The sequence below is a fragment of the Pleurodeles waltl genome, chromosome 12, assembly GCF_031143425.1.
Source record: "Pleurodeles waltl isolate 20211129_DDA chromosome 12, aPleWal1.hap1.20221129, whole genome shotgun sequence".
NCBI classification, from domain to species: Eukaryota; Metazoa; Chordata; class Amphibia; order Caudata; family Salamandridae; genus Pleurodeles; species Pleurodeles waltl.
The window spans coordinates 36460063-36532151 of NC_090451.1; the positions used below are offsets into that span (position 1 = coordinate 36460063).

The following is a 72089-nucleotide window of genomic DNA, read 5'->3' on the forward strand; positions in this document are numbered from 1 at the left end:
CAAACAACTATACTCAAATTTATACTACCACCATAACCTTTACTCGTTACTTAACTAGTTCCCTAAGGAAACTAACCATCAAGCTGCTACCAAAAACTGTTAGCGCACCTTGTCCTTAGTAATTAAACTTACAAGGGGACGCGTATAGGCCGATTAATCTTTTGAATCGCATAGGGTATCCTAGTTAAGTATAGTGAGCAAAGGACATCTACAACAAATCAAACCAATCAACTATAATTACCATGAACCAATCCAATCAGAAAAAAAACATTACTCATATGGAAGTTGGTTTGTTTATTCCCTATTAATTACAATTCTAGTCATAAACCTTTATTCAGCAATATCATGATTTCCAAATTTTATTAGCAACAGAAGCAATGAATTCTCAGCACTTTATTAATACGCAACCAACGTAAAGCAAGGCATAGCAATTCATGAGCAATTGAATAATTCAGCAATATAAGTCAGTCAGACTAAGTCACCCTAAGTCGCCCCTGGTCAGCCTCCCTATCTCCAGTTAGCATCAGCATGTGGGTCTTCATGCAAAAACAATTTAGTCAAAATCATTATTTGGAAAAATCTAACTGGAAGAGAAAAACATTTTAAAACAGCGCAGTTGGTAACTAGAAAGAAAAAGCATTCATTAGTCAGTCAGGTTATAGCTACCTATCCAAGATAGATCAGCAACAAGTCAGTCTTCGTCTCCAGGTCATCAGTCATCAATAAGACTCGGGCTCACAGGAAGCAAGCCAAGTTTCAGCACTTAGGACAGCGTCTCCTGACGTCATCCACTTTCGCCTCTCCGTTCTAATTTTCCCCCTCATGTCATGACTTTTTATTAGGGTCTCTCAGTCCGTCCCACAATTTGCCCATTGGTCAACCTTATCAGGGGTTATGACTCTAACCTATAATTTTTGTTTACCACTTGTCTACGTTATTTTGGGAGTCAAGCTCCATTAACATGATTGGTCCTCTTGTCAATGAGTACATCATCCGGTTCTTTGGGTAACAAAATTGTTCCTCCCAACTCTTAGTCTGTGGCTCCATTGTTCAAGTCCTGGGAAAGTACATTTGGCCCACTCTACACATAATTGTATCAATTTGTTCTGATCGTCTCCTGTCCGCTGGTGAGTTTGCAGATTTTTCTAGCAGTATTTCATGGTGAACTTTGTACAGTTCAAGGTCTGTTTTCTCCAGTTCCAGTCTGCGGCAGCTCATCGCGTCTCCACGTTTAAGCAAGCAAGGCCCAGTGCAGACTAGGCCTCTGATATAGCTAATTTAAGAATATGAAGCATCATAACATAAATTTATATCTCTCATTATAACACATTGGTACAATTATTAAACATTCACATGATTTAGTACTGTTAACACAGATGGTGACCACTCCCCGTGGGCACATTTTGCACAATACACGTTATTTCAATTACTGTTAATCAAATGTCAATTTTTCTCATTAGTCAATATACGCAACTCATTAGCATATTCTCATATTAACATATCTGCTGCAACAACACCAAGGAAATATTTGTTTTAGAAAACAAAATATGTGTGTGCACTCACACCGCCCTGGTGTTGGGTTTATTTCCCATCCCTAAAGGGCAGGGCATCCCCATACCCATGGCAAGCAAAAGAAAACAATATTCTTTTCGGGATAGTTTTTGACGTATGGATTGGCAGAGTGGGGATAAATCCAAATTTACTCTTACTTTATATGCTGAATGGCTGCACTATTTAGGCTGTTGCTCTGCACCACCCAGGCAAACCTACTTAACCCAAATATTTCTGAAAGCTAGACACCCAAGGGAATACATGTCAGTCTGCCTTGCATAGGTCTCACTAAGATTTTATCTCCGCAAAGCCTGCAAACCTCAAACTTTTCCTAAAATCATGGAACATTCTTACAGTTCTGTGATGGAAACATCCGTAATCTGCATGAATCCACAAAATTCCTACCAATGTTCCCACACTTCTTCCGAACAAAATGCTACCCCACTTGTGTGGCTAGGCCTAGCGCCCATGATACAAAAGGCCCTAAAATGCAAAGTAGAGACATTGGCAATTGGGATACCTGCAGTATTTGGGCTCGGCCCCCAACCAGGGAATCCTAAAAAACCCAGACATTTTTTAAAACTAGTGAAACCTCACCATTCTAATTTGAGTCTCACCACTAAGTTTCTAGGAGACCCTCACCCACTAGTTGCGAACCGTTAAAAATATTATCTTTACTGGTGTACCCTAGTGGATAATTTCATCATTGGGTCCCCTACCTGGGCTTGGAAAAGTCCAGGTACGTAATGCGGTCACCTTGAGGAAGAGTATAGTATAAGGTGGGATCTGGAGAGATGGTTAAAATTACCTCCTATCCAAAAATAGACAACTTTAATACAAAATTGGAATAAGGATAAGGCTAGAAAACATGAAGTGTACTGGACACACTACTAACCCTTCACACCTCACAATGGCGATTTACATGTTTCAGCCATCTATGCCCTGTTGGGTCAGTAGGCTTTTGTCAGTCCCTTTTTGAGACCAGATCCCTTTTCCTGTGTAGAGGAAATGCCTACCAGTTTTTTTGAAAGTATTACATTAAGTATATTCACTTATGTGTCTTTAAAAAAAAATGCCCATGTCCTTATGTTGGGCTCAGAAATTCCCCAAAGTGTGCCAGGTGAGGCGAGCGGTCTTGCCGTCGCACATGCCTTAAAGACCTGGTTCGGTTGTATCGCTTAACAGGTACTCCCTATCCTGAACATATTTTCCTCACGTCTGTGAAGTAAAATTCCAGAATCTGCTTGGATTCATTAATGTTCTGCAAACCAGCGCTCCCACTCTAGTCTTGGTAAAAATACAACCAAATAGTGACAGAAAAGGCCAACAAACACAACATGGACAGATCAAGTTTTTCCACTCAAAACTCATTCCTATTCTACAGCGACCCACAATGAAGAAAACAAAATTGATTTTGCTGGGTGAACAGTGAGGTTGTGTTTAGAGGTGGTTTGTGTCACAGGTACCTTGGGAGCCACACCAGCTGGGGAACCATTTTTATTGGAAGACACATGGGAATACTGAATAGTAGAACATTTATTAATGCCAATTGGATTTCTCTGCATTTGTAACTTTTAAACTTAAACCAGTATGCAAAGAAGAATGTTGAATGCCCTCTGAATCACGTGATAATATTGGTAACCTGAAACTCAGAGGTGTACAAATTACCCACTGTTTCGTGACTCAATATCTTGTGCACAATCCATAAATACATAGGCCCTCATTCTAACTCTGGCGGGTGGCGCCAGGCGGGAAGCGCCATTTGGCCGCCACGCAGCCAAAATACAGCTTCCCGCATTCTAACATTCCCGCTGGGCCGGCGGGCGCTAAGCAAGTTAGCGCCCGCCGGCCCAGCGGGAATGAGGGCCGCAACACAGGAGCCGGCTCCGAATGGAGCCGGCGGTGTTGCGGCGGTGCGACGGGTGCAGTTGCACCCGTCGCGCTTTTCACTGTCTGCTAAGCAGACAGTGAAAAGCCGCCCTGGGCCCTGTTAGGGGACCCCTGCACTGCCCATGCCAGTGGCATGGGCAGTGCAGGGGGCCCCAGGACACCCATTCCCGCCAGCCTCTTCCTGGCGGTGAAAACCGCCAGAAACAGGCTGGCGGGAAGGGGGGTCAGAATCCCCAAGGCAGCGCTGCTTGCGGATTTGCCCAGCCGGGGGTAAACCGGCGGGAAACCGCCGGCCCCGGTTTTCTGACCGCGGCTTTACCGCCGCGGTCAGAATGGGCTAGGAAGCACTGCCAGCCTGTTGGCGGTGCTTCCGTCATCCGCGGACCTGGCGGTCGGAATGACCCCCATAGTGTTGTAAAGTCCCCTTTTTGGATGGTCATCCCCCACTTTTTGTTGGTTGATGATGTTGCTTTTGACCTGAAAGTGTACTGAGGCCTGCTAACCAGACCTCAGTACCAGTGCTCTTTCCCTTAAATTGTACTAAGACGTTTGCAAACCCAGTTGGCAAGGACTTCACCTCCCCTATAAGGCCCTAATAAATGGTACCAGTGGTAACCAGGACAGGGATGGTAAAGAGGTCACCAGGGCTGCAGCACAGATTGTGCCACCCTGCCAGACTCGAGTAAAAGTAAACCTGCAGAGCTGCCATATCAGACTGCACAAGCAGCTCACCTGCTCGAGTTCGACTCTGCCCACACCAAGTGCAGACAAAGTCAATTCACTGCCATAGCACAGGTCAGTCACCCCTAAGGCAGGACTCCTATAGCCCAGGAGGCAGGGTGCACTGTGTTATGAGTATGGACCTATATGCATGAGCATATAATACCCTGTGATAGCGTTTAAAACATAATGCTCGAGATGAGGAGATGGAGGAGCACAGATGAGTGATCCTCTATTTAGAGACAAAACAGTAGACCTCAATTACCAATTGGAAGACCTTGAGAACTGATCGAGATTGTGCAACAAATGCATTAAAGGCGTTCCGCTCCAAGCTGATGCAGGGAGACTGAAGGATTATGTCGTCCGCTTGTTCCGCCATGTGGCCCCAGATTTGGAGGAGCAAGACCTTATTATTGTAGACCGAACCCATAGATTGGGTTGACCGGCTTGCTCAATGGGGCAACCACAAGACATATGACAAGACATGCCTGCCCTACTACTGGCAAAAGGAGGCCATCATGGCGGCAGTGAGAGATAAGAACTTTGTTGAATTCGAAGATACCAAAGTATGGCTCTATCAGGACCTCTCCCAGGCCACCCTCCAAAGAAGAAGGAACCTTCGGCCCCTCACCGGACTCCTACACAAAAAAGGGATCAAATATAAATGGGGGCACCCCTTTCGCATCACTTTCATGTGGAACTATGAGACACATAGCATGTGCATGGTGGAAGAGGCACAATGGTGATGGAGGGGGAGGCACTGGGTCTGGACGGCCCTCGCCCGCCTTCGGGGGGGTTTCCGACCCCCGGCACATTATGATTGGGGGGGGATTTTAATTTGGTCCCACATGAAACATTGGACAGGTCCACACAGAGGGCAAAGCAAAAACAACAAGTGATGGACGGAATGCTGAACATTGTCAAACACTCACCCCCAGTCATAGATCTGGGTTTAATCCATCGTTCTTTTGCTCACCATGCCACCCCAGTTTGGACCCAGCCATATGCAAATCAGTCTTGACCCCGTTCCTCATGGGAACAGTCCAGACCGAACTGCCAAGCCAAGTCCTCACTGGACCGGAAACAAGCATCCTGGGACCGGTTTCGGGGTTCGGGACCCACGTCTGGGCATACCCTTCCCACTTAGGGCGACAAAGCAAAAACAACAAGTGATGGACGGAATGCTGAACATTGTCAAACACTCACCCCCAGTCATAGATCTGGGTTTAATCCATCGTTCTTTTGCTCACCATGCCACCCCAGTTTGGACCCAGCCATATGCAAATCAGTCTTGACCCCGTTCCTCATGGGAACAGTCCAGACCGAACTGCCAAGCCAGGTCCTCACTGGACCGGAAACAAGCATCCTGGGACCGGTTTCGTGGTTTCACCCCTCATCAGCCAGGCTAGCTTGAATCCAGTGGCATGGGATGCACGGGACCCACGTCTGGGCATACCCTTCCCACTTAGGGCGACAAAGCAAAAACAACAAGTGATGGACGGAATGCTGAACATTGTCAAACACTCACCCCCAGTCATAGATCTGGGTTTAATCCATCGTTCTTTTGCTCACCATGCCACCCCAGTTTGGACCCAGCCATATGCAAATCAGTCTTGACCCCGTTCCTCATGGGAACAGTCCAGACCGAACTGCCAAGCCAGGTCCTCACTGGACCGGAAACAAGCATCCTGGGACCGGTTTCGGGGTTTCACCCCTCATCAGCCAGGCTAGCTTGAATCCAGTGGCATGGGAAGCACGGGACCCACGTCTGGGCATACCCTTCCCACTTAAGGCGACAAAGCAAAAACAACAAGTGATGGACGGAATGTTGAACATTGTCAAACACTCACCCCCAGTCATAGATCTGGGTTTAATCCATCGTTCTTTTGCTCACCATGCCACCCCAGTTTGGACCCAGCCATATGCAAATCAGTCTTGACCCCGTTCCTCATGGGAACAGTCCAGACCGAACTGCCAAGCCAGGTCCTCACTGGACCGGAAACAAGCATCCTGGGACCAGTTTCGAGGTTTCACCCCTCATCAGCCAGGCTAGCTTGAATCCAGTGGCATGGGAAGCACGGGACCCACGCCTGGGCATACCCTTCCCACTTAGGGCGACAAAGCAAAAACAACAAGTGATGGACGGAATGCTGAACATTGTCAAACACTCACCCCCAGTCATAGATCTGGGTTTAATCCATCGTTCTTTTGCTCACCATGCCACCGAAACAAGCATCCTGGGACCGGTTTCGGGGTTTCACCCCTCATCAGCCAGGCTAGCTTGAATCCAGTGGCATGGGAAGCACGGGACCCACGTCTGGGCATACCCTTCCCACTTAGGGCGACAAAGCAAAAACAACAAGTGATGGACGGAATGCTGAACATTGTCAAACACTCACCCCCAGTCATAGATCTGGGTTTAATCCATCGTTCTTTTGCTCACCATGCCACCCCAGTTTGGACCCAGCCATATGCAAATCAGTCTTGACCCCGTTCCTCATGGGAACAGTCCAGACCGAACTGCCAAGCCAGGTCCTCACTGGACCGGAAACAAGCATCCTGGGACCGGTTTCGGGGTTTCACCCCTCATCAGCCAGGCTAGCTTGAATCCAGTGGCATGGGAAGCACGGGACCCACGTCTGGGCATACCCTTCCCACTTAGGGCGACAAAGCAAAAACAACAAGTGATGGACGGAATGCTGAACATTGTCAAACACTCACCCCCAGTCATAGATCTGGGTTTAATCCATCGTTCTTTTGCTCACCATGCCACCCCAGTTTGGACCCAGCCATATGCAAATCAGTCTTGACCCCGTTCCTCATGGGAACAGTCCAGACCGAACTGCCAAGCCAGGTCCTCACTGGACCGGAAACAAGCATCCTGGGACCGGTTTCGGGGTTTCACCCCTCATCAGCCAGGCTAGCTTGAATCCAGTGGCATGGGAAGCACGGGACCCACGTCTGGGTATACCCTTCCCACTTAGGGCGACAAAGCAAAAACAACAAGTGATGGACGGAATGCTGAACATTGTCAAACACTCACCCCCAGTCATAGATCTGGGTTTAATCCATCGTTCTTTTGCTCACCATGCCACCCCAGTTTGGACCCAGCCATATGCAAATCAGTCTTGACCCCGTTCCTCATGGGAACAGTCCAGACCGAACTGCCAAGCCAGGTCCTCACTGGACCGGAAACAAGCATCCTGGGACCGGTTTCGGGGTTTCACCCCTCATCAGCCAGGCTAGCTTGAATCCAGTGGCATGGGAAGCACGGGACCCACGTCTGGGCATACCCTTCCCACTTAGGGCGACAAAGCAAAAACAACAAGTGATGGACGGAATGCTGAACATTGTCAAACACTCACCCCCAGTCATAGATCTGGGTTTAATCCATCGTTCTTTTGCTCACCATGCCACCCCAGTTTGGACCCAGCCAAATGCAAATCAGTCTTGACCCCGTTCCTCATGGGAACAGTCCAGACCGAACTGCCAAGCCAGGTCCTCACTGGACCGGAAACAAGCATCCTGGGACCGGTTTCGGGGTTTCACCCCTCATCAGCCAGGCTAGCTTGAATCCAGTGGCATGGGAAGCACGGGACCCACGTCTGGGCATACCCTTCCCACTTAGGGCGACAAAGCAAAAACAACAAGTGATGGACGGAATGCTGAACATTGTCAAACACTCACCCCCAGTTAAGATCTGGGTTTAATCCATCGTTCTTTTGCTCACCATGCCACCCCAGTTTGGACCCAGCCATATGCAAATCAGTCTTGACCCCGTTCCTCATGGGAACAGTCCAGACCGAACTGCCAAGCCAGGTCCTCACTGGACCGGAAACAAGCATCCTGGGACCGGTTTCAGGGTTTCACCCCTCATCAGCCAGGCTAGCTTGAATCCAGTGGCATGGGAAGCACGGGACCCACGTCTGGGCATACCCTTCCCACTTAGGGCGACAAAGCAAAAACAACAAGTGATGGACGGAATGCTGAACATTGTCAAACACTCACCCCCAGTCATAGATCTGGGTTTAATCCATCGTTCTTTTGCTCACCATGCCACCCCAGTTTGGACCCAGCCATATGCAAATCAGTCTTGACCCCGTTCCTCATGGGAACAGTCCAGACCGAACTGCCGGTTTCGGGGTTTCACCCCTCATCAGCCAGGCTAGCTTGAATCCAGTGGCATGGGAAGCACGGGACCCACGTCTGGGCATACCCTTCCCACTTAGGGCGACAAAGCAAAAACAACAAGTGATGGACGGAATGCTGAACATTGTCAAACACTCACCCCCAGTCATAGATCTGGGTTTAATCCATCGTTCTTTTGCTCACCATGCCACCCCAGTTTGGACCCAGCCATATGCAAATCAGTCTTGACCCCGTTCCTCATGGGAACAGTCCAGACCGAACTGCCAAGCCAGGTCCTCACTGGACCGGAAACAAGCATCCTGGGACCGGTTTCGTGGTTTCACCCCTCATCAGCCAGGCTAGCTTGAATCCAGTGGCATGGGAAGCACGGGACCCACGTCTGGGCATACCCTTCCCACTTAGGGCGACAAAGCAAAAACAACAAGTGATGGACGGAATGCTGAACATTGTCAAACACTCACCCCCAGTCATAGATCTGGGTTTAATCCATCGTTCTTTTGCTCACCATGCCACCCCAGTTTGGACCCAGCCATATGCAAATCAGTCTTGACCCCGTTCCTCATGGGAACAGTCCAGACCGAACTGGCATGGGCAGCAAAAAAACGATGGATTTAGGCCCAGATCACTGTACTGGGGGTGAATGTTTGACAATGTTCAGCATTCCGTCCATCACTACTTGTTTTTGCTTTGTCGCCCTAAGTGGGAAGGGTATGCCCAGACGTGGGTCCCGTGCTTCCCATGCCACTGGATTCACGCTAGCCTGGCTGATGAGGGGTGAAACCCCGAAACCGGTCCCAGGATGCTTGTTTCCAGTCCAGGGAAGACCTGGCCTAGCAGTTCGGGCTGGACTGTTCCCATGGGGAACAGGGTCAAGACTGATTTGCATATGGCTGGGTCCAAACTGGAATGGCATGGGCAGCAAAAAAACGATGGATTTAGGCCCAGATCACTGTACTGGGGGTGAATGTTTGACAATGTTCAGCATTCCGTCCATCACTACTTGTTTTTGCTTTGTCGCCCTAAGTGGGAAGGGTATGCCCAGACGTGGGTCCCGTGCTTCCCATGCCACTGGATTCACGCTAGCCTGGCTGATGAGGGGTGAAACCCCGAAACCGGTCCCAGGATGCTTGTTTCCAGTCCAGGGAAGACCTGGCCTAGCAGTTCGGGCTGGACTGTTCCCATGGGGAACAGGGTCAAGACTGATTTGCATATGGCTGGGTCCAAACTGGAATGGCATGGGCAGCAAAAAAACGATGGATTTAGGCCCAGATCACTGTACTGGGGGTGAATGTTTGACAATGTTCAGCATTCCGTCCATCACTACTTGTTTTTGCCACACAGAGGGCAAGACAGGCAGGGGCACTCTCCACAGCTTTCAGACAATGGCTGGCAGAGGCTGGCCCAGTAGACGTCTGACGACAGCGCCATCCACTAGATAAGAGGTACACCTTCTTTTCCGCAGTCCACCAGTCCTACACACAGATTGATTATTTTCTCCTCTCCCAACACCTGTGCACACACACCACAGAGGCAGACATTGGAGTGGCGGCCCTGTGGGATCACTCACCCGTTTCAGTTGTTTGCCGGGGGCACAGACACAACAACATTTCTGGCGTCTAAATCATACACTTCTGCGCCAGGACGAGATGATTTCAGAAATAACCTTAGCTATCACATAGTTTCTACAGACCAACAATATGCCAGAAGTCTTGGTGGCCCTGCTGTGGGACGCAATGAAGGCAGTGATCCGCAGCACCTTTATTGCTAGAACAGCCCAGTTGAACTGGGATAGGAGAGACAAGAGGGCCCAACTGGAGACAGAGGTCAGGGACCTGAAGGAGGAACACAAGTGTGCAGGTGCCTGCAGAGTCAGGAGGCAGTTGACGGCCGCACGCAAACAGTCCTAGACATAGGGAAAGTGGAATATGCTTAAAGCAGAAATTTTATGCAGGAGACAACAAAGCGGGGCATTTACTAGCTCACCGGCTCCAGGCTCAAACCCTTAGACAGCGGATAGTGGAGGTGGCAGACCCTCAGGGCAATCGGTTTGTTCAAGAAAACCATATAGCACAAATGTTTGAACATTTCTACACCACACTGTATGTGGCTGAGTTATGCAACTCCTTTAGCATAACCAGCACCCTAACAGAATCTATGCTTAAATCTCCTCCTATAGTAATTCCTAAACCAGGCAAGGACCTGGCCCTCTGCTCGTCCTATTGGCCCATCTCGATATTAAATGTATATGGCAAGATATATACGGGAATCCTGGTGACTCAGCAGGGTCCCCACATGCAACACCTAGTTGATCCAGATCAAGCAGGATTTATTCCAGAACGCAATTGCAGTGATAACATTAAGCACCTGTGTCACTTAGTTGACAAGGCTCACCGCTCCCAAGCCCCCATGGCGATGCGCTCGGTTGACGCAGAGAAATCGTTTGATAGAGTGCATTGGCCTTATCTACAGCTGGTTCTCACCAAAATGGGTCTGGGATCGAGATTTTGCCGAAGGGTGTGGGCCAGTTTCAAATCCCCAGAGCAGCAGTGAAGGTGAATGGCACACTATCTCCCTCCTTTGCTAATAATAGGGGAACTAGGCAGGGTTGTCCGCAGCCGCTGCTGCTGTTCGCTCTTTACGTGGAGCCTTTTGCAGCCAGGATACGACTCAACAGGGACAATAAGGGCCTCAGAATGGGCGGCAGGGAGCAAATGCTGGCGCTTTATGCTGATGATGTGATGATCGTACTGACCCCAATGCCTCACTTCCCCCATTGATGGGGAGGACTGCAGGGTTCAAAATTAACTATGCGAAATCTAGCATTGTTAAAATCCCACTCCCCAAAGTCGAACACAACAACCTGGAACAACACTTCCCATTCACTTGGGCGCCTCAGGGAGTCACTTACTTAGGTCTCCCGATACTTCCAATGCTGGGACGCACAATAGATAGCAATTGCACAAGGCTCTTGCAAGGGACCAGGGCAGATTTAATAGCCTGAGAGAAACATCTGATATCATGGCTGGGTAGATTAGCGGCATTTAATTTGTCATTGCTTTTGAAGATGCTGTACGTCTTGCAAACCCTGGCGCTGCAGCCCACCCCTCCCCCCGTTCTTACCGAATTACAACAGCTTATTGATGATTTTATTTAGGGAGGCAAAAAGGTGTGGATTGCAGGGAAATATGCCTATCTGGCTCCCGGGGAGGGTGGGCTGGGCATCCCAGTTGTAAAGAAATACTACCAGGCTGCCGAATTGAGGTATAGGGTGGAGTGGGCCAGAACCCACACGGAGAAGCATTGGTGCTTCATCGATCAAGCAGTGGGCGGTATCCACATTTGGAAAGTACCTTGACTGCCTAAGCACCATAGACCACCTGGTGTCTATATTTTCCCAGCCTTACGAGCCACTATGGGAGTCAGGGACGCAGTACAAACACACCACAACCTATTTTCCCACATATTCCCCCTGACTCCTCTTATAGGTAATCCAGAGTTTCCCCTGGCAGCAAAAGGTGCCTCCTTTGACACTTGGCAGAAAGCAGGTTGCAAGAGGCTGGGAAATGTTTTTGATGTGGAGGGCATCATGGACTTTTTGCAATTACAAACATGTTATGACCTTACCTCCTCTGTCCGACGGCAATATCTGGCCCTGAGGCATTGGCTACTACAACCAAACATCCGCCTTCATGCGAGCTGCCTACTGACCAGCTTCGAAAAGTGGCTAATTACTCGCTCAGAGGATAAGCGCATACTCTCAGATATCTATATATTCCTCAGTACTCCCATAGAACCCATCAAGTCATCGGCGCAGAAACGCTGGGAACGAGAATGTGAGTGCACATTTACTGACAGGGAATGGAGGGACCTTTTGTGCACAGCACACAAATCGGCAACTAGTGTGAGGGGTAAAGCGACATTGCTTAAAACAGCCCACTACTGGTATTATATGCCGGCTAGGGTGGCTAAGTGGAAGAAGAACACGGACGGGCTATGCTGGAGACACTGCGGATAGCCTGGCATTCTGGTGCATGTGCTGTGGCACTGCCCCCACATTCTGACTTATTGGGGTGAAGTGTTGGCTGACATTAACAAAATGTGAACACACATCTGCCAACACTCCATAGCTATATCCTTTTGGGCTTACTGAACCCACTCAGGTACCCCCTCTGCTCGCCAAAGGGGCGAACAATAACACTGGCACTGGGGGCGGCTAAACAAGTCATACTAGCAGGCTGGGGTACAGATCAAATACCAATACACTTGAAATGGCTCCACAAAATATGGGATCTACTGGGTATGGAACAGTTGACAGCAAGTATAACGCACACATTGCTGCAGTTTGAGAAGGCTTGGGGAGATTGTGTGCGCTTTCTATCTGACAAATTTAGAGAACTCACCTGTCCTACATACTTACGCATATTGAGTCTCACATGCTCCCTACACACCTACTCCTGAGCTGGGAGGGGACCCTCCCCTGCCATCCCTCCCCTGCCGTCCTCTCTTATACTTCAGGCGCCAAGTTAAGGGCTATGCTTTGTGAGGTTGTTTAATGTACCCTTTCCGGTCCCCTCTCAGTTCCTCTCCCCTTGAGCCATCATATGTTTTACCCACCAGCCGCTGGATGTAGGTGGAAGTATGTTGTATTACTTGCTATACGAATAGACAGATCTAAACCATAAAATGTAATGCTATCGCAAGTGACCGGCATTCCCTAGTAGAACATGGGCTGCCACCTGGGCAGTACCCTCATGTCCAGCTCCATGATGGCCTAGCCAATTTCCCATGTTTGGTATCAAACACTGTGCTTTTCAAACCTGAGCAAGATGGTCGGGCCCAGGATTAGCTAGCATGTATTCTGGTGGCATCCTTAGAGGATGCCCACCAAAATACTGGCCTTCCCCTGCCTTGGCAGGCTCACCTGAGCCATTTGCAGTCAAGACAAGAGTCTGCCGTCCTACTGGTCATGCTAACACTTCCCCCATGACAGAGATGAAGGACTTGGGCAAAAAGGCAGTCACAGCTCCTCCCTCCCAGGAAGGTTAGTGTTTACAGTAGTCAAGGCGGTGAGCCACAAAGGCTTCACTACCCTTGATGTGTAATCTCTTGTCCCCACCTCGAAAACAAAGCCTTTCCCACCCTGACCAAGCTGCCATGCAAGACAATTAGCTATTCAGGAGGCGTACACCTCCCTCCCAAAGACTAGCTAAATCTTTAGGGTGGGCTGGGAGGTCTGTACGGGCAAAGAGGGGTTCTACAATGTTGGCAACCCTTAGGAATAGTTGGTTCTGGGTAGAAAAATGACATAATCCCACAGAAGTCGTCACTTCAGAGACCAGTAGCACATTGGCCACTGTCCCCCACACCATTAACACCAGGATTTAAGTGGATTCCCTGGCACAAGAATCTCAGTTCTGACTTTGGATCCAAAAAGAGGCACAAAAAAGACACTGTCACCTACATCAGGACTTTGGACTCTGCTGCGGTGCAAAGAGAGGACACTTGAGTGCCCTGAGGAGACCATATACTGGAACTGTGATCGACGTGTTCCTGTGGTGAAAAGTTGTTGCTCCCAGCCAGAGGTACTCCAGTGGATACCAGAAACCAAAGCAAACACCTCTTTCTGTTGGTACCAGTCACCTGCAACCTGCAGAAGAATTTCTGTGCTGCATCCCTCAGAAGTGCAACCTGTCGGGCCCCTCTTCAGTGAGCCCAAAGAAAGTCTGTGTCCTGCACTCTGGGAGTGGTAGTGTGGTTCTCATCAAGCTTTGAGCCACTACTCCCTTTCCAGAAAACCTCCAGCCATCAAAGTAACCGTGGACTACTTTTGCCGCTGCCAAGGCTTGTCTGTTGCCAGCCCAGTAAACAACGGCTTCTCGGCCGTCGCAGACTCCAGAGCAGTTCCTCAGCTTAGTGACTGACATCAGCAACGACCCCACTCCTGAGAATCTACATCATGATGGAGGCAACTTCGAGAGGAGCAGCAAAGCATCTTTGGCAAAACCAGTCCCTGTGGTTGAGAGCTGCAAGGCTACCTCTGCACCTGGAGTGGCCAAACGTGGTGGCGAAGTTCCAGCTGTGGAGTCCAAGTTCTGGGACCCCAAAGGCCTCTACTTTCCAAGGTATAGAGTATGAGTCCACCCCAAAGTGTTCTTGTGTCAAGTGCTGCAATTTGACAGCGCCCGCGGATCCCGTCAGCATAAAGGACAGCCAGAGCACCTCTGAACCCGGACTCCCTGGGCACGTTAACTAGAAACTGAGTGTTGAGGCTTGGTCTAGGGATCCTCAAGACCTTAACTCCAAGTGGGTTCCCCACAGCACATCCTACAACTGACCAATTGCACACTGTGATTTTCTTTATTGACTTCAATGGGAGTTGTTTGACCATTAAAAGTACTCTATTTTTCAACACTATAAAAATTCATAACTCGGGTTGTCTGTAAGATAAAAGGTTTGTTTTGGTGTCTACATTAAGATAAATTTCTGCTCTATGTTTCTAAATTGTTGTCAGATTTCTATTGAGTCCTGTCATTTACTTATCATCCATGTGGGTGTTGTGAAATGCTGTACACATGTTCCTCTAATTATCCTGACTGCACTTTGCCACTCAAAAGTGAGCTAGGGTTTACTAGTGTGAACCTGAGGTCCACTTCAGGTTAACGTGTTAGTATTATATGGTAAGACGCCCCAGTCAGTACAGTCGCTTTGCTACACATAGGTTTTCTTCATACCCAGTTTTCCTTCTTTATATTGTACCATATGAATTGAATGTTCAGTGCACAATGAAAAATCACTATAAGCTGCACATTAGTTGGCTTTGGTATCGCATATTTTTTGGCAGACCTACAAACCCTATAATACCTCCAACCAGAGGGGTCCAGTAGACGTAATCTAATATTGTTTTTTTAAATTGTCCATTGTGACAAAAGAATTATATAAGAAAACATTGTCGCCAATGGTATATTTTGCTACTAATATTCATTACTTTTTTATCTCAACAATTTGTTTGGGAAAACCTTGAGGAATCCACACAAATGAACCCTTGCTGAATTTGGAATGTTGCCTACTTTTCAGAAATGTATAGCTATTCGAGATTACCCATGGGTTCCACACCTGTTTCCACAACAAACTGCAAGTATGTCGTAACCAAAAAAATTATGAAAAGTGGTCTACATCTTAAAAAAATTCAAAAATTGTAGTAAAAAGTTTTTTTTCATAAACTCTGCTTGTTCCTCAAAGCTGGGATATGGTGATCCTAGCACAACACACCTTTGATTGATGTCATTTTCATTAAAGAACATAGGGCCAGATGTAGCAAGCAGTTTTGCCCATTCTGTGTCTATGGGAAAATGTGTTTGTACATATGGTCCATAATTTCTTGCACAGCATTTCTTCCCATTTTTTGCAAAATAAAAAGGCTACATTTTAGCTATTTTCTTGGTTTCCTCTAGGGAAATCCACAAAATCTTCAGTTCATTTAGTAGTCCCATGATGTTTGAAAAAAGGACTCAAATTTAGCTTAGAAACCTTTTGTGGTTATGAGGGCCTAAGCACACAGTGCCCCAACATCCAATAAGGATCTCAGCACTGAAGTTAGAAAAGCCTCAGCAACTAAGGGGTTAAAGAAGCCAGGCGCTGGTTCAAAGTTTTTAAGCAACTATCGACTTACTCCATGCTGGCACCCCCAGCCAAGTTTCTGGACAAAGAGCTAAACACATAACTATCCTTGTATCTTGAGTCTCACTCTTTGCTTGATATCTCACAGTCAGGTTTATACATCTGCATTGCACGGAGTCTGCAACGCTGGCAGTGGAAGACAAACTTTGTATCATTTTAGATCAAGGGACTTCTGCTGCGCTGATTTTACTCAATATTACTGCAGCATTTAAAACAATTTTGTATTCCATCGTAATTCTCTTAACAAAAATGGTATTTGCAGACAAGTGTTTGCTTGACCTAAATCTTTTCTGTCACATTGCACTCAATCAGTTATGCAGCCTCCATACTCCTCTGAGGAAATCCAGATTATTTGTAGAGTCCCTCTGGTTCACCTGTGAGCCCCACTCAGTTTTATCTTACTGTTGGAAATGGCCCTTTTTGCAGGGTCATTCCCAAACTTTTTGCCTTCTTCCTTTTTCAGATCTGTTTTGCTGGTTTACTGTCTGCAGATCAGTGCTAAAGTGCAAGGGCACCCTGTGTAAACTGTATTGGTGATTGGTTTATCCATGAATGGCATATCTGATTTACTAGTGAGTCCCTAGTAAAGTGCACTATGTGTGGCCAGGGCCTGTAAATCAAATGCTACTAGTGGGCCTGCAGCACTAATTCTGCCAGCCACGTGAGTAGCCCTGTAAATGTCTCAGACCTGCCACTGCAGTGTCTGTGTGTACAGGTTTGCACTGCCAATTTGACCTGGCAAGTGTACCCACTTGCCAGGCCCATACCTTCCCTTTTACTACATGTAGGTCACCCCTAATATAGGCCCTAGGTAGCCCCATGGGCAGGGTGCAGTGTATTTAAAAGGTAGGACATGTACTTGGGTGTTTTACAAGTCCTGATAGTGAAATACTCGCAAATTAATGTTTCACTTTTGCAAGGCCCATCTCTCCCATACATTAACATGGGGAATGCCTTTAAATATCTTTTAAGTGCAGTTTCCCATTGGGAGCAGATGGAGATGAGGAGTTTGGGGTCTCAGAGCTCACAATTTAAAAATTCATCTTTTGGTAGAGTTGATTTTTAGATTGTCTGTTTGAAAATGTCACTTTTAGAAAGTGGGCATTTTCTTGCTTAACCATTCTATGCCTCTGCCTGGCTGTGGAAACCACGTCTAGGTCAGACTGACAGTTCGGCTGTTGGTGAATTCCCCAGTGATACAAAGGGAGCTGAGGTGTGTCCTGCATATCCCGATGAGTCTTCCTGGGCTAGAGTGCAAAGGAGGAGCTGACACCTGCATCTGAAAGGTATGTGCCTGTCTTGACACAATGCAGCCTCCGACACCCTGGAGTGTGTCAAGGGCCAGGCCTGGGCAAGGCAGGATCTTGTGAACAACAGAGACTTTCCTTTTAGGTTTGCCTACTTCAGAGGCATAAATGAGTATAAGTAGCAGACCCAAAACCCCAGACTTTCAGAACACTTCTGGATCAAGAGGAACCTCAGCCAAGGAGAAGATCTGAAAAGCTGGTGGGGGAGTAGTCCCCCTTTGCTGTGTGTGCTTTGCTGGGTTCACCTGCAGTTGCTGCTTCTTCTGTGGAAAGGACAAAGACTGGACTTTGCTGTGTATCCTGCTTGTGAAGATTCTCCAAGGGCTTGAAGTAGAGCTTACCTCCTGTTAGAAGTCTCAGGGATATTAAAGGCTTTAGGTTTATCTGCCTGCAGCACTGTGAACTGTGTGTTTTGTGCTGCAGCAGAAGAAAAACCACCACCATGCCGTCTACAATGTGACCTGACGCAGCCATACAGAGCCGTGCCCTAATTCGCACCACAACCCTAGTCTCACTGATGAAGCCACCTGACACCGTCACCGAGCCGCCGCATCGCCTTGCTCACACAGCAGCCTTGGTATCCCCGACGATGCTCTATGCTGACACCAATGCCGCTGCCTGCACTGTGGCCTGAGGACAGCGATTGTGAGGTACACTAAGCACCTCCCATCCCGCACTGCAGCCCCGGTCCTCCGATGCTAGTGCCATTGACTCCAGCATCGTCAATAGACGCCCCGGTCTGCACCATGACCCGTGGCCACCACACTGAGCCCGCCCCGTGTTGTACTGCTGCCTTGGGCCTGCTGACGACAGAGCTTCAACATCAACAACGTTGCTGCCTGCACCATTACCTGGAGACACTGTAAATCACACCGCCCCACTTCCCACTTCAGCCCTGGTCCCACCAACGCCACAAGACACTGTCACAGAGCTGCTGCCTGCATCGTGACCTGTGAGCACCGCATGTCGCATCGTTCCGCTTTGCACGGCAGCTCCGACGCCATTAATGCTAGCGCTCCTGACTCTGTCATCAGCCCAGAGTTCGATCTGCAATGTGTGTGACTTCAAGGGCCCAACGAACCCTGCACCGACCTCCGGAACCAAGGCCTGTCTATGCCTCACTCTGGACTTCATCACAAGGTTCACAACACCCTACATTTTCAAGGTACTGTTTGACGGTCTTCCCGGCACACCGTAGCTGGCCCGCGACGCCGCAGCCGGCATGAACTGTTGGATTTGTTGTTCATGACGCTGTGATAGCACCAGACAGAGCTACTGACTTCAAGGAACTCTATTTTTTAGTAATTCTTGGAAAATTCATATCTTTATTACTGTATGTTGGATTTTTCTCATTTTGGTCTTGTTTACACAGATAAATATTGGCTATTTTTCTAAAACTGGTGTGGTGTCCTTTTGTATTGTTTTCATTCTATTACTGTGTTATGTGCAGATGTTTTGCACACTGCTTCTGAGAAAAGCCTGACTGCTTGTGCCAAGCTACTAAGGGGGTGAGCAGGGGTTATCTGAGCTAGGTATCTCCCTTACCCTGACTAGAGTCCCTCACTACTTGTACAGGGTGTAAACCGACTGCCAACTAGACACCCCATTTCTAACATTGGTTGTCAGTGGTGAGGATAGGACTTGCATTTGCACTTGACCTAGAGTGATTGGTGTACACTACTGCAATATGGCAGACCACTATGTACCACATACAGGCTTTATGTTTCGATTTTTCCTTTGATCTATTTTTGGTCTTGAGTTCAAGTTGAACTTCCTACTACATCATGTATCACTCAAATGCATCATCAGTTAGATCCCTAGATTTGGTGTTTTAGGAGGATAGCCTTGACTGCTTGTGCCAAGCTGCGAAGGGGATGAGCAGGGGTTATCTGAGCTAGGTATCTCCCTTACCCCCACTAGAGTAAGGGTCCTTACTTGGACAGGGTGTAAACCGACTGACTAGAGACCCCATTTCTAACGCTTACATTTTCCCTCTGGCCACAATGATTAGATCTTTTGGTTTTGAGATAATGCTGACGACACCCTGTAGGAAAGTACCATCTTGCCTGACATGTTACCCCCATATTTCACTGTATGTATGTTGTTTTAGCCCTTGTGTCACTGGGATCCTGCCAGGCAGGACCCTAGTGCTCATAGTATGTGCCCTGTATGTGTTCCCTGTGTGGTGCCTAACTGTATCACTGAGGCTCTGCTAACCAGAACCTCAGTGTTTATGCTCTCTCTGCTTTCTAAATTTGTCACTGCAGGCTAGTGACTAAATTTACCAATTCTCATTGGCACACTGGTACACCCATATAATTCCCTTGTATATGGTACTTAGGTACCCAGAGTATTGGGGTTCCAGGAGATCCCTATGGGCTGCAGCATTTCTTTTGACACCCATAGAAAGCTCAGACAATTCTTAGACAGGCCTGCCACTGCAGCCTGAGTGAAATAACGTCCATGTTATTTCACAGCCATTTTCACTGCACATAAGTAACTTTTAAGTCACCTATATGTCTAACCTTCACCTGGTGAAGGTTGGGTGCCAAGTTAATCAGTGTGTGGGCACCCTAGCACTAGCCAAGGTGCCCCCAAATCGTTCAGGGCAAATTCCCCGGACTTTGTGAGTGCGGGGACACCATTACACCCGTGCACTATACATAGGTCACTACCTATGTATAGCGTCACAATGGTAACTCCGAACATGGCCATGTAACATGTCTAAGATCATGGAATTGTCCCCCCAATACCATTCTGGTATTGGGGGGATAATTCCATGATCCTCCGGGTCTCTAGCACAGAACCCAGGTACTGCCAAACTGCCTTTCCGGGGTTTCCACTGCAGCTGCTGCTGCTGCCAACCCCTCAGACAGGATTCTACCCTCCTGGGGTCCAGGCAGCCCTGGCCCAGGAAGGCAGAACAAAGGATTTCCTCTGAGAGAGGGTGTTACACCCTCGTTACACCCTCTTCCTTTGGAAATAGGTGTGAAGGGCTGGGGAGGAGTAGGCTCCCCCAGCCTCTGGAAATGCTTTGATGGGCACAGATGGTGCCCATCTCTGCATAAGCCGGTCTATACCGGTTCAGGGATCCCCCAGCCCTGCTCTAGCGCGAAACTGGACAAAGGGAAGGGGAGTGACCACTCCCCTGACCAGTACCTCCCAGGGGAGGTGCCCAGAGCTCCTCCAGTGTGTCCCAGACCTCTGCCATCTTGGAAACAGAGGTGTTGGGGGCACACTGGACTGCTCTGAGTGGCCAGTGCCAGCAGGTGACGTCAGAGACCCCCTCTGATAGGCTCTTACCTGTCTTGGTAGCCAATCCTCCTTTCTTGGTAGCCAAACCTCCTTTTCTGGCTATTTAGGGTCTCTCCTCTGGGGTATTCTTCAGATAACGAATGCAAGAGCTCACCAGAGTTCCTCTGCATCTCCCTCTTCGACTTCTGCCAAGGATCGACCGCTGACTGCTCCAGGACGCCTGCAAAACCGCAACAAAGTAGCAAGACCAGCAACATTGTAGCGCCTAATCCTGCCGGCTTTCTCGACTGTTTCCTGGTGGTGCATGCTCTGGGGGTCATCTGCCTTCACCCTGCACTGGAAGCCAAGAAGAAATCTCCTGTGGGTCGATGGAATCTTCCCCCTGCTAACGCAGGCACCAAAAGACTGCATCACCGGTCCTCTGGGTCCCCTCTCATCCTGACGAGCATGGTCCCTGGAACACAGAAACTCTATCCAAGTGACTCCCACAGTCCAGTGATCCTTCAGTCCATGTTTGGTGGAGGTAAGTCCTTGCCTCCCCACGATAGACTGCAAACCTGTGTATTGCGTGATTTGCAGCTGCTCCGGCTCCTGTGCACTATTCCAGGATTTCCTTAGTACACAACCTAGCTTGGGTCCCCAGCACTCCGTCCTGCAGTGCTCAATCCTCTGAGTTGGCCTCCGACATCGTGGGACCCTCCTTTGTAACTCTGCGTGGACTCCGGTTCACAAATCTTCTAAGTGCCTGTTCGGGTACTTCTGCAGGTGCTGCCTGCTTCTGTGAGGGCTCTCTGAGTTGCTGAGCGCCCCCACTGTCTCCTCCTCCAAGGGGCGACATCCTGGTCCTTCCTGGTCCCCAGCAGACCCAAAAACCTCTACCGCGACCCTTGCAGCTAGCAAGGCTTGTTTGCGGTATTTCTGAGTGGGAACACTTCTGCAACCTTCATCGCAACGTGGGACATCTTCCATCCAAAGGAGAAGTTCCTAGTCCTCTTTGTTGTTGCAGAATTCCAAGCTTCTTCCATCCAGAGGCAGCTTCCTTGCACCTTCATCCGGGGTTTCCTGGGCTCCTGGGCTCCTGGGCTCCTGCCTCCTCCCTCCTCCCCCCCCCCAGACACTATTGCAACTCTTGGACTTGGTCCCCTTGCCTTGCAGGTCCTCAGGTCCAGGAATCCGTCTTCAGTGCTTTGCTGGTGTTTGTGGTTCTTGCAGAATGCTCTTATCACGACTAGTGCGCTCTTTTGGGGTAGTAGGTGTACTTTATTCCTACTTTTCAGGGTCTTGGGGTGGGGTATCTTGGACACCCTGACTGTTTTCTTACAGTCCCAGCGACCCTCTACAGGCTCCCATAGGTCTGGGGTCCATTCGTAATTCGCATTCCACTTTTGGAGCATATGGTTTGTGTTGCCCCTAGACCTATGTTTGCCTATTGCAACCTATTGTAATTCTACACTGTTTGCATTACTTTTCTTACTCTTACTTACCTGTTTTGGGTTTGTGCACATATAACTTGTGTATATTACTTACCTTCTTACTGAGGGTACTCACTGAGATACTTGTGGCATATTGTCATAAAAATAAAGTACCTTTATTTTTAGTAACTCTGAGTATTGTGTTTTCTTATGATATTGTGCATATGATATAAGTGGTATAGTAGGAGCTTTGCATGTCTCCTAGTTCAGCCTAAGCTGCTTTGCCATTGCTACCTTCTATCAGTCTAAGCTGCTAGAAACACCTCTGTTCTACTAATAAGGGATAACTGGACCTGGCACAGGGTGTAAGTACCACAGGGTACCCACTATAAGCCAGGCCAGCCTCCTACACACCCATATTGTGGTGTCATTTGCAAGTAACATTGCATCTACACTTCCAATCTTGTAAGTCAGTGGTAGCAGCATGGATGAAAGCTAACTCTTTGAAACTTAATGGAGGAAAAACTGAGGTGCTTTGTTTTGGTCATCAAAACTCCATTTGCTCTAATACTTGCTGACCTACTGAGTTGGCTTCTACTGTCTATTCTGTTTTTAAGAAAACTTTATATTCACTTTGAACATGAGCTCTCTTACTTTATGAAGATAATAGTTCAGCTACCAATTGATTCTCCTTGCTTAAAATGCTGAGGAAATGTTTATTACCCCTTAATGACCATGCTAAGAAAACAGTTACTCAATCATTGATTATTGTGCACATGGATCCTGGTAACTACCTTTACCAGTGTCTGCCTAACCAGTTCCTTACAGACTCCTCAAAAAGTGGTAGTTCATACCATTAAGTTGCCTTCATGTCAGTCAGTTGCCTCTCACATACAAGACCTCCATTAGCTTTCGATTCTGAATTCTCTTTGTTTGCAGCTATGTAAACGGCATTCTGAGTAGTCCACAAAATTGGCCATCTTTATCTGAGACAAAAATTTTCCCTAAATCAAGATGTGGGCTGGAAGGAAGTTTGTTTTCCTTCTGGTAGCTAAATGGTGGATCTCTCTCTTTGCTGGTTTAAGACCCTTTCCTTCTTTTACTGTGTACATGAAGAAACTTAAGACCTGGCTTTTTCGGCCCCCCTAATTTTACAAATTAATATGATGCACTTTCTTTTGTAGTGCTTGCACGCCCTTTTTTGGTAAACAGTGCTTTAAACAGCCCATAACATACACCATGCAGGCAGCAGTGCTGCAGCTTGGGTTGGACTTTGCTGCTCCTGGGGGCCTTGTCAATGGAGTGACTTCTACTCTTGACACCTCTTCACTAGGTCAACACTGGACAAGGAGAGGGATGAACAATCCCAAGGACATCTCTTATTTCCAATGAAGCATTGTTAGACCTCAGACCAGTGCATGGCCATGTATAACACAGACTTATTGCACATAAAAAACTGGATGAGATGCCTTTGCCCATACCGCGTTTAGCCCAGTCACACAGCCTGTGGCATAGGTGAAGATATAGGTTTGTGCATGCAATTGACAGCCCTTGGAATAAGTTTCTTTCCTACAGGCTGATTGTGTTCTTAGTAACTCAGTGCAGGCTGCATAGGTTCTTACCTGAGCTGTTCAGGCTGCTTGTGTTCTTGGACGTGACAAAATGTTTATGTTATTAACATAGCCTTGCAGGCTCCTGCATTCTCATCCAAGCCATGCAGGCTGCCAGTGTTCTTACCTGAGGCATGCCGGCTCCTTTGTTCATACCTGAGCTGCACAGATTGCTTCTCTTCTTATCTGAGCCATGCAGGCTTGTGTGCTCTTGTCTGAGCAGTGCAGGTTGTATGTGTTCTTATCAGAGCCGTGCAAATCGCATGTGTTCTTATCTGAGCTGTGCAGGATGCCTGTGTTCTTTTCTGAGCCATGCAGGCTTGTATGTTCTTATCCGAGCTGTGCAGATTGCTTGTATTCTTATATAGGAAAGTGCCACTGTTGGCATGGTTCCCCCCTCCACACACACCTTTTGCCTAGTGTTGATGTCAACTTTGACTGAAAGGCCCCAACACCAGTGTTCTTTCCCTGAAACTGTACCTTTGTTCCCACAATTGGCACAGCCCTGACACACAGTTAAGTCCTTTGTGAAAGGTACCCATGGTACCAAGGGCCCTGTGGCCAGGGGAGGACTCTAAGGGCTGCAGCTTGTATTATTCCACCCTAGGGACCCCTCACTCAGCACATGCACACTGCCTTGCGGCTTGTGTGTGCTGGTGGGGAGAAAAAAACAAAGTCGACATGGCACCCTGGGGTGCCATGCCCACAAATCACTGCCTGTGGCATATGTAAGTCACCCTCTAGCAGGCCTTACAGCCCTACGGTAGGGTGCACTATACCATGGGTGAGGGCATAGCTGCATGAGCAATGTCCCCTACAGTGTCTAAGTCCACTCTTAGACATTGTAAGTGCAGTGTAGCCATAGTGAGTATATGGTCTGGGAGTTTGTCATTACGAACTCCACATCACCATAGTGGCTTCACTGAATACTGGGAACTTTGGTATCAAACCTCTCAGCACAATAAACCCACACTGATGCTAGTGTGGGATTTATTGAAAAAATGCACACAGAGGGCATCGTAGAGATGCCCCCTGTATGTTAGCCCAACTGCTAGTATAGGACTGACCGGTCTGTGCCAGCCTGCCACTTTCAGGTGAGTTTCTGACCACATGGGGTGAGTGCCTTTGTGCACTCTGTGGTCTGAAACAAAGCCTGTCCTGGGTGGATGTGCTTCACGCCTCCCCCTGCAGGAACTGTAACACCTGGTGGTGAGCCTCAAAGGCTCAAGCCTCAGATTACAGTGCCCCAGGGCACTCCTGCTAGTGGAGATGCCTTTCTCCACGGACAAAGCCCCACTATTGGTGGCAAGTCCAGCGGGAAAGTTAGGGAAAACAAGGAGGAGTGACCACCCCAGCCAGGGCCACCCCTAAGTTGTCCAGAGCTGAGGTGACCCCCTCCCTGCAGACTCCTCCATCCTGGTTTAGAGGACAGGGACCAATCAATCAAAAAAATTATTACGTGCACTACTCACCTGGTAGGGTCTCAAGGCGCTGGGTGGGGAGGAGGGGGGGTGCCAATTACTGCTTGAGAAGCCATGTCTTGAGGTGTTTTCTGAATGTCAGGAGGTCCTGGGTCTTGCGGAGGTTGGTGCGGAGGGAGTTCCAGGTCTTGGAGGCGAGGTAGGAGAAGGATCTGCCTCTGGAGGTTGTGCTAGGGACTGTGGCGAGGGTGAGGTCAGCAGAGCAGAGGAGAAGAGTGGGTGCGTGGAAGTTCACTCGTTCGTTGAGGTAGGCTGGTCCAGTGTTGTGGAGGGATTTGTGGGCGTGGATGAGGACTTTCAAAATGATCCTTTTGCTGATGGGCAGCCAGTGAAGGGATCTGAGGGGGGGCGGAGATGTGTTCATGGCATGGGAGGTTCAGGATGAGACGTGCGGCTGCGTTCTGGATTCGTTGGAGTTTCTGCTGAAGCTTGGCTGTGGTACCAGCGTAGAGGGCGTTTCCATAGTCTAATCTGCTGCTGATGTCTGCATGGGTGACGGTTTTTCTGGTTTCTATGGGGATCCATTTGAAGGTCTTCCGTAGCATGCGAAGGGTGTTGAAACAGGAGGAAGTTATGGTGTTGATTTGCTGGGCCATGGAGAGAGATGAGTGTAAGATGATGCTGAGATTGCGTGCGTGGGTGCAGGGTGTTGGGGGTGGTCTTAGGGCGGTGGGCCACCAGGAGTCGTCCCATACTGTCTTGTTGGGGCCGAAGATGATGATTTCTGTTTTGTTGGAGTTGAGATTGAGGTGGCTTGATGTCATCCATCTGGCGGTGTCGAGGAGCGGGGCAATGTATATGTAGAAGAGGGTAGGGCTGAGGGAGGACCCTTGGGCGACCCCGCAGATGATCTTGGTTGCTGGGGACTGGGAGGGAGGAAGGCGGACTATCTGGGTTCTTTCGGCGAGGAAGGAGGTGAGCCAGTCCAGGGCCTTGTGTCAGATTCCTGCGTCGTTGTAGGAAGTTGACTCTGTATGCACTATTTCAAAGTAAGGAATAGTATGCACAGAGTCCAAGGGTTCCCCTTAGAGGTAAGATAGTGGCAAAAAGAGATAATACTAATGCTGTATTTTGTGGTAGTGTGGTCGAGCAGTAGGCTTATCAAAGGAGTAGTGTTAAGCATTTGTTGTACATACACACAGGCAATAAATGAGGAACACACACTCAGAGACAAATCCAGCCAATAGGTTTTGTTATAGAAAAATATATTTTCTTAGTTTATTTTAAGAACCACAGGTTCACATTCTACATGTAATATCTCATTTGAAAGGTATTGCAGGTAAGTACTTTAGGAACTTTGAATCATTACATTAGCATGTATACTTTTTACATAAAACACAATAAGCTGTTTTAAAAGTGGACACTGCAATTTTCACAGTTCCTGGGGGAGGTAAGTTTTTGTTAGTTTTGTCAGGTAAGTAAATCACTTACAAGTCTCAGGTTTGGGTCCAAGGTAGCCCACCGTTGGTGGTTCAGAGCAACCCCAAAGTTATCACACCAGCAGCTCAGGGCCGGTCAGGTGCAAAGGTCAAAGAGGTGCCTAAAACACATAGGCTTCAATGGAGAGAAGGGGGTGCCCCGGTTCCGGTCTGCCAGCAGGTAAGTACCCGCGTCTTCGGAGGGCAGACCAGGGGGGTTTTGTAGGGCACCGGGGGGGACACAAGTTCACACAAAAAGTACACCCTCAGCGGCACTGGGGCGGCCGGGTGCAGTGTAGAAACAAGCGTCGGGTTTTCAATGTAAATCAATGAGAGACCAAGGGATCTCTTCAGCGTTGCAGGCAGGCCAGGGGGGGGGCTCCTCGGGGTAGCCACCACCTGGACAAGGGAGAGGGCCTCCTGGGGGTCACTCCTGCACAGGAGTTCTGTTCCTTTAGGTGCTGGGGGCTGCGGGTGCAGGGTCTTTTCCAGCCATCGGGAAATGGAGTTCAGGCAGTCACGGTCAGGGGGAGCCTCGGGATTTCCTCTGCAGGCGTCCCTATTGGGGGAATCCTCCTTCTACAAGATGGAGGATTTCTAAAAGTCAGAGTCACCTCAGCTCAGGACACCTTAGGGGCTGTCCTGACTGGCCAGTGACTCCTCCTTGTTTTTCTCATTATCTCTCCTGGACTTGCCGCCAAAAGTGGGGGCTGAGTCCAGGGGGCGGGCATCTCCACTAGCTGGAGTGCCCTGGGGCATTGTAACACGAAGCTTGAGCCTTTGAAGCTCACTGCTAGGTGTTACAGTTCCTGCAGGGGGGAGGTGTGAAGCACCTCCACCCAGAGCAGGCTTTGTTTCTGTCCTCAGAGGGCACAAAGGCTCTCACCGCATGAGGTCAGAAACTCGTCTCTCAGCAGCAGGCTGGCACAGACCAGTCAGTCCTGCACTGAACAATTGGGTAAAATACAGGGGGCATCTCTAAGATGCTCTCTGTGTGCATTTTTTAATAAATCCAACACTGGCATCAGTGTGGGTTTATTATTCTGAGAAGTTTGATACTAAACTTCCCAGTATTCAGTGTAGCCATTATGGAGCTGTGGAGTTCGTTTTTGACAGACTCCCAGACCATATACTCTTATGGCTACCCTGCACTTACAATGTCTAAGGTTTTGCTTAGACACTGTAGGGGCATAGTGCTCATGCACTGGTGCCCTCACCTATGGTATAGTGCACCCTGCCTTAGGGCTGTAAGGCCTACTAGAGGGGTGACTTATCTATACTGCAAAGGCAGTGTGAAGTTGGCATGGCACCCTGAGGGGAGTGCCATGTCGACTTACTCGTTTTGTTCTCATCAGCACACACAAGCTGGCAAGCAGTGTGTCTGTGCTGAGTGAGTAGTCCCCAGGGTGGCATAAGATATGCTGCAGCCCTTAGAGACCTTCCCTGGCATCAGGGCCCTTGGTACCAGGGGTACGAGTTACAAGGGACTTACCTGGATGCCAGGGTGTGCCAATTGTGGAATCAAAAGTACATTTTAGGTGAAAGAACACTGGTGCTGGGGCCTGGTTAGCAGGGTCCCAGCACACTTCTCAGTCAAGTCAGCATCAGTATCAGGCAAAAAGTGGGGGGTAACTGCAACAGGGAGCCATTTCTTTACACAAGCCCCCCCCCAGCCCACAGGCCAGGAGACTCAGCCAAAGCTGGGAGAGTCTTCCTAGTCTGTCAGGCGAGGAAGAGTAGAGGAAATAGGCTGGTTTGTTGCAGGGCCTACTCTGCCTTACATCCTCCTGTCCAGGTCATTCCTTCTGGGGAACTGACCCACTTCCACAGTGATAGGACCTAATCTGAACTGCCTCTTGTCTGTGCTTTTAATGTCTTCACCCATTCTCTCTATTTTGGGGTTAGAGGTATCCACCTCTGCTAATCTTATCTTAGCCAGGGTCACCCCTAGCTTACCCAAAGAGGTTACCCAGAGCTGGAGTAACCCCACCATGACCAACAGGGTCAGGGGGCCTAACTTGCTATTTGGCATGGGGTCTGACCACCATGCCAAGGATAGTGCAGCCATAAAGGCTAACACCCAGCAGAGGCCACTGACAGCTGTCAGTGCCCAGAACCACACCTTTAGCTCTTCACCTACAAGGGAAGGGGCTAAGTTACAGGCTTCTTTGGGTTCAGGGTGCCTGTCTGCTGTATTAGAGTGGGGGGTTACCACATCTTGTAGTAAACACCCTTTTTCCACTCTTTCTTCTGTTAGCTGAGGGGCCACCCACACAGACTTAACAGTTGCCTGACTAGCCAGGACTTCTTGTGGGTCAGGTTGGACTACTCCCCTACTGGAGCAGAATCTCCTTGGCTTGCTGGAACCTTGGCTAAAGGTTGTCCACCTTTCCTACTCTGTTTCCTTTTCTTTTTCTTCTGGGGCCTACTTGCATTTACTGCAGAGGCAGGCACTCCAGAATCCTTGGGAGAGGACTGGCACTGGACCAGTTCCTCTCTTGGGCTCTGACTAACCTCTGGGTAGTCATTTCCAAGGAGACAATCAAGGCGGAGGTCTGTACTGACTACCACCCTTCTCCAGCTAAAAGTCCCACCCACTTCTATGGGCACAAAAGCCACAGGCCTATCAGTGACCCTGTCTGGGCTAACTCTTACTCTGGCAGTCTCACCTGGAATGTACTGGTTTGAGAACACCAGCCTGTCATGCACAATAGTGTGACTGGCACAAGTGTCTCTCAGGGCAGTGGCTGGGATTCCATTCACCAGTAGGTGGTGGAAGTGTCTACTTCCCTCTGGAATCTCCAACTCACCTGTTGGGCCCTTTTTCCAGTTGAAGGCTATGAAGACCTCCTCATCTGAGGAGTCATCCCCAATGGCTACACTGGTCACACCTGGGATTTTGCTAGGGGGTTTGTTTTTGGGACAAGAAGTGTCCTTGGTGTGGTGTCCTGTCTGTTTACAGTTATGGCACCATGCCTTAGTGGCATCCCAGTTCTTACCCTGGTACCCACCTTTGTTTTGGGTTGTGTCTCGGGGCCCACCCACCTGGTCTGGTTTTTGGGGGCCTACAGAGGACTCTTTTTCTTTGTTTCTAGTGTCACCCACTTTCTCCTGTGGAGGCTTTGTAACCCCTTTCTTTTGGTCACCCCCAGTGGAAGTTTTGGTTACCCTAGTCTTGACCCAGTGGTCTGCCTTCTTTCCCAATTCTTGGGGAGAAATTGGACCTAGGTCTACCAGATACTGATGCAACTTTTCATTGAAGCAGTTACTTAAAATGTGTTCTTTCATAAACAAATTATAAAGCCCAACATAGTCATGCACTTCATTTCCAGTTACCCAACCATCCAGTGTTTTCACTGAGTAGTCTACAAAATCAACCCAGGTCTGGCTCGAGGATTTTTGAGCCCCCCTGAATCTAATTCTATACTCCTCAGTGGAGAATCCAAAGCCCTCAATCAGGGTACCCTTCATGAGGTCATAGGATTCTACATCTTTTCCAGAGAGTGTGAGGAGTCTATCCCTACACTTTCCAGTGAACATTTCCCAAAGGAGAGCACCCCAGTGAGATTTGCTTACTTTTCTGGTTACACAAGCCCTCTCAAAAGCTGTGAACCATTTGGTGATGTCATCACCATCTTCATATTTAGTTACAATCCCTTTAGGGATTTTCAACATGTCAGGAGAATCTCTGACCCTATTTATGTTGCTGCCACCATTGATGGGTCCTAGGCCCATCTCTTGTCTTTCCCTTTCTATGGCTAGGATCTGTCTTTCCAAAGCCAATCTTTTGGCCATCCTGGCTAACTGGATGTCCTCTTCACTGGAGTTATCCTCAGTGATTTCAGAGAGGTTGGTCCCTCCTGTGAGGGAACCAGCATCTCTGACTATGATTTGTGGAGTCAGGGCTTGAGAGGCCCTGTCCTCCCTAGATAGGACTGGTGGGGGGGAATCACCCTCCAAGTCACTATACTCATCCTCTGTGTTGCCATCCTCAGAGGGGTTGGCTCTTTCAAACTCTGCCAAAAGCTCCTGGAGCTGTAGTTTGGAAGGTCTGGGGCCCATTACTATTTTCTTTAGTGTACAGAGTGACCTTAGCTCCCTCATCTTAAGATGGAGGTAAGGTGTGGTGTCGAGTTCCACCACATTCATCTCTGCACTAGACATTATGCTTCTAAAAGTTGGAATACTTTTTAAGAATCTAAAACTAGTTCTAGGTTCTAATTCAAACTTTTACCAAACTTTTAAACTCTAAAAGGAAATGCTAACAGGGACTAACACAAGGCCCTAGCAGGACTTTTAAGAATTTAGAAAAATTTCAAATTGCAAAAACAATTTCTAATGACAATTTTTGGAATTTGTCGTGTGATCAGGTATTGGCTGAGTAGTCCAGCAAATGCAAAGTCTTGTAACCCACCGCTGATCCACCAATGTAGGAAGTTGGCTCTGTATGCACTATTTCAAAGTAAGGAATAGTATGCACAGAGTCCAAGGGTTCCCCTTAGAGGTAAGATAGTGGCAAAAAGAGATAATACTAATGCTCTATTTTGTGGTAGTGTGGTCGAGCAGTAGGCTTATCAAAGGAGTAGTGTTAAGAATTTGTTGTACATACACACAGGCAATAAATGAGGAACACACACTCAGAGACAAATCCAGCCAATAGGTTTTGTTATAGAAAAATATCTTTTCTTAGTTTATTTTAAGAACCACAGGTTCAAATTCTACATGTAATATCTCATTTGAAAGGTATTGCAGGTAAGTACTTTAGGAACTTTGAATCATTACATTAGCATGTATACTTTTTACATAAAACACAATAAGCTGTTTTAAAAGTGGACACTGTGCAATTTTCACAGTTCCTGGGGGAGGTAAGTTTTTGTTAGTTTTGTCAGGTAAGTAAATCACTTACAAGTCTCAGGTTTGGGTCCAAGGTAGCCCACCGTTGGTGGTTCAGAGCAACCCCAAAGTTATCACACCAGCAGCTCAGGGCCGGTCAGGTGCAAAGGTCAAAGAGGTGCCCAAAACACATAGGCTTCAATGGAGAGAAGGGGGTGCCCCGGTTCCGGTCTGCCAGCAGGTAAGTACCCGCGTCTTCGGAGGGCAGACCAGGGGGGTTTTGTAGGGCACCGGGGGGGACACAAGTTCACACAAAAAGTACACCCTCAGCGGCACTGGGGCGGCCGGGTGCAGTGTAGAAACAAGCGTCGGGTTTTCAATGTAAATCAATGAGAGACCAAGGGATCTCTTCAGCGTTGCAGGCAGGCCAGGGGGGGGCTCCTCGGGGTAGCCACCACCTGGACAAGGGAGAGGGCCTCCTGGGGGTCACTCCTGCACAGGAGTTCCGTTCCTTTAGGTGCTGGGGGCTGCGGGTGCAGGGTCTTTTCCAGCCGTCGGGAAATGGAGTTCAGGCAGTCGCGGTCAGGGGGAGCCTCGGGATTCCCTCTGCAGGCGTCGCTGTGGGGGCTCAGGGGGGACAACTTTGGTTCTCTTCCAGGGGATCCTCATCAATAGTCATAAACATTGAATATTCCCGCCCTTGTGCGGGGACCCCGGAGCATATATATAAAATACATACATATTATCATGTGTAAAACAGCAATGCAGGCTATAATCATAAATAGGCTAAAATGCTTTATTTCTATGCAAGTTTTTTTTTTTTTTTTTTTTTTATATTATAAAATCACAATAGATCATAAATATCTACCTAAGCCCCCAAAAACTGGACTTAGGGAAGTAAACAGCAGTAAATAGCAGAGAAAAATAGAAAAAACTACATTGAAAAACAATGAAGCATTCTTAGCCAATAGGCTGCATGCAGGTTAACACAGGAGAACCATAAAAACTTTGGCACCGTGCCTTTAAGACCCTGAGCACCTCCAGTATCCCACCATGCCTCAGGGGTGAAGGGAAGGTGACAGTTGGTTCACAGTTAGGTCAGTTCTTTTTTCCGGCTTCTTCTGAGAGGATCCTGGAGCATTGAGCTCTCAGTTTTTCTGAGTTTTTCTTCAGAAAAATCCTTAAAAATAGTGTTTTTCCTGTTTACTCGACAGATAACATCTTTTGTCTGAGTTTGGAAGTCTTTTTTGACAGAAAATGCCATCTCTTTTTGTAAAATGTCCTTCTTGTGGGAAGAAGAAAGCCCAGTCAGACCCACACTCTCTGTGTATTGTCTGCCTGCCACAGAGTCACTGTCCTGACACCTGCAAGTATTGTAAGAACATGTCAAGGAGGACTCTCAAAGACAGAGAGAAGATCAGGCTACATGGGCTTCAGGAGAGGAAAAAGTCAACATCCTCTTCACTTCCCAGACCTACAGCAGAAGGAATGGCCCGATCGACGTCGACAGGTAGGATTGTGCCTGTTTGTTCTCCATCGACGTCATCGGCACCACCGTCTCACCGGCATAGATCGCCGTCGACGGCGACCAGACCGACGTCGAGGGACAAAACGTCGAAGCGTGGACACAGGGGTACATCTCCGTCGACGGCAGGCCGCCGTTCGGCGTCGAGCCATCTCCGGCGCTCCCGTTCGCCGTCGAGAACGTCTCACCCCTTGGCGTCGAAGGACACGACACCAAAAACACCTCGACGGCATGAACATCCGCCGTAGACCACTCGCCACTCAACGTCGAGACACACGACGGCGAGTAGGTCCAGGTCCCGCGATAGGCGATCGGCGTCAAGACACTCGACGGCAAGACCTCCGACGTCAAGACCTTCGACGTCGAGAACAGACCAGCCATCGCAACCTTCGACGTCGAGGATACAATCGACGTCGACACAACCTTCAGCTGTGTCACAGGCAGTAGAGCCAGCGGACAAAGCTCCCTCACCGGTGGTCTCTATAAGGAGTGCATCATCCCAGTCCAGAGCATCGGGGCATGTTTCTCCCATCACTCTATCACCCAGATGGTTAGAGAGCCTGAATAGACCGACAGCATCCCCGGATTCACAATACTCTAGGATGTATTCTCCTACTGCCTCATTACCGAGAACGCCATCGCCTACAGCTAGAGCAGGACGGGCTCGTTCTGCTTCTCGTCAGCCGACCACAAGACCTGCACACTCTGCTACAGCCTCTCGGAGCAGGTCCCGTTCCCGAAGGAGAACCAGGTCACGAACACCACGCAGAAGATCACCTTCTTGGTCTTCTTCAGGATCGTCGGTTGGGCGCTACTCCCCCACACTGACAGATTCTCCACCTGCTAGGATTTCCCCGGTGGATGATATCACCACTTTTAATGAGGTTCTTCTAAGGGGAGCGCAGAAGCTAAATATTGAGGTACCGGAGCCGGCCACCTCATCCTCAGTTATCTTTGAGACCCTACAACACAGATCAGTCTCGAGAAAACTGCTGCCACTAGTACCGGGTTTGCTGCAACCGACTATGGACACTTTTCTGTCTCCAGCCACTCTCAAGTCTGCCCCGGCTAGGATTCAAAAGAAATACAAAGCTCCGGAACAAGATCCTTTATTCCTGCGGAAGGATCCGCCACCGGACTCTGTGATCTTAGCCGCAGCCAGAAAAACACACTCTGTGGCATCATCTTCCACAGTCCCCCCGGATAAGGAGAGCAGACACCTAGACTCTCTCGGGAGAAAGATGTGCGGTACGGCGGCATCTGCTATGAAGGTCTCCAGCGCCTCAGCACTTCTGGGCAGATATGACCGCTCTCTGTGGGACTCACTCCACAGATTTACAGAAAAGTTGCCCAGGGAAGATAGACAGGACTTCCAGGAAATCTTGCAGGAAGGGGGCCTAGTATCTAACCAGGTCATCAGCGCGGCGGCGGACGGGGCGGATTTGGCTGCGCATGGGTATGCGCACGGAATCTGCGCTAGGAGGTCTTCCTGGCTACGACTCACGGGTCTGAAACAGGAAGCACAGCAGCGCATTTTGAACCTCCCATTCAGCGGGAGTTCGTTGTTCGGTACCCACGCGGATGAAGAGATGGCCCGAATGAAAACGGAAGTCGACACGATGAGGGCAGTGGGCCTGGAACGTAAAAAAGACTTCAGGCGGAGGTACAGGCCGTATGACAGACGACCATTCCAGCAGAGGGTTCAAACCCCTCACTGGTCTCAGAGGCCACAACAACGACAGGGACGTACCCTGTTTCAGGCGCGTAGACCCACAAGAGACCGAGGGTCAAGTAGACCTCAACAGTCTACAGCAAAGACACCATCAAAGCAATGAGGCATTGCTTCCCTCAGCACTGTGCACCACTCCGGTGGGGGGAAGTGTTACGCATCATCTTCGCGAGTGGCACTCCATCACAAAAGACAAATGGGTGCTCAATATTGTCGAACATGGCTATTCTCTCCTTTTCAAAAAACCTCCTCCACACTTGCCGCCAGCAAGGTGTTTTCCTTCTCATCTCAGCCTGCTACGCAAGGAAGTTCTCACACTCCTACAAAAGAAAGCTGTAGAAAAGGTTCCTCCAGCACAAAAAGGAAAAGGGGTGTACTCCCGTTACTTTCTGGTGGCGAAAAAAGGTCAACAGGGCCTCTTCAGGCCAATTCTGGACTTACGGCTCCTGAACAAGTACATAAGAAAGCAAAAGTTCAGGATGCTAGCCCTTCACCAGATTGTCCCGCAACTGCATCAGGGAGACTGGATGTGCTCCATCGACCTACAGGATGCATATTTTCACATCCCAATAGCAACCAAACATCGGAAATTTTTACGTTTCCAGATAGCGTCACAGCACTACCAATTCAGAGTCCTTCCATTCGGCCTGAAGTCTGCACCCCGAGTCTTTTCAAAATGTGTAGCAGTGGTAGCGGCACACCTTCGAAGACAAAAAATATTCGTCTACCCCTACCTGGACGACTGGCTAGTGAAGGCCTCATCTCCGGATCAGGCGAGAAAACATCGAGATATCGTTCTAAGAACTTTCGAGTCTCTAGGTCTTCAAATCAACCACGACAAGTCAACCTTGATTCCAACACAAAACCTCCACTACCTGGGAGCGATACTAAACACAGAGCTCCAAAGAGTGTATCCTTCGGAGGAACGACTTTTATCAATCCACAGGAAGTGTCAACAACTATTAACAGCCGATGCACCTACAGCTCGTCAGGTGACATCGCTTCTGGGCTCCATGGCTTCATGCATCTTCATTGTCCCGAATGCCAGGCTACGCATGAGGCCCCTTCAGGAGGCATTAGAGAACAATTGGAGCCAAAAGACTGGTCACTGGGAGGACAGAGTTCGACTACCAGCAGTGGCTTTTCAATCACTACAATGGTGGATGCACAGACCTCACCTGTCGATAGGTTCTCCGTTTCACCAGACAATTCCAGTCGACACTCTGGTAACGGATGCGTCTCTTCAGGGTTGGGGTGCTCATCTGGGTTCCTTCCAAGCTCAGGGTCTGTGGTCCGACAAGGAAAAGAACTATCACATAAATCTACTGGAACTCAGAGCAGTCCATCTGGCTCTCAAATCTTTCTCTCCATTGATTCAGGGGAAATCTATCCTAATTCAGACAGACAATACAACCACAATGTATTACCTGAACAAACAGGGGGGAACAAGATCACTACCTCTGTCTCGAGAATCCCAAACGATATGGCATTGGCTCCTGGCCAGGGGAATGTCTATCACAGCGGTACACCTGCCAGGTCAGCAAAACGTAGAGGCAGATTTCCTGAGCAGACATCTGGAAGACGCGCACGACTGGGTCCTACACGACGAAGTCGTCGAGGACATCTTCGATCAATGGGGTCGACCCCAGTTGGATCTCTTTGCAGACGAAACAAACAAGAAATGCCCAGACTTCGCATCCAGGTTCTGCCGTCCGGGATCTCAAGGGAATGCCCTGTTGATCAACTGGTCAGGGACATTTCTCTACGCCTTTCCACCGATTCCCCTCATACCGGCAGTAATCAACAAATTTTACAACTCCAGAACCAGAATGATTCTGATAGCGCCACAATGGCCCCGCCAATTCTGGTACACGGACCTACTCAACTTATCGGAAAGACCTCACAGGAGGTTGCCGTGCAGACCGGATCTCCTGAGCAGAATGGAAGGCAGAATCCTACATCCCAACCTTCCCTCTCTGAGCTTGACAGCATGGCTCCTGAATTCCTACAGTATGGGCACCTAGGGCTCTCACAGGAGTGCATGAGCATCTTGAAAGAGTCAAAACGACCTTCCACGCGGCGTTCTTACGCTTTTAAGTGGAAGAGATTTTACATCTGGTGCTCTCAACAAGGTATAAATCCCATACGAGCTCAGGAGGACGTCATACTGTCCTATTTACTTCATCTGGCGAAGTCTGGTCTGCAGGTATCTTCTATTAAGGTTCATTTGTCTGCAATTACAGCGTATCGTAAGTCGCCTTCTCAGGAATCCTTCTTTACGATACCTGTAGTCAAGGATTTTTTAGAAGGCTTGAAAAAGGTTTTTCCTCCCATTTGAGACCTTCTCCTCCATGGGAACTGAATGTAGTCCTGTCAAAACTTATGGGCCCTCCTTTTGAACCTATCCAAAAGGCCTCTTTACAGCACCTTACGTGGAAGACGGCTTTTTTGGTGGCCATTACTTCAGCGAGGAGGGTCAGCGAAATTCAGGCTCTGTCTTGCAGAGAACCGTACACGGTTTTTCACGATAATAGAGTGGTTCTGCGAACTCACCCATCTTTCCTTCCGAAGGTGGTGTCAGAATTCCATATCAATCAGACTATATCTTTACCGACTTTCTTTCCCAAGCCGGAGACTCCGGCTGAGAAAGCATTACACTCTTTAGACTTGAAAAGAGTGCTGAAATTCTATTTGGACAAAACAAAACCGATTAGACATTCTAACCATTTGTTTCTAAATTATGGTCATTTAAGAACAGGAGAGGCAGCGTCTAAACGAACGATATCAAGATGGATTGTGTCTTGTATTGTTAACTCTTACCAACTGGCTAATAAGAGATTACTGGCTAGGCCAAAAGCGCATTCCACAAGGGGAAAAGCGGCTACTGCTGCCCTCCTTAACAATGTACCAATTTCCGAGATTTGTAAGGCTGCTACATGGAAGTCTGTGCATACCTTTACTAAGCATTACTGTTTAGACTCGGATGCAAGAGCGGATGCCCAGGTGGGGCAGGCCTCTCTTAGAAATCTATTTGCATGAATATATATCTTTTCCTGCACTTCTTTCAGACAGTCCGCAGAGTTTAGGGATGGGCTTGCTAATCTATTCAATGTTTATGACTATTGATGAGGATCCCCTGGAAGAGAAGGATAAGTTACTTACCTGTAAATCCTAGTTCTCTTCCAGGGGTATCCTCATCAAAGTCATAAACAACCCACCCTCCTCCCCGGACTCAAGTCTCCTGGAAGTGCAGGACAGATTATCTTTCTGATCAGTTACACAGATTGTCACCGTAAAAAAGTACTGACCTAACTGTGAACCAACTGTCACCTTCCCTTCACCCCTGAGGCATGGTGGGATACTGGAGGTGCTCAGGGTCTTAAAGGCACGGTGCCAAAGTTTTTATGGTTCTCCTGTGTTAACCTGCATGCAGCCTATTGGCTAAGAATGCTTCATTGTTTTTCAATGTAGTTTTTTCTATTTTTCTCTGCTATTTACTGCTGTTTACTTCCCTAAGTCCAGTTTTTGGGGGCTTAGGTAGATATTTATGATCTATTGTGATTTTATAATATAAAAAAAAAAAAAAAAAAAAAACTTGCATAGAAATAAAGCATTTTAGCCTATTTATGATTATAGCCTGCATTGCTGTTTTATACATGATAATATGTATGTATTTTATATATATGCTCCGGGGTCCCCGCACAAGGGCGGGAATATTCAATGTTTATGACTTTGATGAGGATACCCCTGGAAGAGAACTAGGATTTACAGGTAAGTAACTTATCCTTACTCACGGACTCGGAGTCGCCGGAGGGTCCTCCCTGAGGTGTTGGTTCTCCACCAGTCGAGTTGGGGTCGCCGGGTGCAGTGTTGCAAGTCTCACGCTTCTTGCGGGGAGTTGCAGGGGTCTTTAAATCTGCTCCTTGAAACAAAGTCGCAGTTCTTTTGGAGCAGTGCCGCTGTCCTCGGGAGTTTCTTGTCTTTCTTGAAGCAGGGCAGTCCTCAGAGGATTCAGAGGTCGCTGGTCCCTTGGAAAGCGTCGCTGGAGCAGGTTTCTTTGGAAGGCAGGAGACAGGCCGGTAAGTCTGGGGCCAAGGCAGTTGGTGTCTTCTGTTCTTCCTCTGCAGGGGTTTTTCAGCTCGGCAGTCTTCTTCTTCTTGTAGTTTTAGGAATCTAAATTCTTAGGTTCAGGGGAGCCCTTAAATACAAAATTTAAGGGCGTGTTTAGGTCTGGGGGGTTAGCAGCCAATGGCTACTAGCCCGGAGGGTGGGTACACCCTCTTTGTGCCTCCTCCCAAGGGGAGGGGGTCACATTCCTATCCCTATTGGGGGAATCCTCCTTCTACAAGATGGAGGATTTCTAAAAATCAGTCACCTCAGCTCAGGACACCTTAGGGGCTGTCCTGACTGGCCAGTGACTCCTCCTTGTTTTTCTCATTATCTCTCCTGGACTTGCCGCCAAAAGTGGGGGCTGTGTCCAGGGGGGCGGGCATCTCCACTAGCTGGAGTGCCCTGGGGCATTGTAACACGAAGCTTGAGCCTTTGAAGCTCACTGCTAGGTGTTACAGTTCCTGCAGGGGGGAGGTGTGAAGCACCTCCACCCAGAGCAGGCTTTGTTTCTGTCCTCAGAGGGCACAAAGGCTCTCACCGCATGAGGTCAGAAACTCGTCTCTCAGCAGCAGGCTGGCACAGACCAGTCAGTCCTGCACTGAACAATTGGGTAAAATACAGGGGGCATCTCTAAGATGCTCTCTGTGTGCATTTTTAAATAAATCCAACACTGGCATCAGTGTGGGTTTATTATTCTGAGAAGTTTGATACTAAACTTCCCAGTATTCAGTGTAGCCATTATGGAGCTGTGGAGTTCGTTTTTGACAGACTCCCAGACCATATACTCTTATGGCTACCCTGCACTTACAATGTCTAAGGTTTTGCTTAGACACTGTAGGGGCATAGTGCTCATGCACTGGTGCCCTCACCTATGGTATAGTGCACCCTGCCTTAGGGCTGTAAGGCCTACTAGAGGGGTGACTTATCTATACTGCATAGGCAGTGTGAGGTTGGCATGGCACCCTGAGGGGAGTGCCATGTCGACTTACTCGTTTTGTTCTCATCAGCACACACAAGCTGGCAAGCAGTGTGTCTGTGCTGAGTGAGTAGTCCCCAGGGTGGCATAAGATATGCTGCAGCCCTTAGAGACCTTCCCTGGCATCAGGGCCCTTGGTACCAGGGGTACGAGTTACAAGGGACTTACCTGGATGCCAGGGTGTGCCAATTGTGGAATCAAAAGTACATTTTAGGTGAAAGAACACTGGTGCTGGGGCCTGGTTAGCAGGGTCCCAGCACACTTCTCAGTCAAGTCAGCATCAGTATCAGGCAAAAAGTGGGGGGTAACTGCAACAGGGAGCCATTTCTTTACAGGCGTGCGCGGAGGATTTGGTGGCAAACAGTGTCAAAGGCTGCGGAGAGGTCAGGAGGATGAGTGTGGCGGTCTCGCCCTTGTCAACTCTGGTTCTGATGTAGTCAGTGCAGACGTTGAGGGCAGTCTCAGTGCTGTGGTTCTTGCTAAATCCAGACTGGGAGGTGTTGAGTGCGTTGTTTCCCTCTAGGAAGTGAGACAGACGGGCGTTCACTATCTTCTCAGCGACCTTGGCGGGAAAGGGGAGAAGAGAAATGGGGCGGTAGTTTGTAAGGTCTTCCGGGTCTGCTATGGGTTTTTTGAGGAGTGTGGTGACTTTGGCGTGCTTTCAGGTGTCTGAGGAGATGGCGGCGTCGAAGGAGCTGTTGATTACGGCGCGGAGCTGGGGAGCAATGAGTGGGCTGGCCTTGTTGAAGATGTGGTGGGGGCAGGGGTCTGTGGGGGAACCTGAGTGGATGGAGTTCATGTTTTTTTTTATTTCTTCATCGTCGGTAGGGGTCCATGTGTGCAGTTGGTTGGAGTGGGGGGTTGGTGTTGTTGGTCATGTCGGTGGTGATGGTGGGTGCAGATGGTGTGAAGCTGTTGTGTATGTCTAAACTTTTGAGGTGAAAGTAGTTGGAGAGGGAATTGCAAAGGTTTTGTGTGTGAGGGTCGATGGTGCAGGATTTGGGTTTGGTGAGCTCTTTGATGATGGTAAAGAGTTCCTTGCTGTTATGTGAGTTACTATGTATGCGTTCTTTGTAGTAAGCCCTTTTGGTAGTCCGGATGAGTTGGTGGTGTTTGAGTATGATGGTTTTGAGGGTGGAGATGTTGGTCATGGAGGGTTCTTGGCGCCAAGCTTTCTCGGTTTTGCGGCATTCACGCTTGGAGTTCAGTGGTGAACCTGGGTGCGGTCTTGATGTAGCAGTGTTGTTGTTACTTTTCAGTGGGGCGAGGGAGTCTGCGCAAGTTGTAAGCCATTGTGTGAGGTTGTGAGCAGCGGTGTTTGGGTCATTGATGGGGGGGTGGAGCTTGTGTGAGCTTAGCGTTCAGGTGTTCTATGGGGATCTTGTCCCACATTCGGTAGGGTGTGGTGAGTTGTCGATAGTGGGTGGGGGGGTTTCGTGAAGGAGAAATGGACGCAGTGGTGGTCGGTCCAGTGGAGTTCGGTGGTGTGTGTGAATGTTATGTGGTTGCTGGTGGTGAAAATTGTGTCCAGCGTGTGTCCTGTTGAGTGAATGGGTGAGGTGACCAGTTGTTTGAGTCCTAGGTTTGTGAGGTTGTCTAGCAGGGTTGTGGGTGTTTTCCAGGTTAAAGTTGAGGTCACCAAGGAGGATGTAGTCTGTGGAGGTGAGGGCGTGGGGGCTGATGGTATCAGCGATGGCGTCAAAGAAAGGGGGGTGGGGTACTGGTGGTCTGTAAATGAGGGTTCCTCTGAGGGTGGTGTTGGCGTTTATGTAAATTAAGAAGTGTAGGTGTTCTGCGCTGTCTAGGGTGACGTGGGTGTTGGTGATCTTGATGGTGCTTTTATGTATGATGGCGATGCCTCCTCCTGGTTTGTTAATACGGTCTCTACAAGAGATTTTGTAGCCTTCTGAGATGGCTATTTCGGGTTCTGATGAGGCGTTCATCCAAGTTTCCGTGAGGAAGGCGATGTCAGGGGAGTGTGTTGTGATCAAGTCCCATAGCTCGATGGCGTGCTTGTGGACGGAGCAGGTGTTTAGGAGTATACAGTAAAGGTGGTTGCGGGGGCTGTTGTTGCGGTTCGTGTTAGTATTGTTGTGGAGCGTGTTAGTGCTGGTGTGGAGCGTGTTAGTGTTGGTGTGGAGCGTGTTAGTGTTGTTGGTGTGGAGCGAGTTAGTGTTGTTGGTGTTTGTGGGGGTGCAGGAGAAGCGGCATGCATGACATGTGAAAGGTCCGTGTGTGTGCTTGGGGCTATCTTGGGCGCAGGCGGGGTGCTGTCCTGGGTTGAGGGTGTGAAGTTTGGTGGAGGAGTAATGCTGCCTCAGGGAGCCGGGGTAGCGGAGGCTAGGGGGACTGGCACTGGGTGCGGGCCAGGCGCGGATGGGCGCAGACAGGCTTGTCTCTGGAGCGGCCGCCATTAAGAGGGGGAGGTGGGAGGGTGGAGCATCTGGGAGGCGGGAGGGAAGGGCCAATGGATGCACAAGGGGGCGGGGCAGTAGGGGACGCAGCGGCAGGGCAAAGGAGACCGGCGAAAGCCAGCTGGAAAAACGGACGAGCACAACAAACGGACGCAAAAAAAGTGGAAAACAGAAAGGGCACAGGGGTAGAAATACACAATGCAGAAAACGAAAAAAAAGCTTTTAAAAACGAAATACAGGAAAATTAACAAAGCAGAGCATAACAAGATATGCCTACCACTAGGCACCAGGGATGAGGCGCCAGTAGGTGCCTGCGGGTGGTGGAAGGCCTCGAACTTCAATCCTGGAGGCAGTCAGCAGGGTCAGAGGCACGGAGGCAGGCTGGTGGAGCCAAGTGGACTCGTGGCCAGAACCAGGTCAGGGGGTCACACAGGGCTCCGCGCAGCGGGCGCCATTAGGAGGGAGAGGTGGGAGGGTGGAGCATCTGGGAGGCAGGAGGGAGGGCCAATGGGTGTGCGAGGGGGGCGGGGCCGCAGGGGACGCAGCGGCAGGGCAAAGGAGACCGACGAGAGCCAGCTGGAAAAACAGGCGAGCACAACAAACAGACTCAAAACGAAGCGGAATACAGAAAGGGCACAGGGGCAGAAATACACAATGCAGAAAACGGAAAAAAAACACTTTAAAAAACGAAATACAGGAAAATTAACAAAGCAGAGCACAACAAGATATGCCTACCACTATTATTGCCTCTGTCAAGCCTCTGGGGAACCCTGGGACACTGTGCACACTATGGGGGTCATTCTGACCCCGGCGGGCGGCGGGAGCCGCCCGCCTGGAGGGAACCGCCAGAATACCGCTGCACGGTCAAAAGACCGCCGCGGGTATTCTGGGTTTCCCACTGGGCTGGCGGGCGACCGCCAAAAGGCCGCCCGCCAGCCCAGTGGGAAACACCCCTCCATGAGGATGCCGGCTCCGAATGGAGCCGGCGGAGTGGAGGATGTGCGACGGGTGCAGTAGCACCCGTCGCGAATTTCAGTGTCTGCTAAGCAGACACTGAAATTCAGGGTGGGGCCCTCTTACGGGGGCCCCTGCAGTGCCCATGCCATTAGCATGGGCACTGCAGGGGCCCCCAGGGGCCCCACGACACCCCATACCCCCAACCTGTTCCTGGCGGCCGAAGCCGCCAGGAACAGGATGGCGGTATGGGGGTCAGAATCCCCATGGCGGCACAGCAAGCTGCGCCGCCATGGAGGATTCTACAGGGCAGCAGAAAAACGGCGGGAGACCGCCGGTTTTCCCTTTCTGGCCGCGGCTGAACCGCCGCGGTCAGAATACCCTGGGGAGCACCGCCAGCCTGTTGGCGGTGCTCCCGCCGGTCGGAATGACCCCCTATATCTCACTTTGATATAGTATATACAGAGCCAGCTTCCTACATCTTATCTGAGCTGCGCAGGCTTGTTTGTTCTTATCTGAGCCACACAGTCTTGTGTTATTATCTGAGCCATGCAGGCTTGTATGTTCTTATCTGAGCTGTGCAGATTGCTTGTGTTCTTATCTGAGCCACGCAGGCTTGTGTGTTCTTGTCTGAGACGTGCAGTCTCACTTGTTCTTATCTGAGCTGTGCAGATTGCTTGTGTTCTTATCTGAGCCATGCAGGCTTGTGTGTTCTTATCTGAGCCATGCAGGCTTGTGTGTTCTTATCTGAGCCATGCAGGCTTGTGTGTTCTTATCTGAGCCATGCAGGCTTGTGTGTTCTTATCTGAGCCATGCAGGCTTGTGTGTTCTTATCTGAGCCACGCAGGCTTGTGTGTTCTTATCTGAGCCGCGCAAGCTTGTGTGTTCTTAGCTGAGCCATACAGGGGGCCTGTGTTTTTATCTGAGCTAGGCAGGCTCGTGTATTCTTATCTGAGCCGTGCCGGTCGCACGTGGTCTTACCTGCGCCGTACAGGATGCCTCTGTTCTAGTCCAAACTCTGCAGGCCACCTAACTTCCATGCAAGGAACTTCGCATTAGCAGCGCAGTCTACGTGTTTTCCTTTTTGGCCCGCATGTTGCACGTTACTACGTCTTCCGATCTGCACTGAATATGTCCCAAAGTGACATGCAGATTGCGTACAGTTCTAAGCCTGTGCCACGGCGTTGAAACTGTGCAAGTTACACCCCGCACCCTCAGCGCTGCAAGTTGCGCATTTTCAAAGATCAGATGGCTTCTGCGCAATGCTAAGGGCCCGATCAGAACTGAGCTTCTGTTCAGTCCGAACTGCGCAGTCCATGCCCGGGCCTGCGCCGGCACCCGTTCGACACAGCCGCGTGTCCTGCACGTGTGCAAGGCTCGACGGGCCGGCTCCATCGTCAGTGCGCGGACTTCACTCTCCCCTGTGCAGAGGCGCTGGTTTACAAGCGGACAGACGCCCTGGAACGAGGGCCCACAGAGCCCCGCTGCAAACGAGCCAGCCCCGCGGCCACTGCGCGCCCCCCGTCACTGCTCCCCGTGACGCGCCCACCACTTCACAAGGGCACAAATTGTTACAGGGCTGCGGGTCGGCGCGGCCTCGGGCCGCGCGGCTCAGAGGGGGTGTCCGCGCCGGGGGGAGGGATCGCTTCTGGCCCCCCTTGTTCTGCACACTATGCCTCTGCCCGCGCCATGGGTTAGACAACGACCATGTCCGCCACCGACACGCTCCTATCCGACCTGGGCTACAAGGTGGGCCGCACGATCGGGGAGGGCACCTACTCCAAGGTGAAGGTGGCCACGTCCAAGAAGTACAAGGGCAGCGTGGCCATCAAGGTGCTGGACCGCAGGCGCGCGCCCTCCGACTTCGTCAACAAGTTCCTGCCGCGCGAGCTGGCCATCCTGCGCGGCATCCGCCACCCGCACGTGGTGCACGTCTTCGAGTTCATCGAGGTGAACAACGGCAAGCACTACATCATCATGGAGCTGGCCAGCACCGACCTGCTGCAGCTGGTGCAGCGCAGCGGCCACCTGGCCGACGCGCGCGCCCGCGCAATCTTCGCGCAAATCATCAGCGCCGTGCGCTACCTGCACGAGCACCACGTGGTGCACCGCGACCTCAAGTGCGAGAACGTGCTGCTCACAGAGGACCACCAGGTCAAGCTCACTGACTTCGGCTTCGGGCGCAAATCGCAGGGCTACCCGGACCTGTGCACCACCTACTGCGGCTCGGCCGCCTACGCGCCGCCCGAGGTGTTGCTGGGCATCCCCTATGACCCTAAGAAGTACGACATCTGGAGCCTGGGGGTCATCCTCTACGTCATGGTCACTGGCTGCATGCCTTTCGACGACTCCAACATCGGGCGGCTACCCAAGATCCAGCAGCGGGGCGTGATCTACCCGTCCCCGGAGGAGGGCGGCCCGCCGCCCGTCGAGCCCAAATGCCGGGCTCTCATCGGAGACCTACTGCAGTTCACTCCGCAAGACCGGCCCGACGTGGGGGCCTTGGCCAAGAGCCCCTGGCTGCGAGAGACTTAAGGGAGGGTGGCGCGGGAGGAGACAGAACGGGGCTGATGATCGACGAGACATTGCTCTACTCCTGCAAGCGGTCATGCCCCCCCTGGGCATGCCGCTCATCACTCCCTTCCTCTTCCACTGCCACACAAGGCAAGGACCCAAGTATGTACATAAAGCTAAGGCTTTTTGCACCCAGGCCAATTCAGGTGTTTGTTCTTTATTCTAAAACCTTAGATCGCGATAGGATAGTCTCATATTCATGGGTAAGGAGAAGAATCCCGCCGTTTTGTAGATATTCATTATGACCCAATAAAAACAGGATACACCGCGTTTATTACATGCAATGACAATGTACAAAATATTCTAAGTAAAGACTCTGGAAAGCAAACACGCAGAGGTAGAATGGCGTGCTCCAAGTGTCCTTTGAATCGAGCTTTGTTAAGTTCAATGGGGGCAGGGCCTCCTGAGAATCAGCCCTCGAGTCTGGTGAATGATTTATTCCTGCATTAATTCACTGTTTTGACCAAGTTTACACATTTAGCAGAACGGGAGTTCAGTTAACCCTCACTTGTGTACGTGCCTATAATGAGGAGCATCTAATACCCAAAATATGTTTTCCCTGGTTGTGACTCATTCCACAAATTTGGGCATAAGGTACTCTTAAATCTTGAGTAATTTCAATGTAGAGGAGAAAATACACTTTATGAATCAGGGCTTGTGTTCCTGGCTATGCCAAAGCATACAGTGAAAAGTCCAAATGTCCAGTTGACGCAATAGTCACAAAAGCCTGAATTAAACTGGTGTATTACATAATGTAACATGAAAGGTGAATCTGAAAGTGGAAGGGAACTCAAAAAGTGGACTTTGCTGAACTTCTGAGCTTGTAAAGTCACTTCCAAACTTTACTGAATTCAAGATCAGTTTCTGCTAGAGAAGAGCATTCTTGAATATTGAGAAAGGATTTTTCCAAACTGTGAAATTGTAATGCTTCTTGTTCAGAGCTGAATTAAATTGGTTAGTGTTTCTGGCCAGAGGTGCGACTGGGATGCAACACTCGGCCAGAAGTTACAGGTTATACCTTTGTACTACAGTGATACCTTAAAACAATTCATGATTACTGTCAAGCTCATTGAACGTGCTTTTGATTCTACTAATCTTACAGTGCACACAAATAATCACTACCATATCATAGGGATTTTTTTCTGTGTCGAGAATTGTAAATAGCATATAAGTTTTATATAAGCTGTGATGAAGTGACATTGTCTCTTTTATGGTCACAGAAAAGTGCTGACTTGAGTTTTGTTAAAGAATACCCAGTTTATTTCAACTCAAGAAGCATTAAAACTTTAGAGTTAGGAAAAATCCTCTGTCTCAGTCTTCATATCGTATGGATGCTCTGCCCTAACAGTATCTTCTGAATCTGTCTTTAATAATTCAAAATGAAAAGTGATTCACTCACATTTTCTATTCAGAATGTTTTCCTTTTAAATGGTATACACTTTCGGGGTTCTAGTCGAACTTGACAAACGAAACCACTACTGGAGAGCTGGGTATGTCAGACAATATTAAAAAAAAAAAGACTGTCAATGTACCAGTCAATTCACTGGCATAAAAAGTGTACTGAAAATATCTAAAGTTTAATAAGATGATGTGAAAGGCATGGAAAAAAATATGTATACAGAGACTGATGGGCATAGGCTTTTAATATGTCAAGATAATTTGTAATTTATGTATGAAACGTGCCACAGTTTGATCTCAGTTTTACTTGCAATCTGTCAAGGTTGTCAAAGGAAGTTTCTTTCAAAGGTACTTAGTGGCATTTGTTTAGCGCTTTACAACCCTCTTACAAGGCCTCAAGCACTGTGAGTACAGTGATTTTTTCTTGATTTTCTACCATAGCCTCTAAATGGTCAGGCTATAGGATGTACATTGCTGCAGCATAGCTATATGGAATTGAGCAAGATTAGGGGAGGGCTATAACTCTGCATTTAGCACTGTTTTATTTGCACACTTGTGTCCAAAATTGACTATAGGGTGCAGTTTGCTGTAAGATAAATAACGCAAAATGCAATAGAACAGGAACAACAGCAGCTGCCCCCAACTGTTTCTGTGCCCTGTGTAGGCATTTTTGCTTCAAATTATTATATGAATAGGTGTAATCACATAATTTTACGTAATTTTGTATCACAAGGGTAACACAAAATTACTCATATTACTCTGTCAGAATAAAAAAAATTGCTGCAGGGTAATTCAAGACTTAAAACATGGAAAGAAAGAGAAATTTCTCTTTGGCAGTGTAAAGGCAGCCCTTTACTGTCGCGACAGGGATATTGACCCTCATACAGGAAGGCAGCCATCTCAGTTTACTGTAGCACAGACAGCCTCTTTTATACAGAATCACACAATGCTTTATTGCAAAACATTAAATAATAATTGACTAGACAGTTATACATTAAAACAGTAAAACATCTGAACACCTCTGACCCCGTAACCATTAAACTCTGAACTAATGTTATACACCTTCATTTGTGGCTTTAACAATGCTCAGCAAACTAACCATTTTTCGTTCTTGAACACATATTTGCAGTACATTTAGTTTTAATACCATGCGTGCTTTATCACTGTAAACCTAAGACCTCTGTGTAGTATGAAATTATTAGATTTCGTGCACTAATTGGCTAATCAGGCTACAATCCATTTTGAAACACAAAGTACATGTCAGTGAGCCTGTGTGGGAAGAGCTGTAAATACCTTCATGCTTGCTAAACTGAAATTGGCTTTTAAATGCAACCCTTTTGAATTACTTATTTCATTATGACCTCAAGTGAACTTTTCCACTTATTCCGATCAGTATTAGCTTTGGGCCTGCAAAGTTCTTTTACTACGTACAGCTGCGTAGCACTTCCTGCCAGTGTCTGTTTTTGTGTTATATTTTTGCCTTCATATTCCACATTTCCCGTAACATCCCCCCTCTAGTTAATATTTCATCTTTCGAACCTAAACCTTGGTCTACATTCTGCAATAAATGGTACACATTACCCTAAGAATGTGTTACACGTGTTACTGCCCTAATTAGAAACATCCATCCCGCCTTAGCACCTACTCTGCTACAACATACTAAGATGAAATGGATGACAAAATATATTAATAATAAATCTACAATAGATGGAATCAAAGCTCCCAACAGTCCCAACAACCAGAATAGCAGTAATGACAACCACCCACTAAACCAATTATCTGGGACACCTCCTTCAGCTACTATTTCTTTTGTAGAATATGCAGTGGCTGTATGGCTTCTGATAAAGTTCTATTATCTGCATCATTTGCTGGAATGAAAGTAATACACACTGTCCAATCTTCTTGCACACCCCTCCTTGCATTGCCGTCATAAGGTCAAGTACGTAGTGGTGCTGTATTACCATCATTCCTTAACCACGTTGAACATGTCCTTTGTGGTGTTGAAAGTCTTAAGAAGTTCCCTTCGGGTTATCTGCAACTTGTAGGAGGCTTGCTTTATATATACTATATCAAAATGAGATATAGGCCCTCATTACAACCCTGGCGGTCGGTGGTAAAGCGGCGGTAAAACCGGCAACAGGCCGGCGGTAAAAAAAATGGAATTATGACTGTGGCAGAAACCGCCAACATAGACAGCCACTTTAACACTCCGACCGCCACGGCGTTACAAACAAACAGCATGGCGGTCACCGCCAACAGACAGGCGGAAGGCAATGTACCGCCCACACTATTATGACAGGCCAACCCGCCACCTTTTCCGGGGCGGATTCAACGCAAACAAAAACACGGCGGAAACAGGACTTGGAAGGGGAAACACTCACCTCTACACATTCCACGAGGAACCAGGACGCCATGGAGCCTGAACTCCAAATACTCCCTGCAATTGTCTTCCTGCTCCTCTACCAGGAGCACGACCGACGGCGGCGGCGACCACGGTGAGTACTGCACCTACGACACAGGGGAGGGGGGAGGGAAAAGAGAGTGACACACACAGCACGCAACACCCCCACCCTTACCCACAACAACACACACACCAATATATGCTGAAACATTACATTTACACCCCCCAACCCCCCCAGAAGAACGCAAGGACAAAAGGAAATGAGTTGAATGATTGTAATCATGTAAAATCCATTAATCAAACATTTATATACACTATAAACAAATATTTACACCAAGAATTAAAGTCCAGGTACTGCACCAATATAGTCTGTGGACCACTGGGCCCAAAATGCATGGGCGAGGCCCACACAAGATACCCGATCGAAACGGAGAGAACACTGCAGGGGCATCAGATCGAAAAAAACACAGGTACCTCAGGGGGAAGGGAAGGGGGGGGGGCACCTCAGCCGGCTCCACGAGGGGGCTCCATGCCCATTGATGTATCCTGGGGAGTGCAAAGCCACAGTCTCTCAAGTCTCTCCAGTGGGTGGTTTGCCCACTGCTTTATCCTGGGCAGTGCAAAGCCACAGTCTCTCAAGTCTTTCCAGTGGGTGGTTTGCCCACTGCTTTATCCTGGGGAGTGCAAAGCCACAGTCTCTCAAGTCTTTCCAGTGGGTGGTTTGCCCACTGCTTTATCCTGGGGAGTGCAAAGCCACAGTCTCTCAAGTCTCTCCAGTGGGTGGGTTGCCCACTGCTTTATCCTCCAGTGGGTGGTTTGCCCACTGCTTTAACCTGGGGTGTGCAAAGCCCAGTCTCTCAAGTGGATAACAGTCTCCACTGGTTCTGGAGGGGGCTTTGTGCCCAGAGCGCTTCATCCTGCCAAGGACAGAGGTAGTGGATGTGATACTCCACTGGTTCTGGAGGGGGCTTTGTGCCCAGAGTGCTTCATCCTGCCAAGGACAGAGGTAGTGGATGCCTTTCTCCACTGGTTCTGGAGGGGGCTTTGTGCCCAGAGTGCTTCATCCTGCCAAGGAGAGAGGCAGTGGATGTGAAACTCCACTGGTTCTGGAGGGGGCTTTGTTCCCAGAGTGCTTCATCCTGCCAAGGACAGAGGTAGTGGATGCCTTGCTCCACTGGTTCTGGAGGGGGCTTTGTGCCCGGAGTGCTTCATCCTGCCAAGGACAGAGGTAGTGGATGTGATACTCCACTGGTTCTGGAGGGGGCTTTGTGCCCAGAGTGCTTCATCCTGCCAAGGACAGGTAGTGGATGTGACACTCCACTGACGGTGGTGCAACATGCAAGCTGGCCAGGCCCCTGGAACTGACCACCAGCCTCGTACGAATGACCACTGGGGATGGCAGCCATGTCTACGGTGGTGCCACTGGCTCAGGATGTGGCATGGCTGCTGGCGGCGAGCTCTGTAGCGGCGAGGCTTGTGGCGCTCATTGGGCAGCGGTGCTGGTAGGGGGCTCACTGACCTCTGTGCTGGCGACTGTGTCCTGAGTGGTGGTGCTGGTGGGGGCTCACTGATCTTGGTGCTGGCGGCAGTGTCCTGAGTGGCGGTGCTGGTGGGGGGCTCACTGACCTTGGTGCTGGCGGCGGTGTAATGAGCGGCAGTGCTGGTGGTGGGCTCACTGACCTTGGTGCTTCTGAAGGGCACAATGTCTGCGGTGCAGGTGAAGGGCTCAGTATCTTGGGTGCTGGCGGCAGTGCCCGTGGTGGTGGTCCCGGTGGCGGTCTTGTCCGCCGTGCACGTTGGCGGCAACGTTGACTTGCCTTTCTTTTTCAGGCCCTTCCCCACCTTGGATGGTGGCGCAGCTGTCTTGCCACTCCCAACTGTTGTCCTGGCTGAGCCCTTAGTGGCAGGTGCTTTGGCCTTCTCCCTCCGGGATGTGGGCAACTTCTTCTGTTTTGGAGGTGGGGGAATGTCCTTGGCCTCGCTCCTTGGGACACTGGCAGCCCTGCTGCTTGGCGTACTTCAGAATCCGGTTACTGCTGGCACCACTGTGCCCGGTGATGTGGTGGCTGAGGTGCTGGGTTGGGACCTAGAAAGGCGGGCCGTAGGGGACGGAAGGGGTGGGGGAGGTGAAAGGAAGAGGTCAAGGTTTGACAGGAAAAGTTTTTTTAGACACACTGGGACGAGTAGATGGAGGGGGTTTGGGAGTGGAGGAAGAGGTAGTGGTTGTAGGAGGTGTTCGTTTGCTGACTTTGGGTGAAGGTGCATGGGCTGGAGGCTGTCGTGAGGTGGATAGCTGTTGGGTGCGTGTGTGACTGCGTTTGTGTACTTTGGGAGGAGGGCTCACAGACACACTGGTAGAGGACACGGGATGTGTGAATGGTAGTGGGGGTGGTGATTGCACATGAGCAGTGTGTGGTGATGGGTGTGCTGGTAATGGAGGTAGTGACTGAGGATGTAGTGCATGTAGGTGTGAGTGGAGACGTGACAGGGAGGGAGGAGGGAGACTTGGAGGAGGGGGACACAGTGGAGGCAGTGGATGTTGGTATGTGTGCATGGGTATGATGCTGTGTGAGTGCCTGTGGGATGTGTGGTGCTTATGTTTGCCAGAGCTACCTTTGTGGGTTGAGGTGTGTGCATGCTGGTCTGATGGTGTGCTTGGAATAAGCTGAGGTACTGGGGATTGGGTCTGGGTGGAGGAAGTTGGAGGGGGGAGGTTGGACACAGGGACAATGGCTGCCATCAGTGCTGAGGCCAGAGTCTGAAATGCTCGCTGTTGGGCTGCCTGGCCAGAAAGAATGCCCTCCAGGTATGCATTTGTCTGTTGCAACGGCCTCTCTTCACCCTGGATGGCATTCAGAATGGTAGACTGCCCAACAGTGAGGGATCTCGGGAGGTCAATGGCCTCCTCACCGAGGGCAGCAGGGCTGACTGGGGCAGGGGCTGAGGTGCCTGGGGCAAAGGAGATGCCCACCCTCCTGGGTGAGTGGCCACGGGCACACACTGAGGGGCTGTTGGGAGGGCGGTGCTGGTAGGAGGGGTGGCGGCTGTACCTGTAGATGCGGGGGGCACAGAGGGGGCCACCACTGCATGGAGCTCCCATCAGAGGAGGAGTCGGTATCGCTGGTCTCTGCTCCAGTGCCCGCCATGGAGCTCCCCTCTCCCTCCGTCCCACGGGTGAATTCTGACTCCGTAGTGTCGCCCTCCAGGGCCATGTGGGATGCAGCTCCCTCCTGCTCCGGTGGCACAGCTCCTCCGCCTGATGATGCTAATGCACACAAGAACAGGGAGACCACAAAAAGGGGGGAAAAGTAGAAAGACATGTTCAGTACATGCAATACCGCTACCGTTGGTGGACACTACAGACACAGCAGCCCTCTGCACAATGCCATGCACTTAGAGTTCCCTAATTCCTCACAGGGACATGGGGTACATGGCCTATGCCCGATTGCTGCACACATGGAAGTCACAGGAGCCTGACAAGGTGTAGATGGCTCTTACTACTGGTGGGGTTGGGGTGCCACGTAGCCTGCCTCACAAAGGGTCCTTGCCTACAAGGCTCGCCCTAGCCTAGGGGAACCCACATCCCACCTACCACACCCAGACACCTCCAATGCACGCAGAGTCAGATGGATGTGACTGTACTCACCCCCTTGTGGCTGCTGTGATGCCCTCAAGCGCCCATCCAACTCCGGATACGCCACCGCCAGGATCCGGAACATCAGGGGGGTCATGGTGCGACAGGCACCCCTCCCACATTGGGAGGCCATCCCCAGCTGGGCCTCCGCCGTCTTCTTACTCCAGCGGCGAATGTCCGCCCATCTTTTACGGCAGTGGGTGCTCCTTCTGTGGTGGACCCCCAGGGCCCAGACGTCCTTGGCGATGGCACGCCAAATATCCTTCTTCTGGTGGGCGCTGACCTACAGGAATAGTACAGGGGAAAATGTACAACATTAATCGTCCGGACCGTCACAGTCATTGGCCCACGTTCCCACCCTTGCCCTGACGCACATACACTCACCGTCGGATCATGCACGCCTCATCCCACCCCCCTATCTCCCATCCACACCACTCCAAATAGGCATTGCCCATACAGCATGCTCACAGTGTACTCACCTGTTTGGAGGACCGCAGAGTAGCGTGTACTGGGGGAGGCCCATCCACTAGTTTATCCAGCTCCTCCGATTTGAAGGCAGGGCCCCTTTCCCCAGACACATGAGCCATTGTCGCTTCCAGACTGAGGTCACAGCAGCACTTGCAGTGTAGGTCCTCTCCTGTTGAAGATCAGGTATCAAGTGAGTGAACTGAGAGAAAATGGCGGTCACGTCCACGGCTGTGCGTACCATCACCGCCGGCGTACATCGTCATTGGCTCCTGCGACCCATAGGGTCCAATGTTAACCAATGCAGGATTGCGCCGCGGTCTTCGACCACCTACCGCAACGGTGTACAACGCCAGCGCATTTACCTTAGATCCCCTTGTCCCACATTACAGGTCAGGCAGCCGCCATTTCAGGGGGCCACATGGCATTATTTTTAAACGCGTCACACATATCTAGGCCTTGCATACACACTAAGACAGGCACATAGCGGATTGACAAATGTGTGCAATCAAGTTGTTGTTTTAGTACCTCAGTGTTGGCTGACCCTCTGCTCGCTGTTCTCATCCATAGAGCACGTCCGCTGGGGCAGGTGATGAGATGGCGGCATCCTCCGGTGTACAGACCAATGGTGGACCTGTCGACAATGGAAGAGCGACATGTAATTGTCACCTACAGACTTGATGGTGCCACAATCCATGAACTGTGTGCCCAGTTGGAGCCAGACCTGATGTCAGCTATCCGCCATCACACAGGAATCCCCCCTCTTGTGCAGGACCTGTCAGTACTCCATTTCCTGGCAAGTGGGTCTTTTCAAACAACAGTGGCCATAGCATCAGGGATATCCCAGCCTATGTTCTCAAACGTGTTGTCCAGAGTGTTGTCTGCCCTGCTGAAACACATGCGCAGCTACATCGTTTTCCCTCAGGTGGAGGATTTGCCTACAGTGAAAGGTGACTTCCATGCCCTGGGACATATCCCCAACATCATGGGTGCCATTGATGGGACACTTGTGGCCTTGGTACCCCCCGCAGGAGTGAACAGGTGTACAGAAACAGGAAGAGCTACCATTCGAAGAATGTGCAGATGGTGTCTTTGGCCGACCAGTACATCTCCCATGTGAATGCCAAATTTCCTGGCTCAGTGCATGACGCTTACATTCTGAGGAATAGCAGCATCCCTTATGTGATGGGGCAACTCCAGAGGCACCGTGTGTGGCTATTAGGTGAGGACAAGGACCTTATACAGTGTGAATAGTTGTCTGGGTCTGGGGTTGTCCCTAATGGTTAGTGTGTGTCTAACAGTTGCCCCTCACCATTTGCAGGTGACTCTGACTACCCCAACCTGTTATGGCTACTGACCCCAGTGAGGAATCCCAGGACAAGGGCAGAGGAACGCTACAATGAGGCACATGGGCGAACTAGGAGGGTTATAGAGAAGACCTTCAGCCTCCTGAAGGCCAGGTTCCGGTGCCTCCATATGACAGATGGTTCCCTATACTACTCACCAAAGAAGGTGCGCCAGATCATTGTGGCTTACTGTATGCTGCACAACTTGGCTTTGCGACGACATGTGCCTTTTCTGCAGGAGGATGGTCCAGAAGGAGGTCTTGTGGCAGCTGTGAAGCCTGTGGACAGTGAAGAAGAGGAGGCAGAAGAAGAGGACTTAGACAACAGAAACACCGTGATCCAGCAATACTTCCAGTGAGACACAGGTAAGAAGACATCACTGCCTCCTACATCTGATAAAATTGTTCGACCTATCATCTGTCTGTCACATTCACCCAGTGTATGGACCCTAATTTGTCACTTTCCCTTTCGATTTGACAGATGTGGGTCCCACTGTGTGACCTCTGCTATGTTACCTCATGAACTAGAGCTATGTGACATAGGTATGTTGACAATACAATGGACATTGCTATTTCCCTCAGTTATTGCAAATACACATTTGTGAAAGCACAGACTGACTCCAGATTGGTTTGTGATTCAAGGGTGTTTATTTAAGTGCTAAATAGTGGAGGGGGTTGTAAAATGGGCAGGGGTGATGGTGGAGGAATGTCCATGGCAGAGTCCAGTTATTTGTCTCACAGGTGCATTGTCCAAAGGGGCATAGGAAGTGGAGCTAGGGCAGTTTAAGGATGGACAGGGTGACAAAGTGGGACAGAAGGATGACATTCAGGGTGGTCTCATTTCTTGGCAGGGGTCTTGGCATTGTTCTTTGTCTTTGTCCTGGATCTCAGGGACCGCTTGTGGGGTGGTTCTCCATCTGTAGGGGGTGGGGTGCTTGTGTCATGGTCCTGTGGCGGTGCCTCCTGTTGACTAGCGCCGGCGGAGGTGGTGGGCAGTTCATCGTCCAGGCTAGTGTCAGGGGCCCCTTGTTGTGCCACAGTGTCCTTCCTGGTGTTCACGAGGTCCTTCAGCACCCCTACAATGGTGCCCTGGGTGGTGTTGATGGACTTGAGTTCCTCCCTGAACCCCAAATATTGTTCCTCCTGCAGCCGCTGGGTCTCCTGAAACTTGGCCAGTACAGTTGCCATTGTCTCCTGGGAATGATGGTACGCTCCCATGATGTTGGAGAGGGCCTTGTGGAGAATGGGTTCCCTGGGCCTGTCCTCCCCCTGTCGCACAGCAGACCTCCCAGTTCCCCGGTTTTCCTGGGCCCCTGAACCGTGTGCCCACTGCCACTGCCCCCAGGTCCCTGCTGTTCTTGGGGTAGTGGGTTAGCCTGGGTTCCCTGTAATGGTGGACACACTGCTGCTTGACGTGTCCTGGGGACAGAGGTGTGGGTGCTGTGCTGGTGTTTCCTGAGGGGGGAGGCTCTGTAGTGGCCTGTGACTGTGTGAGGGTAACCGACTGTCCCGAGGTCCCAGATGGGCCGGGCTTGTCATCTAGATCCAGTTGGACAGAGCTGCTGTCATCACTGTGGGCCTCCTCTGTGGGGGGAGTGGACATGTCTGGAACCTCCTGTCCGGTGACATTGGGTAGGGGTCCTGCAGGGGTGTAAAGGCATGATTATTGCATCTGTGTGTGCCATGGTGTGCAATGGGTAAGTGACCCTGTACCCCAGTGCTTACATTCTTGTGTAGGACCTTGTGTGATAATTGTTTAGGGGTCTGTATGGGTATCTGTAGTGGACATGCATTGGTGATGGGTGTCCATGCTTTGTTGTTGCATGCAGGGCTTGGTGTTGGGATGTGTCGGTTGTGATAGTGGGACATATGAGAGGAGTTGGAGTGATTGGGGTGAGGGCGAGGGTGGGGGTATGTGATAGCATGCAGGTAGGGTGTGGGATGAAGTAGGGAAAGATTTGACTTACCAGTGTCCATTCCTCCAGCTACTCCTGCGAGGCCCTCAGGATTCAGTATAACCAAGACCTGCTCCTCCCATGTTGTTAGTTGTGGGGGAGGAGGTGGGGGTCCGCCGCCAGTCATCTGAACCGCAGTGTGGTGTCTTGAGACCACGGAACGCACCTTCCCCCGTAGGTCGTTCCACCTCTTCCTGATGTCATCCTGTGTTCTTGGCTACCCGGATGATTTCCTCCACCATGACCCTGAGCTCCTCCTCAGAAAACCTGGGGTGTCTTTGCGGTGCCATGGGGTGGTGTGAGTGATGTGTGAGGTGGTGTGTGGGGTGATGTGTGGGGTGATGTTTAGGGGGGTGTGTTGTTTTTTGCATGGATGTATATGAGTGATGGTGTTGTGTGCCTCTGTATGCTGGTGTGGGCTTTGCTTTGCTTTGCTGTCTCTCTGCTTCTTCCAAATTGTTTGTTGTAAGGGTTTGTGGGTAATGTGGGTTTGTGTTTTATATTGTATTGAGTGTGTGGGAGGGGTGTGTGTATGTGAATCAGGTGTGTGTATTTGGAATTGTTCAGTGTGGTTGTGTTTTGTAAATGTGAGTGTATTTTGAGCACGGCGGTGTGTACCGCCAATGGAATACCGCGGTTGAAAGACTGCTGCGTGGATTCGTGGGTCGTGATAGTGTGGACGTATTCCTGTTGGCGTGACGGTGGAGGTTTTGTTATCGCCAGTTTATCACTGACCTTTGGTGTGGTAGACTTGTGTGGGTGTCTAGATTTTGGTGGATTCTGAGCTGTGGGTCGTAATAGCTGTGGCGGGATTCCGCGGCCGCGGCGGTGTGTTGGCGGTCTTCTGCACGGCGGTAAGCGGGATTTACCGCCAATGTTGTAATGAGGGCCATAGTGTGCACAGAGTCTAGGGGTTCCCCAGAGGCTTAACAGAGGCTAAAGTAAATAATACTAATGTTCTCTTTTCTGGTAGTGTGGTCGAGCAATTAGGCCTATCAGAAGGTAGTGGAAAGCATTTATTGTACACACACAGGCAATAAATGAAGCACACACTGAATGACCCAACTCCAGGCCAATTGTTTTTATATAGCAAAAATATATTTTCTTACTTTATCTCTATAACCACAAGATTCAATTTGCAGGTAAGTGCATTTGTAAGCAAGTATCAAACATATATACCAACACCACTTTGTTTCAATTTGGCAGGTTCAGTAGTTTTCAAGAATATGGCAAATATCTGTTATTCTTCCCCCCCAGAAACAGTTCTGGTGGGGAAGAAAAGTTAGGACAGTTTTGAGGTAAGTACAACACTTGCAGTTCCAGTCTTCAGGGGTTACGATGTCCACAGTTTGGGGTTCAAGTTAACCCTAAACACCCACCACCAGCATCATGGGGCCGGCCGGGTGCAGAGGTCAAAGATGATGCAGGATTTAAAATGGAGTCCCATTGAGATTGGAGGCACTCGGAATCAGGCCTGCTTGCAGGTAAGTACCTGTGTCTTCGGAGGGCAGGCCTGGGGATTTTGGTAAACACCGGGGGAGGAGGGGGCAAAGGTCAGCACCAAACACATACCCTTAGCGGTATATGGGCAGCGTTTTGCCTTCACTAATCACCAAGCTGAAAAAGATTTCTGGAGTGCACTTCTCAGTTCAAAGAAGACATTTATTATTATTTCACCACGAGGTTCCTAAAAAGGAGGTTAGCATGTTAAAAGCACACGTTTAAAAATAGTCACAGCAATGAAAGGAAAATATACCAAAATGATTCTCAACTGCAATGTACACAGCAAATATATGTAGTTACATTCTATTATAATTGCAAAGCGAATAAGAAATCATCACTGTAAGGCCTGCCAAGCTCTTTATCTTTCTCATGCCAGCAAGAAGATGACCCCGTTCAACTGCAAAAAAGAGATATCCACCCTCATGGGACAAGTGTTGGGCATTTGACGTCTAATCCTGACGGAGGTCTTGGAAATTTCACCGCTACTGAGCAGGGCCGTCTTTTTATGTCTTAAAGAATCAGAGAAGGGATTTCTGGAAAAAACAAACTCCCACAAAAAAGAAATATTCAAACATGCTGGCTAATGTAGGTCAGAGTTGAAATAAACAGGTTGGCACTGGCCAGTTTCCCAAATCGTCTCTCAAGGCCAAACTGTTCCCTACTTGCACTAAAAAACATCAGTCTGGTACATTCTTATCGTGCTGGCTGCCTACCTCCTCCATAATATGTCCTAGCTCTTTGGTGAGAAAGAATACGAAAACAAGCACAGTTTACAACGTGCAGCCTTTAACATGGCAGTGTCTAATGCTACGATAAAGTCAATAGGCAGCTAAACTTAATACAAAATGTAATCTGCAACTGGTGAACACTGGACAACTAATCTGGGTGCAAGGTGGTGCAACACAAAGTCAGTGGACAAAAACACATATTTCACTACAGGCGTCTGGGTGCATAGTGCAAACTCAACGTCGGGCTCCTAATGCTTTCCAAAAGGAGAAACCTGGGGGTCACAAAGATGCTGCAGGCTAGGTCCAGGAGGTTGGTTCCAGAAAACCACAGGCTGGACAAGGAGGAGGGCAGCCTGCTGGACCGTTGGTCGGATTCCCCAAGGCCAGGAGGCTTCAGGTGCGGGGGTACTTTTGGGTGTCTGGAATCTTTGCCCAGTTCTTTCACAGTCACGGGAGTCCTCCAAATGTATGCTGCAGACGTCGTCAGGTTAGACAGGAGGGGTCAACCCAGGGTGGACACTAGGTCAGAATCGCCTGGGGACCAGCTCTAGTCGGTTGGGCCACCTGACACGGGCCGTGGGCGTCAGGTGCAGAGTGGGCCGGACTCACGGATCCGGGGCGGATCTGTAGTCCCTTGCTGGAATTTCTTTCTGGACAGAGCCGCTCTCCACAGGAGATTTTGGTCCTCTGCGGCGCAGGCAGTCATCTTGAGGCTTTTAAGAGGTCGCTGGTCCGGCGGGATGCATCACCTTTTTGTAGCAGAGACATGCCGGTAGGATTGGGGCCAAATCAGTTAGTGTCTTCAGTCTTCTCTGCTTGGGGGTCAGCTTAGCAGTCCTTCCTTCCTTCCTTCTTGTTGTCTTCGTTAGGTCGCCAGGAATCTGATGAGCTAGGTTCAGGGCAGCCCTTAAATCCTAGATTTAGGGGTGTTGCAGGGGGCAGTAGCCAATGGCTACTGTCCCTGAGGGTGAGTACTCCCTTCCGGTGTCCACTCCCTTTGGGGACGGGGACACAGACCTAACCCTATTGTTCCCTGTCCTCCAAACCAAGATGGAGGATGTTGCAAGGAAGGGGTTACTTCAGCTTTGGACACTTTAGGGGTGGTCCCAGTTGAAGTGGTCACTCCTTGTTTTCCTGCCGGACTTGCAGCCAAAAATTGGGCCTTTGTCTGAGGGGCGGGGATCTCCACTAGCTAGAGTGCCCTGTGGCACTGTGACGAGAGGCCTGAGCCTTTGAGCCTCACTGCCAGGTGTTCCAGTTCCTGCAGAGGGGAGGTGTGAAGCACCTACACCCAGTGCAGGCTTTGTTACTGGCCACAGAGAGCACAAAGGCCATCACCCAATGTGTAGGAAGCTGGCCCGGAGTGGGGTGAGTGCCTGTGGTATTTTCACCTTAAACCAGGTATCCCCTATTTGTGAAGTGTAGGCAGTGTCTAGAAGCCAGACTCTCTAGAGGTAGCTGTGGATGAGCAGCCAAGGCTTAGCTAGGAGGCATGCAAAGCTCATGCAATACTACTTGTTGTCACACAGCTCTTACACACATGAAAAAGCCACACAGTGTTACAAAAATAAAGGTACTTTATTTTAGTGACACAAATACTATATAGGCAATACTATGTTAGCAGGTGAGTAAATACACTATTATATATACCTCAGTTGTCAGGAAAGAGCATAAAAAGCAATAGAAAGTGCAATAGCAAGAGTGACCCTAGGGGGAGCCCAAACCATATACTGAAAAAATGGAATGCGAATGCTGGACCCCCACCCAGAAAAGTGAAATATGTAAAGGGGAGCTGGAGGAACTAGGAACCCCAAAAGGTAAGTACCGGAGTGACCCCCAGCAACCAGGAGAGAAGAGGTAAGTACCTGCTTTTTCCCAAACCCACAGAGAAACTTTGGAACAGGACTGTGCAAGACCCAAGCAAGATTGCAAGAGACAGAAAATGGATCCAGAAAGAAGAGGACTTGCAAATGAAGGGGACCAAGTCCAGTTCAAGTTGGAGTATCCGATTGGGGCAAGAGCCACTATCCACCCTTCTGGAGATGCAGGACCAGGTTCACGGTGAAGACCAGGAGTCGGCTATGCAACAAAGGAGCAGAGGAAGAGTTCCAGAAGTGATGCTTTCGATGTCTTACGTCGGAAGAAGAGTTGCAGTTCGTCAGTAGTGTGAAAAAAACACCAAAAAGCCTTGGCAAAGGCAAAAGTCGCAGTAGAAGATTTGCAGATCTGCCGGGGATCAGGAAGACTCAACCCAAGGAGGGGAGTCCAAGGTGTCCCCCAGCAGTCAGGAGAGAAAGAAGTCGTGGATGTAGCCCCCACAGTCAACTCACAAGCAGCAGCAAGCACAGGAGTCGCAGTGAGGCCCACTCAGCACACCTGTAAAGGAGACCACGCATTGTAGGGTAGAGTGCTGGAGGCTGGGGCTACAGAGAGCCTGAAGATCCCTTGGAAGAAGAGCTAACAAGACTTGGTAGCTGCAAGAGTCACGGTGCACAGGGGTACTGTCCTGCAAGGAGAGGCAAAGACTTACCACCTCCAAAGTCGACAGCTGGTAGGGGGGATGAAGGGGACCACTCAGCACCACCACCTGTGTTGCAGGATCCACTCAGAGTTGCAGGAGAAAGGATCCTTGCGGCCGGTAGTCGTTGCAGCTGGTGCCTGTGGATGCAGGGGAGTGACTCCTTCACTCCAAAGGAGATTCCTTCTTGCTTCTTGGTGCAGACTGAATACTTGCTGTCCTCAGAGGATGCACAGCCGGGGAAATGTTGTAGTTGCTGGAACGAGCAGGTGAAACAATGTTGCAGGGCGAAGTCATCACTGGAGCTGCAGATTGTAGGTTCCTGTGGAGTCCAGTTGTGGTTGCAGTGGCCAGAAGTCAAATTAAATGTTGCAGAGGAGCCCTGATGGGACCTTGCACATCACATCTGAGGACCCATCCAAGAGGGAGACTCTAAATAGCCTTGGAAGGGGGATTGGTCACCTTGCTAGGTGACCACCACTCAGATGCTCCCCGAGGTCTCTGCCCACCTTGGATTCAAGATGGCAGAATCAAGGGACCCTCTGGAGGAGCTCTGGGCACCACCCCATTGTGGTGATGGACAGAGGAGAAGTCCCCTTTCCATTGTCCAGTTTCGCTCCAGAGCAGAGACTGGAGGACCCTGAACCGGTGCATACTGGTTTATGCAAGGGGGACACCAAATGTGCCCTTCAAAGCACACCAGTGGCTTGGGGAGGCTACCCCTCCCAAGCTATGTAACACCTATTTCCAAAGCTAGAGGGTGTTACCCCCTTTACCAGAGGAAATCCTTTGTTCTGCCTTCCTGAGCTTGAGCGGATCACGCAGCAGGAGGGCAGAAACCTGTCTGAGGAGTGGTGACAGCGTGGGCTGCCCAGAAACCCCCAGAAAGTGGGTAGAAGCAATGCTGGGGGTCCTCTAAGGAGCCCACAGAGTGCATGAAATCATACAACCAATACTTGCAACAGTATTGGGGTATGCTTCCAACATGTTTGATGCCAAACATGCCCAGGTTTGGAGTTACCATTATATAGCTGGACATAGGTAGTGACCTATGTCCATGGCAGCCCGCACTCACAAAGTCGAGGGAAATGGAGCTGGAGTTCATGGGGGCACCTCTGCTCATGCTGGGGTGCCCTCACACATAGGTACCTGCACCTTGCCCTCTGCACTAGGAGGGCCCACAATAGGGGTGACCTATAGTGACCTGGTGTAGTGACCTGAAGTGAAAGGGTGCATTCACCATTTCACGCAGGCTGCAATGGCAGGCCTGCAAATACATTTTACATGGGCTCCTATGGGTGGCATAATACATGCTGCAATCCGTGGGGAACCCTTGGTGCCCCAATGTCCTGGGTACCATATACGGGGGACTAGTATGGGGGCACCAGTACGCCAAATGTGGGGTGTGTGAAGTCCCAGTAACCACATTTAAAAGGGAGAGAGCACAGTCACTGGCGTTCTGGTTAGCAGGATCCCAGTGAACAAAGTCAAAACATACTGACAACAGGCAAAAAATGGGGGTAACCATGCCAAAAACAGGGTACCTTCCTACACCATGTGGTCAGTAACTCGGATGAAAGTGGCAGGCTGGCACAGACTGGTCAGTCCTGCACTAGAAGTTTGCCTAAAATACAGGGGGCATCTCTAAGATGCCCTCTGGGTGCATTTTTCCATAAATCCAACACTGGCATCGGTGTGGGTTTATTGTGCTGAGAAGTTTGATACCAAACTTCCCAGACTTCAGTGGAGCTATCATGGAGCTGTGGAGTTCACAATGACAAACTCCCAGCAAATGTACTTTATATGGCCATACTGCACTTACAGTTTAGGCACTGTTGGGGCATATTGCTCATGCAGCTATGCCCTCACGTGTGGTATAGTATACCTTGCCTTAGGGCTGGAAGGCCTGCTAGAGGGGTGACTTACCTATGCCATAGGCAGTGGTTTGTAGGCATGGCACCCTGAGAGGGGTGCCATGTCTACTTTGTCTTTTTCTCCCCACCAGCACACACAAGCTGCAATTGAAGTGTGCATGGGCTTGGTGAGTGCTCCCCTAGGGTGGCATAATACATGCTGCAGCCCTCAGGGGCCTTACCTGGCCACAGGGCCCATGGTACCATGGGTACCTTTTACAAGGGACATAACTGTATGCCAGGGGTGTTCCACTCGTGGGAACAATGGTACAGTTTTTGGGAAAAGACACTGGTGCTGGGACCTGGTAAGCAGGATCCCAGCACACTCTCAGTCAAATCAGCATCAATATCCGGGAAAAAGTGGGTGTGTAACCATGCCAAAAAGGCAATTTCCTACACACCCCCTCTCAAACGAAAGAGGATGAGACTAACCTTTCCAAAGAAAGTCGTCATTGTCTGAGTGGAAGAACCTGGAAAGGCTATCTGCGTTGGCATGGGAAGTCCCAGGTCTGTGTTCAACTAAAAAGTCCATTTCCTGTACAGAGATGGACCATCTCAAAAGTTTAGGGTTCTCAACTTTTATTTCCATCAGCCATCTGAGAGGTCTGTGGTCAGTTTGAACAATAAATTGAGTACCAAACAAGTATGGTCGCAGCTTTTTCAGTGACCAAACCACAGCAAAGGCCTCCTTCTCAATGGCACCCCAACACTGCTCCCTGGGGAGTAACCTCCTGCTAATAAAAGCAACAGGCTGGTCCTTGCCATCGTCATTGGTTTGGGACAGGACTGCTCCTATCCCATGTTCAGAGGCATCTCTGCACAATGAACTGCTTAGCATAATCTGGAGCTTTATGAACTGGTGCTGAGCACATTGCCTCCTTCAGGGTGTCAAAGGCCTATTGACAGTCAAAAGTCCAGTTTACTTTTCTGGGCATTTTCGTTGAGGTCAGTTCTGTGAGGGGTTCACAATGGATCCATACCCCATTACAAAACTCCTATATTAACCAGTCAAACAAAGGAATGCCCTGACTTCAGTCTGGGTTGTTGGAGCTTACCAGTCCAGAATTGTCCGGATCTTGGGCTGTAATGGTTGCACTTGGCATCCACTGACAAGGAGACCCACTTATACAACAGTGCCCTGCACAACACTTTGATGCCTTACTAGTGAGGCCGGATGATTGCAGAGCCTGCAAAACCTTCTCCAGGTGGGCTAGGTGATCCTGCCAAGAGGAGCTAAAGACAGTATTATCATCCAGATATGCTACACTAAAGGACTCTAAACCAGCAAGGGCTTGATTCACCAACCTTTGAAAGGTGGTAGTGACATTCTTTAAGCTAAATGGCATAACAGCATCAGGTGTATAGAATGCTGTCTTTTCTTTTGCCCCAGGTGCAATTCTGATTTCCCATTACTCTGCAGTTAATGTAAAGGTACTGAGGAATTTAGCTGCACCCAATTTGTCTATAAGTGAATCTGCTGTTAGTATAGGGTGAGTGTAGCAGGGTCGGCGCTACCCAGCTTCGATACGATACCCCAGGGGACGTAAAACAGTGCCTCAGGGGTGCCTTTCAGCTCCCGGAAGTAGCGTCATCCAACATCAACCCGGACATCGGAAAGAAAAACCCGACATGTCTGGAAAGCGGCGCGTCCCGGGAAGTTAAGGAGGAGGAAGCGGCTGATGCAAAGGAGAACGCGCGTGGGACGCCGGAGAGGACCAGAAAAGAGGAGTTGGCGTCTATGACGACTCCAAGAGAAACTTCACCGCAGAGAGACCGCACGAGCACCAGAGCCAGCCACGTCCCTGAAGGGACGTGGCTCACGCAGGTACGTGCCTGCTTTCTAAATCCCTCGGGATATTGCTGGTAGAAGGATCATTAAGGGGTTTTTGTTTTTCTGTGTTTTTTGTTGTTGTTGTTGTTTGTTTTATTTCTCTGTAAGACTGGGCTCCACAAAAAGAGGATGAACGTTTTGGGCAAAGACTATTTACCGCCTGTACCCCTTGAATGGCCTAGGGGGTCACACACTGGGTATGCACCAGAACGTTCACTACTCATAAACGATCACATACCTTGTTATTATAAATAGTCACCTGGCTTTGCTTACACTAGCGTGGTGGTGTATCCCCGCACTCTCTTCCCTTTAACTATAAAGAAAGAAAAGAAAGTCCACTTACCGTTGTTTTTCGGTTTCTCGTTTCTCCTTGGGGTCCCATGACGGTGAGGCTCTCCAGCAGCAGACAAACCTAGAAGAAAAGCGAGAAAGAGAAACAAAAAGGACATTAATTGATCCGCAGATCAAGGAAAAGAAGAAGAAGAGAAATTAGAAAGGAAGAAAACAAGAAAAAATACTCATAAACTGAACACAAGTGACTATACAGACTGAGTACATTGAATAAAAACTATTATATATCCCAGTCGTCTTCCATTACCGGGGAAAAGAACCCTCTACAGTGAGCATCTGTCTTGGTGACATAGTTGAGACCTCTGTAGTCCTCACAAAACCTCATCTCTTTGTTGTCATCCGTGACCAAGACTACTGGGTTAGCCTAGGGACTGTCAGAGGGTTCAATAACCCCTAAATCCAGCATCTTGTGGACTTCCACTTTGATGCTCTCTTTGACTTGGTCAGACTGTCTAAAGATTTTGGTTTTGACAGGTTAACTGTCTCCTGTGTCCACATCAAGGGTACACAGGTGGGTCTGTCCAGGGGTCAAAGAGAAGAGCCCAGCAAACTGCTGTAGGACTTGCCTACAGTCAGCTTACTGTTGGGCAGCAAGGGTGTCTGAATAGACCACTCCATCAACTGACCCTTATTTAGGGTCATGAGAGAGGAGGTCAGGGAGAGGTTCACTCTCTGCTTCCTGCTCCTCATTAGTAACCATCAGCATGGTTACATCTGCCCTGTCACAATAGAGTTTTAGGCAGTTTACATGGATCACCCTCTTGTGTGTCCTGCTGGTGCCCAGGTCTACCAAGTAGGTGACCTGAGTGTTCTTTTCTAGGATAGGGTAAAGGCCACTCCATCTGTCCTGAAGTGCTGTGGGAGCCACAGGCTCCAGAACCCATACCTTCTGCCCTGGTTTGAATTCTACCAGTGCAGCCTTTTGATCATGCCACTGCTTCTGGAGCTGTTGGCTGGCCTCAAGGTTTTTGGATGCCTTTCCATGTACTCAGCCATCCTTGAGCGGAGGCCAAGCACATGGTCCACCACATCTTGTTTGGGATCATGGAGAGGTATCTCCCAGCCTTCTTTTACAAGTGTAAATCGTCCCCTAACAGGGTGTCCAAACAGAAGTTCAAAGGGGGAAATCCTACTCTCTTCTGAGGCACCTTTCTGTAGGCGAAAAGCAGGCATGGCAAGAGGACATCCCATCTCCTTTTGAGTTGTTCACGGAGCCCCATGATCATGCCCTCCAGTGTCTTTTGGTTTGTGGGTGGTATTGTGTGGTGAACTTATAAATCACCCCATACTTATTCCACATGTGTTTTAGGTAAGCTGACATGAAGTTTGTACCTCTGTTAGAAACCACCTCCTTAGGAAACCGTACTCTGGTAAAGATACCAGTGAGGGCCTTAGCTACTGCAGGAGCTGTAGTAGACCTAAGGGTAATTTCTTCAGGATACCTGGTAGCACGATCCACTACTCCCAGTATGGATTGGTTTCCTGAGGCTGTGGGTGGCTCAAGTGGACCCACAATGTCCACACCAGTCCTCTCAAAGGGAACCCTCACCACAGGAAGTGGAATGAGGGGAGGCTTTAGATGCCCATCTGCCTTACCTCTGGCTTGGCAGGTGACACAGGAGTTATAAAACTCCTTCGCCTTATGAGACATATTGAGCCAATAGAAATGGCTGATAAACCTAGTCCATGTTTTTGGTTGTCCCAGATGCTCAGTGTTAGAAATGGGGTCTTTGGCTGTCAGGGTACCCCCTGTCCAACCAAGGACCCTCACTCTAGTCAGGGTAAAGGAGAATCACCCTCAACTAACCCCCGCTCACCTACTTGGTAGCTTGGCACGAGCAGGCAGGCTTAACTTCAGAAGCAAGGTGTAAAGTACTTGTACCAACACACATAAACTCAGTGAAAACACTACAAAATGACACAACACAGGTTTAGAAAAATAGATATTTATCTAAACAAAACAAGACCAAAACGACGAAAATCCATCATACACAAGTCAAGTTATGAATTTAAAAAGCAAAAGAGTCTTAAATCCTTTAGAAAACAGTGAGAACGTTGTTAGCGTACATAAGTACCTGGGTAGCGTCAAAATAAAGCCACACGGGCGAGCGTGCTTCGAAAAAGGCCAGTGATGCGCTGATTTCTCACCCACAAGCGAGAACGTGTGTCATTCCTTCTCCGGTCGGGTCGGCGTGCGTTGTTTCTTCTCTCCCGCAAGAGAGCAATGTGTCGATCCGGATGAGCACCTCAGGTGATTTTCCGCGCCCAGCAATGTTGTGTTGAAATCCAGTTGCACGGTGTCCAGAAACCGCGTTGAGTGGGGGCTTGCGTTGTTAACAGCAGCCGCTGCGGATGTTGCCCATTATTTCTCCAGCCACGTTGCGTCGATCTCGCAGCCCCGATGCAGGTAGATCGTCGATGTTAGCCGCGAGGCTGGCGGCGTGTCGTTTTTTAGCCACGAGGCGGGTAGTGCATCAAAAGTTTCCCCGCACGGCGGTCTTTGCGTGGATTTTTGTCCTTTTTCACCAGCTGTACCTCTGAAGGGCCCAGAGACAGGTTAGGGCACCACTTGGCAGGCAGGACTCAGCAGAAAGCCGAAGTTCTGGCTGAGAGAAGTCTTTGATGTCCCTGAGACTTCAAAAACAGGAGGCAAGCTCAGTTCAAGCCCTTGGAGATTCTTCAACAGTGGGAAGTCACACAAAAGACAGTCTTTGTCCTCTCTCAGGCAGAAGCAGCTACTGCAGGCCAACCCAGCAAAGAACAGTCACAGCTAAAGGGCCAGTACTCCTCCAGCTTCCAGCTCTTCTCCTTGGCAGAGGTTCCTCTTGGTTCCAGAAGTAATCTGATTTTCAGGGGTTTTGGGTGCTCTTATACCCCTTTCTGCCTTTAAGTAGACCTACTTCAAAGGAAAGTCACTGTTGTTTTCAAGATCCTGCCTTGCCCAGGCCAAGTCCCAGACACACACCAAGGGGTTGGAGACTGCATTGTGTGAGGGCAGGCAGAGCCCTTTCAGGTGTATATGACCACTCCTCCCCTCAGCCCAGATGGCTCATCAGGAAATGCAGGCTACACCCCATCTCCCTTTGTGTCACTGTCTAGAGGAGAGGTGCAAACAGCCCAACTGTCAAACTGACCCAGTCAGGAAATCTACAAACAAGCAGAGTTACAGAATGGTTTAAGCAAGAAAATGCCTACTTTCAAAAAGTGGCATTTTCAAACATACAACCTAAAAACCAGCTTCACTAAAAGATGTGTTTTTAAATTGTGGGTTCAGAGACCCCAAACTCCATATGTCTATCTGCTCCCAGAGGGAATCTGCGCTTTAATAATAGTTAAAGGCAGCCCCATGTTAACTTGTGAGAGAGATAGGTCTTGCAACAGTGAAAACCACATCTGGCAGTATTTAACTGTCAGGACATGTAAAACACATAAGTGCATGTCCCACCTTTAACATACACTGCACCCTGCCCATGGGGCTACCTAGGGTCTATCTTAGAGGTGACTTACATGTATAAAAAGGAAGGGTTAGGCCTGGCAAGTGGGTCCACTTGCCAAGTCGAATTGGCAGTTTAAAACTGCAGTCACGGACATTGCAGTGGCAGGTCTGAGCCATGTTTACAGGGCTGCTAATGTGAGTGGCACAACCAGGGCTGTAGGCCCACTAGTAGCATTTGATTTACAGGCCCTGGGCACCTCTCATGCACTTTACTAGGGACTTACTAGTAAATCAAATATGCCAATCATGGATAAGCCAATGTACACATACAATTAATACAGGAAACACTTATACTTTAGCATTGGTCAGCAGTGGTAAAGTGTCCAGAGCAACAAAACAGAGTCCAGCACACAGAAGGAACTTGGGAATTAGAGGAAAAAAGTTAGAGGAGACCATGCCAATGATGCCAGGTCCAACACCCAGCTAGGGGGATGTCATGGGCTAAAGTTAGGATAAACTCCCTAAACTGCAGAGGCATTACCACTCTCCTGGTTGCACCAGGTTTGGGGTCTCTGGCCTCAGTGTATAGGAGTCCATCTTACCAATAGTCCCCGTGGGAGCCACTGACATATCCCCTTGTTGCCTCAGGCCTTCAAAAGTGGGACAAGTCTTTTGTCCCTTGCACAGCTGTTCCTTTGAGAATCCCCCTGGGCCCAAGAGCTCTACCTGATAAGGATCTAGCTCCATGGACTCAGTTCCCTAAGAGGGTAATAATCCTTCCTGAGAAGAGAGGTCTTGTTTCTTTTGCTGCTCAGAAGCTGCCCCACCCCCCACCCCCAGTCTTCTTGCCCTTTCTCTTGGAAGGTTGGGCCATTATTTCAGGCTCTAACACTTCTTTGTCACCCTGTGCTCAGCTTTGTGCTCTTGTTTTTACATACACCATCTCAGGGAATCCCAGCATAGCGGCATAGGTTTTGCATTCTACCTCAGCCCAAGCTGAGGACTCCAGATCATTTCCTAGCAAGCATTCCACTGGGATTGCAGAAGAGACCACTACCTGTTTCTGTCACGTACTGCACTGGACTTCTCACCTCTGGATTTCGGATTGGCGAATACACCAAGGGGGTCATTCCTACCCTGGCGGTCCGAGACCGCCAGGGTAGGGGACCGCGGATGCACCTCCAACAGGCTGGCGGTGCATCCAGGCCCATTCTGACCGCGGCGGTAAAGCCGCGGTCAGAAAAGGGAAACCGGTGGTTTCCCGCCGGTTTTACCCTGGGCTGCAGAATCCTCCATGGCGGCGCTGCAGGCAGCGCCGCCATGGGGATTCTGACCCCCTTCCCGCCAGCCTGGTTCTGGCGGTTTTGACTGCCAGAACCAGGCTGGCGGGAACGGGTGTCGTGGGGCCCCTGGGGGCCCCTGCAGTGCCCATGCCAATGGCATGGGCACTGCAGGGGCCCCCTAACAGGGCCCCACATTGATTTCCAGTGTCTGCATAGCAGACACTGAAAATCGCGACGGGTGCAACTGCACCCGTCGCACAAAAGCAACTCCGCCGGCTCCATTCGGAGCCGGCTTCATCGTTGCTGTGGCTTTCCCGCTGGGCGGGCGGGCGGCCTTTTGGCGGTCGCCCGCCCGCCCAGCGGGAAAGCCAGAATGACCGCCGTGGTCTTTTGACCGCGGTACGGTCTTCTGGCGGTTCCCGCTTGGTGGGCGGCGACCGCCGCCCGCCAAACTAGGAATCAGCCCCCAAGTCTTCTACAGGTCCTGGATACTCCCAGATAAGGGCGACCCCTTCTAGTAGCCACGGTGCCGCTTGACAGGCTACGCCAAAGCAGACCGTACCCTCCAGAAGGAGTCCCAGAGGGAAAAAACCCCAACACTGGGGAAAAAACCTCTAACAGGAACTCCTGAAGGAAAACAAGAAAAAACTGGACTTGACAACAAAAATAGGCAGTATCCAGGGTAAAAGGCAGGAAAAAAGGAACAGATAAAAATCTCCCAAGGCAAAAGCAGGAAAAAAGGAACAGGCAAAAATCTCCCAAGGCAAAAGCAGGAACAAGGAACAGGCAAAAATCTTCCAAGGCAAAAAAGCAGGAACAAAGAACAGGAGCGAACAGCACAACCAGAAGGAAGTGTTTGCAACGCAAGGAGGAACAAGACTGACTGACATATACTGAGAAAAGGGAAGTGACACCATCTTGGATTGGGAAAAGCCCATAGACCAGTATAGGAAAAAGGAAGTAGTATAAAAGAAAAACAGAGCATGCTGGGACAAAAACACGAAGAAGACAAGATGGACACAACATGGATAGAGACAGACAAAGGACCAACAAAAAACCCACCACCAACAACAAAAGAAGAAAAAAGGCTACAAGTAAGTGCAGCGCGTCCGGAAGCGAAATATATGCTTCCCAGAAAGCATAGTCAAAAAACGCGGGGAACGGCGCTCCGAATATCGGTAGCGTGTTCCACCCGCGAGGACAAAAAGAGACGCCGCTTCAGAGCGCGGCGTTACAGTTTCAGGCCAGTAACCCCTCCCCATTCCAAGGTCACCATAGCCATAGGATGGACCTTAGTGACATCAGCCTTGGTAACTGGATACGTTTGTCCAGCCAAGTACTGTCCTGGGGAAACCTGTTTTTCTGTCACCATGGTGACACTGGCACCTCTATTCCTCAGGTGCCCTACCTTTGTCCCATTAATCATGAGGTGCTGGCTGTATTTTTGCATATTAGGGGGCCATAAAATAAATGTAGCAACATCTACGCCACCCTCAAAGACTAAAGTAGCTTTACTGTGAACCCTGATTTGCTCTGGGCACACTGTTGATCCCACCTGGAGACTGGCTATACCAGTACTGACTGGAGCAGTGCTAGGGGGATTCTTTTTGGGACATGGCAAGTCTCCAGTTTGTTGAACATTCTGTTTACAGTTGTGACACAAGGCCTTTTTTGGAATCAAAGTTTTTACTCTTGTACTTGTGAGGATTATGAAGAGGCTTGGGACTCATCCTCCTGTGCAAG

At 49.7% G+C, this 72089-nt stretch overlaps 1 protein-coding gene across 1 annotated transcript; it reads left to right on the plus strand.

Annotated features, from left to right (window-relative positions):
• The first annotated feature begins 44718 nt into the window (after positions 1–44718).
• TSSK6 (testis specific serine kinase 6) lies at positions 44719–48040 on the plus strand. The gene has a single exon (XM_069215884.1). The coding sequence runs from the start codon at positions 44719–44721 to the stop codon at positions 45544–45546; it is 828 nt and encodes a 275-aa protein (XP_069071985.1). The 3' UTR covers positions 45547–48040.
• The last annotated feature ends 24049 nt before the right edge of the window (positions 48041–72089 follow it).

Bases quoted from the DNA above. Each gene is read 5' to 3' on its own strand.
- TSSK6 (XM_069215884.1), top strand. From the start codon at position 44,719: ATGTCCGCCACCGACACGCTCCTATCCGACCTGGGCTACAAGGTGGGC.